Source organism: Grampus griseus (assembly GCF_964374135.1).
Source record: "Grampus griseus genome assembly, chromosome: 17".
Classification (NCBI taxonomy): Eukaryota; Metazoa; Chordata; class Mammalia; order Artiodactyla; family Delphinidae; genus Grampus; species Grampus griseus.
Window position 1 is genome coordinate 16,971,612 of NC_139011.1, and position 72,089 is coordinate 17,043,700.

General features: G+C 36.7%; 1 pseudogene across 1 annotated transcript; it reads left to right on the forward strand.

The window, feature by feature from the left end:
- The first annotated feature begins 4,090 nt into the window (after positions 1-4,090).
- LOC309835708 (metalloendopeptidase OMA1, mitochondrial-like) lies at positions 4,091-46,772 on the forward strand (annotated as a pseudogene). The gene is made up of 3 exons: positions 4,091-4,177; positions 44,911-45,759; positions 46,101-46,772. The product of its transcript is annotated as a metalloendopeptidase OMA1, mitochondrial-like (transcript).
- The last annotated feature ends 25,317 nt before the right edge of the window (positions 46,773-72,089 follow it).

Below are 72,089 nucleotides of genomic sequence, written 5' to 3' on the forward strand. Positions count from 1 at the left end.
CACGCAAATCTCCTGCTAAATAGTAGCCTGGCTGCTAGACTCCTATATGAGTAGGTAAAAAGTAAGCTTGCGTGTTCTCGTACACGGACTTTTACCTGCTATCTCTCTTTCTACGCATGTTTAACTTCCATTTCCCATTTCATCTGTTGCTTTCAAAGTGCAGCCCTTCCTGCAATCTCTAGCATGCATCACCTCTCCTTTCATACACCTTCTTCACTACATAAGTTCCAGTTGTATAGTTCTCTCTGTTCTGCTGCATCTATGAGAGACCCAGCAAGAAACAGATGGATTTTACAAAATTAGATCATTTGAAGAGGATCTAATAAAATTAACAAAGCTGTGGGTACAGTGTAAGGAACCACAAAAGATAGGCGAGACCCAATCGAATGGAGAAAAAGAGTAATGAGGAGAAACCAATAGGAGAGAGGTTTTAGGGAGGGTTGTCTTAGATGTAGGAATGAGTCAGTCCATAGCAACCCCACAGGGACAGTGTCAGGGAAAATAAATCCCCTAACCCTAAAAATTTCTTTCTGAGACTCCCTATTGGATGAGCCCTACCAGAAGTCAGGGGACAAGGGCACTCTTTGATTTAGTCCATGAAAGTCAGGTCCTAGAACAGAGATCAGAGTGGGAAGAGGTAGAAAGTAGATTTGCAAGGGCAAAAAGAAGACATCCAACACATCTGCTAAATCAATTATCACTCTTTTATCTGGATTCTTTCTTTAAAAAAGGAGTAAATATTTCTCATTTGATACTATCCTATTCCTCTAAATAGTTTTGTTTATGGGAGAAAAAAATAAAGGTCTTTAATCAATCATCAGTCACCTAACCCATTTTCATTCTTCAATATATGCTTTATATTTTAGTAAATCATTATGTAAAATAAGATACGGTTCATTGTTATCTATTCCAGTCCATTTTTTTTTTTACCCCTGAATAATGTTCCAGTAGTCCATTTATTTAGCATTTAACATGATACCAACACAATGTAATATATTTGATTTTATAAATAGTCTTCTTTCTAAAATCTTTATAATTATGTAGGCCTTGTTGTAGGCATTTCAATAGTCCCCCAGAGATGCCTGTGGGCTAATCCCGGACCTGTGACTATTACCTTACATGGTAAAAGAGATTTTGAGATGGAGAGGTTATTCTGGATTATCCAAGTGAACCAAATGCAATCACATGGCCTCTCATAAAAGGGAGGCAAGAGGCTCCGAGTCAGAGGAAGAGATGACAAGACAGTGGAATCATATGTCAGAGTGATGTCATTGTTGGCAGGGGGCCATGGGTCAAGGCATGCAGGCAGCCTCTAGAGACAGGCAAAGGCAAGGAATGGATTGTTAGCTAGAGCCTCCAAAAGGAATTCAGTCTTGTTGACATCTTGACTTTGATCGCATAAAGACATAACTTTGGACTTCTGACCTCAAAAACTGGAAGATACATTTGTTCTCTTTTAAGCCACTAAATTTGTGCAAATTCGTCACAACAGCAATAAGAAACTAATACAGGTTTTCTTCTTTTTCTCCTTCCTGGGTGTGTTAGCTTTATGGTGAAGTTAGAATCATATACTAAGGTAACCATAAAGCCATCTGAAGTTCCAAACCCTCATCCCTGTTCTCAAGGGTAGGCAGTATGTCTGCTGCCTTATTCTTTTGGCTCACTTTGTGGCCCACTCACCTGCATGCTTGATGGTGTAATTCTAGTCTTCTTAGTGACTAGAATTCAAACATTTCACTTCTTTATCATATAAGGGTTTTCACACACAATATCCTCTCAATCTGAAGCTTTTCTCTCAACTGTTCATTCAACTGCTTCTTCAATTCCTCAGGACTCAGGTATATATCTATTCTCAGGGACTCTCTTCCTCTCCTCCAAGGTCAGGTTCCCCACTCTACCCTATCCCACCTATTTTTCTTTTCAATCTTATGAATTTTTATAATTAAAATGGCTATATTTGTATACTAGCTGAGAGCTTTTGGCATGCCTTAACAAAGTGAGCTTTAATTTTTATCAATAAAATCATAAGTGCTCATCTCATGGGAATATTAGAAGAAAGAATTGAAAATGTATATTTAGATTAATTCTCCAAACACAACCAGACCGTGCTGAACCTACTCACACGTTTTTCTCTCAATTTGTGAATGACTCAACCCTTTTCTTCCTTTAGTTTCAAATGTGATCTCTTTAGAGAACAGGTGTCTTGGCTGGAAACAGGAAAGGAGAAGAATTCACCCAAGAGTAGAAAGAAATTCCAGCCACCTGACCTATCTCTCAGGTCCTGTGTAGGGAAAGTGAGTAGCAAGATGAGGAGGTATCAGCGGACCACTTCCTGGCAGCTCTGCTGGGGAAACAATAAAGACTCAGTGAGTGAAATGGTTGTACAGAATGACCAGGCAAATGGGAACTCTACCAAAACATCACTTCGCGCCAAACACAGTACAGAAGCAACAGAAAAAAAACTACAAACCCCCAAAGTGCCATAAATTTCAGACAATGGTAATCCTCAGGCTCTACCCAGACCAGGGCTGAGGACCATAGTGCTGTCCCCACCGTGACCCAAGATCAGTGGCATAACTCTAGAGACATAAAACCCTGGGAAGACCTGAGGCCATTTTCTTCCAGCAGAATGGGACTTGGAAACAAATATTAAGCTCTAGAAAATGAAGTTCTATTTCTTAGACAGCTCTAGACTTAGCAATAATGCCCACTAAAACTAGCTTATTGTCTTTGTCTCTCATGAGAAGTTTTATGATAGCTGGGACAAAAGTTAGCCTGCCACAATTTTCATAAGTTAATCTTCAATAAAAATTTTTAGATGAATGACTAGAGAAGCTATTTATTAAGCTCTTATCCCATATAAACATTTGTATGTTAATTCACACTATACTTTCCACATAGAAAAAAGAACTTTAGAATTATCTTTGTCTTGGACTTGAATATTTGTTTTATATATTTGTGTGGAGGAGAAAAAAGGGAAAGAAAAAGATTTAGTAAAAAGGTCGAAATTCAAACATGTTTTAATCAAAACGCTTTCTTCCTTGGAAGTGAATCTGAAATTTGGTGTACCAATATATAGTCAAGGCCAACTTATATTGAAAATAATATTGTAAGTTGTGTCTGAGCTCACTGACAATGAAAATATGGCTAGAATAAAAACAGCTGGACAGAATTAAGTTTGTTTTCTTCCACGGCAGTAAAGGAGGTCAGGCTCTGGAGTAAGATACTATGCCTGGTTATATTTAGTCAACCTGATGAAATGCCTCCAACCCTCTTCCCAAATACTAGTGGTCTGAAGGACTTTACTGCCCCTCGTCCATTAATAAAACTGCTTACCTAATAAGAAGGACATATAGTGACTGACTATTTGAAAATATGGGGTCTTCCAGAAACAGAGTTAAAACAATAAATGCATATTTAAACAACAACATCAACAAAAGACTTTAAAACTGTTACTTCGACACTCCCATTTGATAGATGAGGAAAGTGAGGCACAGAGAGTGATCCTAACATGAGAACTAAGGGTAGAATACAGTCGACCTTTAGTATCTGTGGGTTCCATGTCTGGATTTAACCACTCCGCATGGAAACCAGAGCCAGTTTACATATAAGAAACTTGAACATCTGCAGATTTGGGTATCCAGTGGAGTCCTGGAACTAATCCTCCATGGATACTGAAGGACGAATGTATATATCTTCTAAATTGCAACCCAAAGACTTCTGCAGAGTACTGCTTCTTCACTTCATAACAAGGAAAAAACTATGTGGAAGATTATTTGTATCTTTTATCAGTATTGCAAACATCTCTGCACATCTATTGTTTGGTGGAAGATTTTGTGGTTAGGAGCAAGCCTGGGCTGAGAGCCACATTGCATGGCTGAATAGAAACCTGAAAATATCTTTAATTGTACCATTTTTAAGGTAAACAATTCAGTCAAGTGTGATTAAAAACCAGAACAAATGATTGCATCTTGATGTGGATCTGGCTACGAAAAGGAATGTTTCTCTGTGTGGGATTAGAAAGAAAACCTTCTTTCATTCTTTCTCTCTCTCTCTTTTTTTTAAAATAAAATATTCCTCCACAGACGAGATGAAGGAACTCACGGAGCCTGATTGCTATGATTTCAGAAGAAAGGAGAACCCTGAAGTTCCTGACCTTTCAGGAAGTGTACCGGATGTGAGGGATAGTTGGCGGAAAGAAGCTGATATTTAAGCCAATATGAAGTAATTCTTAATTTAGACTCTAGAGGTATTTAGAATAATTTTCAATTAGTTATGGTAATATTTCACAAAGAAGGTTCAGACAGGAAAGTGGGAAAGAGAAGGTCAGAACAATTTTTGAGAAGGATTAAACTGAAAGGAAAACTTGAATACTGAGTTTAAGTAGGCTTCGGTAGCTATAAATATTACCTACGCAATAGAGGAACATAGTTTTACAAACCAGAAACAACCCTCCGAAAGGGATATTGAAAGAAATTATAATGGACATAAAAATATAAAACATAAGGGGAAACCTTGATAAATTTAACCACATTAAATTTAAAAACACAAACTCTTAATCATCAAAAGTTACCACAAAGAGAGTGATAAAGCCACATGCAGGAAGAAGATACTTTTAATACATAGAGTTGACAGAAAGCTCCTCTCCAGAATATACAAAGAATTTATGGGAAAGAAAGAAATGAAAATAAAATGAGAAAAGACACAAGTCTAAGGCATTCCTTAGAAGTAGAAACACAAATGACCATAAACATACAGAATATTGCTTAATTGTATTCTCAGAGAAATAGAAAATTTAAACCGCTAAGCCAGTATTTCACATGGACCAATTTGGTAAAACTATGCAGGTGGATTATAGAAAACATTCATGAGGCTGTGGAACAATGGGGACCTATTACCCATTGCTAGTGGGGCATACATTGCTACAAGTCTTCTGGGGAAAAAGTGGAATTACCTAGTGAATTTGAACATGTACATGCCATGATACACAGCAGCTCCTCTCTTTGGTACATATCCTGGGTAAACTTGCAGGGAGATTTTTTTTTCATGGATCAGGAGTCAGGTATTCGAATAGTCACAGCAACAGTGTCATTATTAGTAAATACTGGGAAAACCCTAACTGCCCAGCACTGCTAAATGAGTAAATAAATTGAAGCGTTCGTGAAATGAGATAGTAATTGCAGGAAACAGGAATTTATCTATTAGTAGCAGGAATGAATCTCAAACATACGATGGCTAAAATAAGTGTGTAAGATCATCCTACTTACATAAAAGGTTAAAACCAACCAAAACTAAATAATTTATTAAATACAAATACATATTAAGTGGTAAAACTACAGAGAAAAGCCAGGAAAAGATTGAGACAAAATTCAGGATTAGGGTTACCTCTCGTAGGGAGGAAAAGAGATGGATAAATGTATCTTAATGGCTACAAAACTGTTGGCTTGGTATTGGCTACACAAGTATTTGTTTTATTATTATTATTTAACCATTCAAATGAGTCCCATATGCTTTTTAATTGTTGATATCTTTCAATATAAAAATGCCCCCAAAGTCAGTAAGGTGGAGAAGAGAAAGGACAGCACAAGTAGTAGATTGGGAAGATAAGACTTTTATATATCCTACTGGATGATGCAAGCATCACTCCGCTAACTCAACTGTGCTATCTCTCAAGGATGCGATATCTCTCGAGGAAGTTGCTATCTCTCAAGAAAGTTCTTTTTTGGCCCAGCCATCCTGTCATCCCACTCAGCCCCAGTCCACACATTTCAGGTTAACAACATTAGTGTTTCACGAGAAACCATGGCAAATAATCAGACTCTCCACTCTACTGTTTCTAACCAGCTCATCGTGATCAGTTTCACTGGTGAGAATCACATGTATTCATTCAGTGTACCACACAGGCACAATTATGGCTAACGCAGATTATATGGGAGATAACGGGATCAGAATTCATTTCGCCTACTCTGACCATCAGAATTTTGGTCGTACCTGTTAGGAAGATGGGTTTGAATCTGGATCCAATGCTAATTTGCTATCTTATATTTGGTAGTTTAATCTACTTATGTGAACTAGAATCCTCATTTGTAAATGGGGTTTCCTAATTCCCAACTCTTAGTGCTGTGGTGAGAATGCAAATAACACCACAGAGCACGTTATCTGGCAAAACTTAAATCACAGCTTTAAAAGGAACTGTCAGATGAGTCCCAACTAGCCTGTATATACACAGTATGTTTCATGGGGAGATTTTGTTACTTTAGATTAATTGAACTTCACACTGTGAGTTGAGATTTTTATAAACTCTAGTGTGTGTGTGTGTGTGTGTGTGTGTGTGTGTGTGTGTTCACAAAACAAAATATAAATGATATATAGTATTAACAGTTTCAAATTGCTCAGCACTAAGAATTGTAGCCCCTTTATCTTCTACTTTGCATATTCTGCTGCATTTCCTTGTGCCTCAGTTGTTTTTGCATTTCCAGTGCTGTTTTTATGTGTTAGAGCACATATCAGGGATTGCAGAGAATACTTAATCCCCTAGTTTGCAATCATTTGAAGTTCAGTCCTCATTCTCTGTCTTTAACTACTCTGGAGTCTTTGTTTAAAATTCACTGAATTTAAGAAGGTTCTCTCTGTCCTCAGTACATTCGGCAGCATGTCTGCTGCCAATTACTTATCACCAGGGAATTGCATTTACTTGTGTCTGCTGCACTGATCTGCTCTCTCTCTTTCTGCATTACATCTTCGTCTCTTAACAATGACCCCTCTGTTCTGCTTTTGAGCCAGGATGACTGGTTGAAGTTTATATCCATTCCTTTTGGCAGGAAAAAAATCTAAGAACTCTTCCTGTTACAGAGAATACCCTTTAAAAACTGGTAGACCCAGTTGTATACCATTTAAAAACTGAGGATTTTACTTTCTAAATATTTTATAGTAATGATAGTGGAAGAAAAACAAGTACAATTCAGAATGACCCAAGGATTATTATTCTTTTCAAGTAAAAAATTAAAATTTGATTAAGCTCTGTAATCCATACCTCCTGTGCCTGGCGCAGTGTTTGCTATGTGGTCTGTTGTAAGGCAGCTATTTAATAGTATCCATTAGTTTGAATGAATTAATACATTTGCATGAATTAATAAAGCTAACACATGTGTGAAGGGCAAGGGAAATATTTTATTCTCAACCTTGGCATGACCCCGAAAGCCCTGATTATTGAGAAAAGGTATGAGTCCCTAGGAATTCCGGTCAAGATAATCTTTTCAAAAAACTTTTGATTTGAGGATAGGTTTGTATCTGCAGAAAAGTTGCAGAGATAGGACAGAGTTCACATATAGCCGACACCTTATTTTCCCTGTTGTTAACATCGCTCATGAGTGTGATGCACTTGGCACAGCTAATGAACTTATATTCGTACATTATTACTAACTAAAGTTAGCACCTAATTTGGATTTTCTTCTTTTTTAGTTAATATGTTCCAAGATCCTACCAAATGACTCCTCCTTCAAAGGGACACAGTGATACTTTGATTCCTATTTCATTGGCAAAAGCCACCTTTGCAACCATACCCTACTCTGGAAAGACAGAGCACTGCAGTTTTACAAAGCTTATGAAAGAAAAATATTTTGGTCAACAGTATTAAATGGTTACTATAATTAATAGTAATTCACATATATACGGCATTTTTACAGCTCAGAAAGTTGTTCCAGGATGTTTATCAACATCCATTTTAAGGTCAGAGATAAAGTAGCAGAGACTTTGGAAACAGAAGAATCCCAGGTTAAATAGCTTATCCAGAGTTACACAACCAACAGATAGCCAACCAAAATTCAAACCCAAACCTTTTGACAATGATCGATAAAAATATTCTTCCCAGTAAACCACAAACGCCTCCTGCTTTTGTTTGCAACTTCTTTCTTTTTTTTTTTTTTGCGGTACGCGGGTCTCTCGCTGTTGTGGCCTCTCCCGCTGCGGAGCACAGGCTCTGGACGCGCAGGCTCAGCGGCCATGGCTCACGGGCCCAGCCGCTCCGCGGCATGTGGGATCTTCCCGGACCAGGGCACGAACCCGCGTCCCCTGCATCGGCAGGCGGACTCTCAACCACTGTGCCACCAGGGAAGCCCTGTTTGCAACTTCTGATTCTCATTCACCTCGCCAGAAGAAATCCAAGGCCCTACAGCAGGGATCAGTGAACTTTTGCGTGCAGAGGCAGACAGTAAATTGTTGAGGTGGTGCTGGCTACGTGATCTCTTCCAAGGCTATTCAATTTTGGCATTGTATATCAAAAATAGCAATAGAGAAAACATTAGCAAATGAATGTGTCCCAATAAAACTTTATTTACAAAAGCAGAGGGTGAGCTGTATTTGGAACACAGACCATAATTTGCCAACTGCTGCCCTAGAAGCTGGAGGAATCTACACAACAATCTGTGATATATTGACATATACAGTCTGTGATAGATACAATTCAAAAGTGGTCGATTTGCTCATCTCGTTGTTCTTTAAAACTCTTTCTTCATGAATGCTTTTTAAATTAAGGGTTGCATCATAAAAAATAGTTTCTGTTCTTTGTTAATCTCCTGTTAACGTCATTCTGTATCTCACTGTTACGTATGATTTTCTCTGGCCTAACAGGATTGCTTAGTTGCTCCTTAAGAAAGAAAGTATGTGCAGATCAAAGTATTGGGCTGGCCAAAAAGTCCGTTCGGATTTCTCCATAACATCTTATTAAACACCCGAACGAAACTTTTGACCAGCCCAATATTTTTGCAGCCACACTTAGGGATACAGGAAGTTGAAATAAGATAGATATAGGGCGAGGGTCAATTAAAACTACAAAGGATTAACAATGCACATGGCTGAAGTTTCCAAAAAATGAATCATAACTCTTAAAGTCTTTCCATACTGATCTGTGTTCTTTTTACCCAAAGACGCACTCCGTGTTTTTGCTAATATACCCTACACTGAAATATTTCATAATGTGGCACTTTGGCAAAAAGCATCCAACCTTTCCTTTTATATTTTTATGTGATTTTAAAAAATATATAGATATAAATCCTGTGTGGTCTTTATCATACACATCATATCAACAAATGATGGGAGAAGCCAAAATCCATACTATAGGGGATTTTTGAAAGGCTTTCAGGCTGTATTTATATAAATTACTTTCCCCTCTATGTAATCACAATAAAGGAGTTGGATTGAAACTTTAAAATATTTTTAACTATGGGAATACATTTATATACAGTTTGTGAATAACAGTATGCTTATATGTAAATAATACATGTTTATATATTTCTATGTATATGAGTACCTACATATCTATACATAAAGTTAGGAGTTTAAAAGGAAACCGGTTGGTGGGGTTTAAAACCTAAGATTTCCAAGTGTTTCCCATATGTGTAGGGTGCACCTAACACGACAAAACATTTTATAATGATTAATGAACAGGAGAATATTCACTTTTTAAGGAGTTTCCTTGACTCACTAAGGGTTGTATTTAAGCTCCTCTTATATTCTGATACTTGTTCAAGTGACTGAATAGAGCCCCTTTAGGACTTGGTCTAAAAATCCAACTATACAATTTGGTGGATCAAAATTGGCCTCAAGTTCTTTGCAGCTCCTCACAAGAAGTCTCTTTTCCCAGCCCTTGACTTTGGCTTGACCTTGTGATATGCTGTGACCAGTAGAATACAGTGGAAGTGATTTTGTACAGCTTCTGAGAAGGGCATCAAGAGTCCTTGTAGCTTCTGCACTTGCGTTCTTGGAAGAGTGAGACCATGTGGAGAGAGAGGCCAGACATCACTTAGCCCCAGTCAACAGACATATGAGTGAAGCCTTCTTGGACCATCCAGTTCCTGGTAATTAACTAGATGGCTGAAGTCACATATGTGACCCCAGGTGACCCCAGCAGAGGAACCACACAGCAGACCCATCCCACTGAATGGTGAGACATTTGTTTTTGTTGTTTTAAGCCATATATGTTGAAAAGCAAAATATGATATTTTGAGAAAACCCCTAAACATGATCGGTTTCTGAATTAAGAATATATGAATAGGTGAGTTTGTGTTTCTATGTTTGTATGTATTTGCCTACAAATACATGGGTATTATGTGTGACTAAAAATAATGGAGGAACACAATTAATATTTATTGAACACCTGATGTGTGCAAGGCATTGTAAGATATGTTTATTTAAACCACTACATTGTATGTGTCTATTCTGATTATGGTATCAGTGTTAACCAAAGAATGAGTAAATTTCCCTCTTCCACTTTGGCACATGAACTGTTTAATTTTCTGTGTCAACCAGAGAAGATAACAACATGGAAATAATCAAAAGAAAATATTTACCTTCATAAAAAGTTTGTAAAACTATTGCCAAACATAATAGGCAAAATTAAATGATAGATAAATTAAGGGGGAATATTTGCAACTTGTATCTCAAAAATCCAATGTTCATGGCTTTTAAAATTTTTTCTGAAACGATAGGTGAAATTCAAACACCCAATAACGTGGAAAAATGCTACTACTAAAATTACAACATACTGATATCTCATGAAGGATGTGCATTCAAGAAAAAAAATCTTGAAGCCAAAATTGACATTATATATTTACTGACAAGGACTATTTTGTTAATGCATCGATTCATTCAAATGACACTGTACAATGCTAATATCAGGAAGTTTGAAGTGAGCAAAACATAATTCTTCCCTGAATTTGTCCAGAGACAAGTTGGAGGAGACAGAAAAACAAAATAATCAATATAACATAGTGGGTTGGTACTAAACTGTTCAGCTATGCAAAGAGTATTAAAGAATTTGAGAAACTGCAAGGAAATAACAGAGAAGGCTTCTTACAGGAGACGAAGCCAGCATTTTCTTAAAGAACAAGTTAGAATTTTCCAGATGAAGGAAATGCCAGGGAAGGTAAGGAAGTTATTTGAGGGGAAGTAGTGATCATATGCAAAGGCTAAGAAGAGAAATAGCATACTACATGCAGGGTAACAGAAGTGTGATAAGAAGCAGAGCTGAAGAGACTAGAAGTAAAACTGAAGAGATGTGCTGTATACATTCAGTGTAGTTCCATTCTAAAGATTCTGGATTTAACCTGAAGGCAGGTGGGGGACTAGGGAAGGAAGAGCAACCAGCAGGTCTGTGACATGTTAAAACTGGATTTTAAATAAACTTTGTTCTCTGGAGGATGATTTTTAGGAGTAAAATTAGGAGCTAAGAGACCAATTCGGAAACTGTGGCAGTAGTCCAGAGAAGAAAGGTATAGATTTAAAAATGATGCTTGAGTTTAGAACTTAGTGTATCCATACACAACCATGAACCTTTTATTCCTTATAGTGGCAGACAGATCTGGATGATATCCATGATCTCTGCCTCCTGGTGGTTACAGCTTTGTTCAATCTCCTCCTATTGCATTTTGGGAGGGACCTGTGATTTGCTACTAATCAATAAAATATGGCAAAAGGGATGAATCTGACATCACTCCCATGATTATGTTAAAATATATGACTCTACTAGTCAACTGGCTCTAGATATTCTCCTTGTCAACTTGATAAATTAAAAGGTCAGTTGGAAAAACCCACATATCAAGGAACTATGAACAGCCTTTAGGAGCTGAGGACAGCCTCCAGCTGACAGCCAGCAAGAAGCTAGGGCCATCAATCCTACAAAAGGAAATACATTCTACCAAAAACCTGTGTGAACTTCTTCACAAAGTGGAAGAAGTGGATTCTTCCCCAGTCTTTCCTCCAGATGAGAATGGAGCCCAGCTGACACCTTGATTACAGCCTTGCAGAAAATCCAGATAAGCTGCACCCAGACTCCTGATCCACAGAAACTTTGGAATAGTAAAAGTGTGTTGTTTTAATCCCCTAAATTTGTGGTAATGTTTTTTTGTAACAGTAGATTACTAATGCAAGTATTTATTATAAAATTAAATGCATTTCTCTGTGTGGACAGGTCAGGTTCTTCAGAAAACAAAGTATTCCTGTAATCAATTTTTTAAATTTATATTTGCCCACTTAACTTCTAATGGTCTGCATAACTTGCCTATCTTTTGGCCCTCCGTCATGGTTTGGCAACTCAAATCCAATTTATGGAGATTGCCCTCAGCAATATATTTATGTACTTTTGTTTTCAGTGCCAAAATCCTGAGTTCTTGAGTGATATTTCTGGGACTTTGGCTTAGTTGTCAACCAAAATGCCTTTTCTCTATTGCATTGATCTCATGCCAAGAAGGTAAAGGTTCCAAATTCCCCTGAATGCTTTGATAGATGTTAATTACAGTGAAGTCTATTAACATAAATCTAAATACCATTTCCAAAACAGTGTTGCCAAGCATTATCAGAAATCTCTGAGATATGTAGAGAACAAACGTATCGACACCAAGGGGGGAAAGTGGGGGGTGGGGGGGTGGGATGAACTGGGAGATTGAGATTGACATATACACACTAATATGTATAAAATAGATAACTAATAAGAAAATGCCATATAAAAAATAATAATAAAATAAAATTAAAAAATAAAAAGAGATCTCTGAGAATCCAGGGGAAGTGTCTTCCAAAGGCAAAGTTCATTGAATGGATGTCTTTGTCAGTCAGCACCTTCTCAGGCAGCCTCTTTTTATATCAGCTTTGTTCAATCTCCTCTGAGTGGCATCTCTTCAGCCTTCTGATATTTTGTCCTAGTTGTGAAGCTCTTCTAAGCTTCTGAGAAGATTATGAAAACTCAGATGCAAGACCACTATCATTTAATACTCACCTGTATCAAAAAACTAGAAAGACAGAAATCTGTAGAAGGGAAGAAAAGGGGACACATATAGAACTCATTTCTCAGAAGGTTACCATCTCACTATCCTTGGACTATTACAATGACCTTCTCTTAGAAGTGACCATACCCTAAATATCTCTGTAGCCCTGGTCCAAGGCACAATAACTGATAATAGTAAGCAAGCTAGTGTTTCTTTAATTGTGGTCAGAGAATGGAAAATTTTACAGAATGATGGTTATAGTCTTCTCCAACTATATGAGAATTCTGTATTTCTCAGGCACAGCCATAGGTGCTGATTCTGGTTTCATGAAAGACATAAATCTTGAACTGGGTTTTATGTGATGAGTAGGATTTAGAGAGGGGGGTGGTTTGGGAAGATTGTATTAAGTGGAATAAGTATTCATAAGACAACAGACTGTATACATAATGAAGGAGGGCTGGTATAGTCAAGGAGTTTAGGATGAGGGCAGTGTCGATGGCCAAAGACAGGGAGGGACTCTTCCTTATTTGAATGTAATATCGTAATTCCAAGGAAGTGGAGATTTTAAAGTGAGGTTATAATTGATTAGAGGGAATTTGAAACACCTCAGTGAGAATTATGAGCTTGATATGGAGTATCTCTCCTTAAATTTTACTTTTCCTAGGAAGCTTTTCCTGTTTGATTTAAGAGCTACTCCTTCATTCTCCCATAGTTGCATTTTTCACAAGATAATGTAAATGTCAATTTACTTGCCTTTCTCCCCCAGTGAATTATAAGCAACTCAAGGGCAGAGATAATGTTTTCTTTAGTCAAAAAAATAATAAAAACGGAGGAAAGCAGACAGGTAGGAAGATAAAAGGAAAAGAAAGATAGAAGATACTATACTTTAGAGTCAAAAAAACCTTTAATGACATGCCACATGCTAGCTTAGTTCTTAAGAAAGCCAATCAAACAGTAATCCTTAGTTTTTACACCTAAAAAATAGAGTTAATAATAGCTACCCAATCACCTTCAACAGATCACTGTGAGGGTCAAAAGAGACAATGAATATAAAAGCACTTTAGAAAGTGTAAAACTTTCCAAAGTAACTTGCTCTTTCCAGGCTTTTCAGTAAAATAATGCCATTATAAATGCAGTTTTGAGAAAACTAATATGCTATGGGAAAGAAAGACAACTCTAGTTTTGTGGATAGTCATGAAGATGTTGTTTATAATATAAAATGTTGGAAATAAGCTTAATGATCAATGGTAGGGAGCTGCTTAAATAAACATCCAGTTAGTCAAAATTTAGAGTATTGTATAGCCAAAATAATGGTGTAGAAGAATTTTAAATTGTATGCGAAATTGGTAATACCACATGAAAAAGGTTTCAAAATACTACTTACAAGTGACCATGTATATATATGTATGTACATGTTTGAGCTCACATAGATGTGCGTATATGCAAAGACATGCAAACAAATGTAACAAAATCAAAATATTAACATTATAGATTAGTTTCACTATTTTTGCATATATATTTTTAATAAACAGCTTGTAAGTTGTAAGTAACAACACATCCCCCCCATGCAGCATCAGCCATCCCCTCATGTACCATCAGCTGACGTTAATTTCGTACCCATATCTTAGCTTTTGAAGAGACTGGGAAAGGAAGAAGCTATCCTTTTTAGCTTCTATGTGGAATGAAGGCTATTTCAGAAAAGAAGAGGATGGGGATGACTGCTCTATGAGCAATCAATGTTCTCTACCACAAAAATGTCATAATTACGTTACAAACATATTTTTAAAAGAAAACGGAATCGAGTAGCAGGTGTAAGAGAGAGATTACAACAGACTCTCCATTTCCACGTTGGGCCAGTCACCTATATTCTCAAATTGACTCTCTAGAGCAGCGAGTTGAAGGAGTACTGGGAGAGAAGCCATAAGACTTGAGTTTCAGCCAACTCTCAACCCTCAATTAATTGTATGACTTGAGGCATATTCGTTAAAGTTGTTTATTTTCTCATCTATATAGAGTAAAAGTCCCTTCTGACTCTGAAATTGTTTGTTTCTATGAATATGGGAATATATTCTTCTGGCCAGAGACAGTCGTATATTCTTAAAATGTTAAAAGATTAACATTCCCCTCCTCATTTATTCAGAAAACAGGGAGTGTCTAACTCTTTTCAAAGAACAAAGGGACTTGTTCTGAGACAAGCAGAAAAGCTGTAATATGTTGCTTCATGTGTTATGGTTTGTTAACTAGTTTATACTTCACAACAACCTTGTGAGTTTAAAAAAATAACATTTGCCATTTTATACATGAGGAAAGGAGACCCAGGGAAGTGAAATAATTAGGAAATAGTTGAGAAGCATTTATACCCAGGTACATCTGATTACAAAGTCAATGCTTTTCCCACTAATCATGATACTATGTTTCTGAACTTGTTTTAAATAACTTTAAACTTATAAGGGCAGATGTCTATCTTGCATGGGTACTGGAATGTACTTAATAAATATTTGTTTAAGAAAATGATGAGAGAAAGAGAGAGAGAAGAGAGGAGAGAGAAAGGGAAGGAGGAAGGAAGGAAAAAAGAAAGGAAGAAAAGCAGAAAGGCTTTCAGGACAATAATGATTCAAATGCTTCTTTAGCAGAAATGGATGGGTAAATTGAGGTTGAATTAGTTTCATTGTTCAGCATTTTCCACATACGTTTGATGTCAGTTTCTTCCCCTTTTCTAATGGGGTCTATGGTGGGAGGCCAAGGGGAAGGTTGGTGATTGTATTTAATTATGTTCAAAGAAAGTTACAGAATACTCAGCAGATGTTAGGTTTGCAGCTGGAATCCCATAACAAATGCTGCTCTACTATCTCGCCTTCCACATTATTGCACCAAAGCAGGGCTCAGAAAATGCCCAGCAGACCCATTGGCTGGGGCTGAGTGAGAAAAGATAACAAATCTTAAGGAAACATGTTGCCTATTATTCCTCATTATGAGAGCTGCCAGGGTGTACACTGAGCAGGCCTCCGGCTGATACCAGGACACAAAGGATTTTAATGCATCCCACACAAGGATGTCATTTGCAATCTGGAGCAAGAAAAGAGATTGAAGGCTTGGAAGGTGGGCCTTGTTTCTTGATACTGTATATCCCAAGGAGGACAAATAACAAACACAGTTTGCTTTCCCAGGCCCCATAGGCATTCAAAGGAAGCCTGCTGACTGCAATTAGGATATCCCAGATTTTAAAAACTAACCTTCTCAGCAGGCAGTGGGATTCTATCATGGATGATATGGTTTGGGCATGTTTCAGATTTACCATGGAGGCAGACTCATTGAAGGAGATGACAAGGAAGAAAACCCTAATGACTTAAAATTCACAGCCTCTTCAAGGGGGTCTCCACTGTTGCCTCCCAGATAGAATAGGCTAGTTTCACACTTTGTAAAGAAATAAATATGATCCTCTTTGTAGTCCTATAAAACTACAGGCCCACCTAAGAGATCACCTACACACGGCTCTCCTATGAGCTAACATGTCCTCTATCTCTCCACCTAAAGGCTTATCTAATGAGAATGCTCTTAGTTTAGATCAAGCCAGAAGTTCTGGGAAGAATGCCCTAGGAATTACCCACAGTGGATGAAGAGTAGAGAGTGTAGATGAATGCTCCAGATTCCTCATGCTTGGTAGGGCAACACTATGGTCTATTCTGCATCTCCCAGTGAATCCCAAGCCAGATTGAGCCCTAGATGTCACAGTGGTAACCAACTCATTTTGACATCCACTAATGGCTTTCTTCCTTTCCGTTCCTCCCCTCTCCATTCCCTCACCTTGATTCCTGAGATCGCATCCCAAATAAATTACTTGTAACAAAATCCTTGTCTCAGGCTCTGCTTTTGAGGGAAATCAAATTTAGGGACTTGGCCAGAAGATTTCAGGATCTCCTTCGATGCTTCCACGTATGAACTGTTGGAATGGGTAGAAAAATCTCAGAATGATATTTGTGATTCTTCTTGGCCTAAACTAACTTACAGACTGATGTATAACCCTTCTTTGTCCACAACACACCAGTTCCAGAATATTCTTGATAATTGCATTATTTTAAGCCTTAATATGTGGACTTCCTTCAATCTGAATTCCTTACTCAACAGATTTATTTTTTTTCTTCTTTTCCTTTCTTAAGTGACTTTTTACTCAATTCAGTTTTTTATACTTCCAAAAATAGAGTGGCATTCTCCCCCTTGAAGTTTTCAGAACATTTTGTGGACCCCTCTATTAAAAGCATTACAGCATTCATCACTAAACTATGAACAACCGCAGAAGAGATGCTGTCTTTTTCTTATCTTTGTATTCTCAGTTTCTATCACTGTGCCTAATACTTAATAAATGCCCAAACAAAATGTATTGTCTGAAAAACTAAGTTAAAAAAGAAATGAAATATCAGTACTTCATTTTCAAGAACAGATGTTTGATGATTCTGCTACTTTCCTCTCCCATTCTAGGTAAGGGGAAAAAATAAAATTTTCCATCCTAGGTTATCTAGGCAGTTAATAATTTTTTTCTCAAGGATAGTTGAAATATAAAATATTACAACTTACCAGACTGGATGTTTTATTGAAGGTTTGGTCTGAGTCTTCCTTTTATAGCATGTATTTCAAAGTGTAACATACTATGTACTGGTGACCCTAATAGGGAGAGGTGATGCTAAGGCAGTAAGCTTGATAAGTGGAATATGAGGAAACAATGGGAGATTTGGAACTACAGTACCTGAAATCAGCTCCTGGTTTTGTTAGAGATTTTAATCAACTCACTTAAGATTTCCGCTTCTACATCTATAAAATGGAGATAATATTTAATTTGCAGTGAATTTTGAGACTTTTAATGAAATATTATATGCAAATGCACTTGGTAAAATGTTCTGTGACTACACACACATATATGTGTATATATGTATAAATATGTCTATATATATTACATATATTAACTTATTTATAATTTTTGTAATTTTAATGATAAATTCTATATGTAAAATAGACCTTCAGGAGCCAAAATGAACACCACAAAATGCAACCTACAGATACAGGGCTTGATATGGAGCCAGAAATTTGGGTAGAATTTTTGCCTTTGTTCTAAATCGCAAATAAGTGAGTACCTATCCTAATTTTAAAGACCTCTGGAGAAGCAAGCACCTCCATTGCTCAAATATCCTCATAATTTGAATTGGGAAATTTAGGCACTATACACCTAAATAGCTAAAATAATATAAGCATATGTGTTTTTTCAAAATATGCAGGGAAAAATTGCTGTGATCAGGATAGCACAAACACAGTTTTTTTGTTCTAAGAAAAGATGATTCCAGGACTGATACTTGATATCTTCCTCACTCTCACAGAATAGTTCAAGTGGTTTCCCAGGGTGTTGCAAAATTTAATGTTTCTGGTTGTGATTATTTCCAGGAAGAGGGATTGTTCCTGCAAGAACTGTGCCAGCAGTGCTATATGGCATGTGGGATTATGCAATCCCACACACTGACCAGAATGGGATATTTGTCTGCATATTCAGCAGTTAGGATTTATGGGACCCTATGTGTCATATGTCTACCCAAAGTTGAGTGATGCAATGGAATAGGGCAAACACAAGTGCTCTGCGAGAGATGGGCACGGGAAAGAGAGAAGCCACAGGTACCATGAGTAAGTCCAGTCCATCAACATAACCACGGATGCAAAAAGTTAATTACAAAAACGGTATTCAGGAAGCAGTTATTATGAGATAGGGATTGGAGGAAGTAAATAGAGGGGCTTACTGAGGGGATGGGAATCCAGAGCAAATAATTGTGAGGAATCTGGGTAGCTTGGTAGGTATCAAAGAAAATCTGCAGTTGAGTAAAAATGCCTCAGGCATACGGGCAAGGAACCGGGCCAGAGCTTTAGTTCCTGGAAGCTGGCTTGAAAAGAATAAATTCAGATCCCAGTTTTAGAGGTATAGGTCCCCCAATATAAAAACAAGTACAAGATACAAAAGAGGACTCTTGTTACCATATATGAGGAACAAATATGGACCATGTCTCAGAAGTAGAGTAGAACTGAGTACCCAATCAGAGCTGGAGGCTGAGCCCCAAGTTATATCTCTTCTATCTTGAGTTAGGAAAATCCCTAAAGACAGGTCAGGCCTACAAGTGAGGCTGAAATTGTTCTGGATTTGGAAAACAGTGGTAAGTGAGGACTGGCAGCCAGGCAGAGATTTATATTGTGAGTAATGCAGGATGAAAATAACAATTGTCCATCAATGGTTAGAGAATCATCATGGCATAAGGCATTATCTGTGTCTTACTGATCAATCCTTTAGAATCACATTCTTTAAGAAATCAGATCTCCAGTGAATCCATTCTCCTTTTAGGAGAGTTTCTTTTTCTCTGGAGTTTTGGGATTAGATTTCTATCAGGGGTCTTGAAGGCTAAAGTAATGACTTATTCAAGTTTCATGGTGAAAATTATCCTTTCCCAAATCCAATTACATTCCAGCTGGCAAATAGCACTGGCTGTCTCAAAACCCAAACATTTGAAAGAAGGCTTGAATTGGCCATCTCCCTGCCTCTTAGGTCTGAAACCTTTCTTAGATAGCAGGTTAGAAAACACATTTTTGGCTGGACAAGATAAATATATTTTTTTAACCATCAAATCTCTGAAGTCATGTAAAGAAGACCAAATAAGATACGGAAGGCACAAAAGTCATGGTAGTTCTAATTTATGTAATAATTATGTATCACCTGCAATGCTAAGACCAATGAAACCAAGGGTATGTTGTTTGTAAACTGTATGATTTGACTCTAAATATCAAACTGACAATTCATTTATTTTTAAGTTGGTTGATCACTTGATTGGATGGTTCAGTTGTACAAAGGCTGGTTTGAATGGAGCTGTTGCTTCAACATTACATAGACACAGGGACTGGAAAGAAAAAACTGAAATTAACATGCTCACACTTAATCTTGACCTTGATTTTCTAAGGATGTCTCTCTTAGGTTTTGTAGGAAACACTGCTACAAGAAACCCTCAGCTTGAGACTCTACTGAACTAAACAGTTCACAGAGTCACTAACTCTGGCCCCTGATTTCATCATCTGTAAAATATAGATCGTAGTAACTACTACCAGGTTTGCCATGAGGATTACAGTAGGTGATGTACGCAAAGACATGCCAAACACTAGATACCAATTACATGGCAGTTATTTTTCCTATTCTTGTTATTATTAAGCTAAGAAGCAGAGATCAGAGAGACACCATACACCAAGAACATTGAGAGTGGTTGCCTGAAATGACATGGGTTTACAATCTGTAATAATTAGTGAAAGGAGTTAGGAGACAGTTGACATCAGTAGGAGTAAAATGTGTTCCTTTGGATACATCTGGAATTCAGCTGTGGAAAAAGTCCATTTCCTTCCTCCCTTTTAAGGACACCCACATAAATATCAGACAAGAATTAGCCCAATATCCTCTTTCCCAGGTCTCATATGGCAGCAAATCTTGGCTAGAGGTTTCCTGCTGGAGTTTCCAAACGTGTTTACCTGTATCCTGTTGGGAAAATATATCTGATAATATCCACCACTGTCTGAAATTCTTTTTTTTTTTTTATTCCAGCCACTGTGAGAGTCAGAGTTTGAGAGACTAGAAGATTAAAGGCAGTTTATTTATTCTCAGATTCTTTGCCTGCAATTAAATTTAATAAACTAGTATGATAATTTTATGAGAAATCAAACTTACTCATAATGTAAATTTATATTCCTAAACCCTTATGGAAGCATTTTATCTAACGCAAATATTAACCACTAATATAAAAATCTATTACATCATTTTATTTCTCTTTCCACCTCAATTTTTAAATGGATAAAATATTCTTTGTTACACTTTTCTGAAACTCTAAATTTATTGACTCATTCAACAAATGTTTATTGGGTGACTAATATGCCTTAGGCACTGTGGGATCTTTTTTCTCTGGAAACAACAACAGACAAGACAAATATCTTATCCTGTCCTCATGAAAATTAAAATCTAGCAAAAGAAAAATAAATGAAACAATAAATCAACTTAATATGGCAGAAAGAATGCTTTTTATTAAAGCTAAGAAGTGAGGAAAAGGAGGTGTTTTTCTGGTGGAGAGACTGCATTTATTTATAGAAATATTTTTACATGACCTTACTATCCCAGGCAATCTACAGATTCAATGAAATCCTTATCAAAATACCAAAGGCATTTTTTCACAGAACTAGAACAAATAACTTGGAAATTTGTATGGAAACACAAAAGACCCCAAATAGCCAAAACAATCTTGAGAAAGAAGAACAAAGCTGGAGATATCACACTCCCTGATTTCCCACTCTACTACAAAGTGACAGTAATCAAAAGAGTATGGTACTGGCACAGAAACAGACACATAGATCAGTGCAACAGAACAGAGAACCCAGAAATGAACCTACACTTACATGATCAATTAATCTATGGCAAGAAGGCAAGAATATACAACGGGGAAAAGACAGCCTCTCAAATAAAAGGTGTTGGGAAAACTGGACAGCTACATGCAAAAGAATAAAACTGTACCGCTTTCTCACAACATGTACAAAAAGAACCTCAAATGGATGAAGGACTTAAATGTGGAACCTGAAACCATAAAAATCCTGGAAGAAAACATAGGCACTATGCTCTTTGACATCAGTCTTAGCAATTTTATTTTTTGATTTGTCTCCTCAGGCAAGAGAAAACAAAAGAAAAAATAAACAAATGAGACTATATCAAACTAAAAAGGTTTTTCACAGCAAAGGAAATTATCAACAACACAAAAAGCTGCCTACCGAATGGGAGAAGATATTTGCAATTAATAAACCCAATAAGGGGTTAATATCCAAAATATACAAAGAACTTATATAACTCAACATCAAAAATACAAACAACCTGATTAAAAAATGGGCAGAGAACTTGAGAAGACATTTTTCTAAAGAAGACATACAGATGGCCAACAGACACATGAAATGATGTTTAACATCACGTATCAGGAAAATGCAAATCAGAACCAAAAACGAGATATTACCTCACACCTGTCAGAATGGCTATTATCAAAAAGACAATAAATAACAAGTGTTGGTGAGGATGTGGAAAAAAGGAACCTTCAGGCACTGTTGGTTGGTATTTAAATTGGTGCAGCCCCTATGGAAAACAATATGGAGTTTCCTCAAAAAACTGTAAGTAAAATTACCGTTGGATCCACCAATTCCACTTCTGGGTAATTTTCCAAAGAAAACAAAAACACTGATTAGAAAAGATATATGCACACCTGTGTTCATTGCAGCATTTTTTTTTTTTTCTTTAACAATACCCAAGATATAAAAGCAACCTAAGTGCCCATCTATAAGTGAATGGATAAAGGAGATGTGAGATATATATATATATATATATATATATATACACACACACATATACACACACATACACATATAATACATATACATATATAAATATTATTCAGCCATAAAAGATATAAATCTTGTCTTTTGCAACAGTTTGGATAGACCCAAATTATATAGTGCTAAGTGAAATAAGTCAGACAGAGAAAGACAAATACTGTAGGATTTCACTTATATGTGGAATCTAAAAACAAAAAAAATAAACAAATAACAAAACAGGAACAGACACATAGATACACAGAACAAAGAGATGGTTGCCAGAAGAAAGGTGGGTGAGGGAGCTGAGTGAAATAGGTGAGGGAGATTAAGAGATACAAACTTCTAGTTACAAAAAGAATGAGTCATGGGGATGAACTATACAGCATAGGGAAGACAGTCAATAATACTGTAAAATCTTTGTATAGTGACAGATGGTAACTATACTTATCGTGGTGATCCTTTTATAATGTATAGAAATATTGAATCACTATGTTGTGCACCTGGAATTAACATAGCCGTTGTAGGTCAATTCTACTTCAATTAAAAAAAGAGAAAGAAATAGTAGGTTACAGGATTTTGTGTGACTTTCTCCTTCTATGTTTTGGATTCTGTATTTGAAAAGGGGGATAATAATACTACACCTCAAAACATTTGGGGAAAATAATTGAGGTAATACATATTTTAGGTGCTCATTTTAGTCCATTATCATGATGGTAATGTTAACATATGATGATGTAATGTACAATTATATGAATTTTTATTATCCTGTAAGTAATTTGCAGCATTTGTATAAAGTGATATGTATTGACTTAGAAACATTGTTATCCTGTTAGCCAGGCTCCTCTAGTTATGGGATATGGACAGAAAGAACTTAGCACACTTTTCATCTCAATTGTTTTTATTAACTTTTTAACTGAATTAATTATTCAAATGTTAATTGAACCTATTTTTTAAGACATTGTCTTAAGTGTTGAAGCAACTGCAGTGTTAAATCACCAACGGCCATTCCCCTTAAGCCACTTGTAAACTGAAGTGTGAATTATAAAGGTATAAAAATTTCCAAATTATAAAGCAATACACAGTCAAATGCCATAAGAAAGCTAAAAGAAAATAAAGTTAAATCTCAGAATAGGGTTAAGAAGGAGTGATAAAATTCTGGTAATTCATAGTACCTGACCTAAATATTTCTCTTATATATATAGCTGATTCACTTTGTTGTACAGCAGAAACGAACACAACATTGTAAAGCAACTTTACTCCAGTAAAAAAAAAATTAACCTCTGAAAAACTTTCTTTTATTGTGAATACCTGGGCCCTCTATTAATGGGCCCTCCAGATGCAGAAATGATTGAAACAAGATTGCCCTTTGATAACTAAGCAGTAAATCAACTCATTTGACTGTAGCAAAAGTATGACATTAGTTCAAAGTAACATAAGAGCTAAAAATAGAATAAGTAGATCAAAAGAGGAATCAAAGGAAAAGGAGGCAAAAAACATGAAGTGGAAACAGTGTAGAAGTGAAGGGCAATCGTTAGCCTTTGTTTTCACTTTGAGTTTTTTTTATCCTCATGATTAAGGCACTCCAAATCTGGAAGTGGAGATAGCTTACCATAGTGACAATGATTTTAGCTAAAGATGGACCATAGCTTATCTGCTCCTATTGCCAAGAGAATCACATTGTGAGATGTACCACGTGATGCCTGAATCATCAAACTCCTTACATCTGATTCCATGTTCACGAAGCAACTTCTGATTAAGATTTGGCTTCCGGTGTACATCTGCCTACAGGGACTCACGGGGCTGATTATATAGACTTTGAGTATATCCAGTTCTCATAAAACTGTGCAGTAGCGTCTGATTACAATTTGGCATCCTGTTTATCTTTATTCTGCAAAGAAAATAAATTGGTTACATGAACTTGAGTGTCTCTGATTGTGTGACAGTGACTTCTCATTGTAAACTCAAAAATTGACATTGTTTTTATACACCAATCTCGTGATCTTGGACCATTTTAATCTATCTCAACAGATGTGTTTGTTCTTTGTGTGATGATGACAAAAGTAGATATATGAGCCTGCAATACTAAGATTCTGAGACATGGTACATTCAGTAGAGTATATACCTTTTCCTTATAGAAATGATAAGCCAGGATTTTGCTGTTGTGACAAGACCATGATGTTGCTTACGAGGATTTCCTTTTAGCTGAAACTTCAGTTCTATCTGGTTTAAGAACTTCTTAGCCTTCCCCAAAATACTTGGTAGAAGCCATGTTTTTTTTTTTTTTGTTAGAGCACAAGGTAATGTCCTGTAATTACAGTGGATTAAATAAGATAAAAAATTCTTTTCCTTAGATGCAACAGCCCCAAATTAGGTGGTTGGTCCAATGTGAGTAAATGTTTCCACTTCACAAGGTTATCCAAGGATCCAGACTTGTGCCCTGGCTCTGTTCTACAGAGGCTGGTTCCACTGTTGCCATTCTACATTTCCCACAGGAGGTGGGAAGGAGGCAGAAAGGGTATTAAGGTAAGCAACTATGTAGTTTTGTGACATTAAACTAAATTTAGCTAAGATTCAGTTCCTACTTTGGGCTAAGGAAAAGAAGTATACCTATATTGTAAGATTTTTCATGAAGATTAAGTAAGTTTATACATGTATATGCTTTAGCAAGAGTATCTGACTACATAGCAAGCACTGTATAAGTTATTATTACCCTTAGTTTATTGTTTTGAAATTGGGTTAATAAGAATAGAGATTTGAATGAGAAAATGGACATGCATCTTTGAGTAAATTTCAAAAAGTAATATAGTTGTTACTGTTATATTTGGAAAAGCAGTTACAGGTGTTCTCAGTGAATTTAAGGTTCTTGCCTCGTTGAGAAAGAATTCGGAGACGAAGTGATAAGTAAGAAGTGGATTTATTTAGAGAGAAACACACTCCTCAGACAGAGTGTGGGCCATCTCAGAAGGTTAGAGAGCCTCAAAATATGGTGCGGTTAGTTTTTATGGGCTGGGTAAATTCATAGGCAAGTGGGAGGATTATTCCAATTATTTGGGGGAAGAGGGCAGGGATTTGCAGGAATTGGGCCACTGCCCACTTTTTGGCCTTTTGTGGTTAGCTCTGAACTGTCATGGTACTGGTGGGTGTGTCAGTTAGCATGCTAATGTATTACAATGAATGTATAATGAGGCTCAAGGTCTACTGGAAGACAAATCTTCTGCCATCAGGGACCCAGCTGGTTTTAACCAGTCTTTGTCATGGCCTAGGGCTGTATCATTCCTTTAAAGGTTGTGCCCTGCTCTCTTCCCTACTGTTTCACAGGTATCCCCCTCTTTTTGTAGGTTTGCTTTACACCACTTCGCTTTTATGAAATATCTGCATTAGCACCTATTTTCACTAACTGAAAGAAAGGGCATCCAAAGGGCATCTTCACTTTTACAAAAAACAAAAGGCAAAAAGTGAAAATAGTGTTCACCATTTGTTTTGCAGGGAGCTGCTATGGAGGCAGCACACCCCCCATGCAGTGAGAGTGGTCCCGCCAAGCTCCTTCCCTGGGGAACTACCCTCAGCATCTCAGCACTGAGCTGCCATAGCTTTAAGCTGTGTCTGTGGGCATTTGTGCTTTATCTCAATTTATTTTGTGAATTCGTTAGCAAGGGGTGTCCTAAGGTAATTGCTTATTCACTTTATGCCATTTTGGTTCAGGAAAGGTTTCATAGGAACTCTCTACTTTCGGATAGTAGGGGAAACCTGTATTATCACATCCTTTTTCATATATTATATAGGTTCATATATATATAATATATGTGAGGCTAAATTTAATGACTATTATCCACATATTCCCCATACATTAAGTTGTAATGTCTTTAATATTAGTGTTTTTACCATAAGTGATATTTATTTTTTTCTCTTACTGAATTTGTTACCTTTTTTTGCAAAAAGTTAACCCCTGCTTCCTAATGCTTTATTTCTCTTCCTCTTCTCCCTCCCTCTCTCTCCCTTTTTCCTTCTCTCTCCCTTTCTCTCTCTTTCTTTCTCAGTACACACACTTACACACACGCACATGTGCACAGTTGCACTGCAATACAGTCAGAAAAGGTATCTCAGATTTCTTTCAGGAATATTTATGATTAGGAATAAACGGGACTGACATGATTCTAAAGACCACCAGAATGATAAATGTAGTCAGAAAAATTGCTCTGGAAATTCTAGAATTTTTAGGATGTTTTCAAAATGGCATTTGATTGTATTTTGATTGTTATGTATTGTTAAGTCCATGAATATTTATCAAGCATCTACAATGAGCCAATATTTATGTTCAAGACTGGAAATTCAATGGTGAGAAACATCTGGCAGTGCCCTTGCTCTATTGGAATATATAGTCTAGTGGGGATACAGATATTAATGAGAGAATAATACATAAGAAGGTGAAATTATAATCAATAGGCATAAAGTTTCAATCAAGCAAAATAAATAAGCTCTAGAGATCTGCTGTTCAACATTATACCTCTAGTAAACAATAATACATTGTACACTTAAATATTTACTAAGAAGGTCGGTGTGAAGTTGTGTTCTTTCCACAATTATTTTTTAAATGAACGTGTAAAACCTGACATTAAAGAAGTCCTATTTGCATTCCATTCCACAGACCATGCAAAGGCGTGGGTATTAAACGTAGATTGAAGGTTCAGGGACCACTCTGAGGAAGGCCAACTGAGCAGAAATCTTAAGTAAGAAGAGGTTTTTTTCTACTGGTTTTACTTAAAGAATGCAAAGGAGGAATGAGGAAGAATGTTCCTGATGATAGCCTTGGGGTCAAGAAACATGTTGCATATTACCTTTTTTTTTTTTTTTTAACATCTTTATTGGAGTGTAATTGCTTTACAGTGTTTTGTTAGTTTCTGCTGTATAACAAAGTGAATCAGCTATATGTATACATATTTCCCCATATCCCCTCCCTCCCACCCTCCCTATCGCACCCCTCCAGGTGGTCACAAAGCACCAAGCTGATCTCCCTGTGTGTTGCATATTATCTTCCAGATTGTTTTTTCTATGGTTATTTATACATAAGTACATATCATACTATATATTCTATTTTGTAACCTGGATGATAGACACTATCTATAAATACAAGGCCTTAGTTTCTTCAACTATAAGTTGAGGGGTTACACAAACTGTTTCCTTAAGTGTCTCTCAGGTTTAAAACCTAAAATTTCATGATTTTGTAAGTTTCCACAGATCATGCAAAAAAAAAAAAAGTCATATTGGAAGAACAACACATGTTAGATTCTTCTTCCACTAAATATCAAATGTAAGCTATAAGAGTACTGTTCAGTCATTATCAATATCTGACCATCAAATTAAAGCGCATTTTCCCAAAACATCTCCTGTTTTATGTCCTGTTCTCACGTCCTAAACTCACATACAAATGCAACAATTCCTAATAATGGGATCAATAAATGCTTGGTAATTAAATTATAGCAATAAAAATAAAATTAACATAGGAAAATATGATAAATAAAATATATTTATTATAAATATAAAAATTAATAATCTAATTAAGATTGTGTGTTAAAAGAATGTAAGACCCACAAAGATAATTTCTGGGACTTTGGCAGAATTGAGAAGAAAATAAATTATTTTGGGTAAAGCAGAATAAACAATACTTTGTAGAAGGCAATTTTCATATACTATTTCATTTGATCTCCACCAATTCAGAGAAGTATGTACTGTGATTACTTATTTTAAAACTATGGACATTTTTATTCTGATGGATTATCTAGTCCAAAACAATGCTAAAATTCAGGAATTTAAACCCTAGTGAATCCTTGAACTGAATCAATTGCTGTCTGATTCAAGTATCTTCTTTCCACTTAATTCCTGCTTTGTAACCTACACTTACATTCTGAAAGTGTTAACTCCTTCTTCCAATATTCTCTTCTCCACTAAAGATTTTCATTTTCCTCTCTCATTAAAAATTGTTTTTTGGAAAGGAACAATTAAATCTCTATGTTTGTAACCAGAAGAACAATCAAGCAAATCTGTTGATATTGAAGTTCCATTAATATTGTCTCAATACCACCATTTCAAAAGACCAGAAAATTATCTGCATGACATGTGTTCATGTTGGTATACTTAAAGCCACACCCCTTGGGCAGCTGCCCAATCTACACAGATGTGCAAAAACTCACAAGGTCCACCAAGAAAAGTACCCAAGCCATCTCGATCAAGTTTAACTTTTGTAGCCAGCTTTCCAGGCTTTCAGGGGTGATCTCTTGCCTTCTATGGATATAGTTTGACTAAAGCTTAACTAAATACTTGCTGAACAGAATCAGTCCCAATTTTTGACAATTATAGGGGCCTTTCTGGCCCCCGAGATGATGATGATAAGCAGATAAGATAGATAGAGAGAGAGATAGATAGATAGATGATACAATTTGCAGATCAATAAACTTATTGATTTGAATTGCTTGGCCATTATCACTACCATTAGCAGCAACAATATCACCTCCACCATGATCATCAACATCTTCAGCACTCCATAAATTTGCAGATCACTGGGTTATTTATAAAGTATCTTCATATATGCTATCTTGTTTTCTTTTTTACCCTGGTCAGTAATTACATAACTTAGTCAAGATAATATTTTCGTTTTACAGGGAAGGAAACTTATTCATGGTAGGTGAAATGGATTGTCTAAGTTTACAAAGATGAGTAAAATAGATACAGCATAGTATAGCTAGCATAACATAGATAGCAAAATAAATTTTCTAATTCAAGTCTTGTAACTCTAGATCTCATGCCACATGACATGTTTTAAAAATTATCATCTATATACTATTTATCTCCTTAATGTAACTACTCTATTAGAGACTTATTGTAGTTCCTATAAAGTTATTTATACTTTCTAAGTCATTTTAAAACTAACCTTCTCATGGTATGCTTTAAACGTCATTAGATATGTATTTATGGTATGGTCATCGTATGGTATGGTCATATGGTATGTATAGCCATCTTCTGATCCACAGCTATGTCCTTCTCTTATTGTCTTCAATTATTTTTGCAAATTATTTTGGTGTTCTAAGACCCATTTCCATATGATGGTGGTGGTGGTGTTCCTTCACACTTCCAATAAGCAATTCTGGGACACCAGCAGGGTGTCCAAGAATTCAATCCAATTCTGACACTACCAATCCAGAGACAGCATCAGATTCCACAGGTTATGTGTTCAGTAGCCTCTCCACCCACACCCACACACTTCAGACACCAGTCCCAAGCCCAGGTTGTTATTTATACTTCTGACCAACTGGTTATAGGTTTGAGGTTCTCACAACCCTCTCCTTGGGTTTAATTAATTTGCTAGAGCAGCTTACAAGACTCAGAGAGACATTTTGCTAACTAGATTATAGGTTTATTATGAAATGATATAACTCGGGATTAGCCAGATGAAGGAGATGCACAGAACATGGTGCAGGGAAAGGGTGTGGAGCTTTGATGCTCTCTCTAAGTGCATCACTCTCCCCCATCTCCACAGTCACCAGCCAGGAAGCTCTCTAAGCCCCATACTTTGGGGTCTTTATAGGCCTTCATTACATGGGCATGATGAATTACATCATTGGCCATTAGGGATTGATTCAATCTCTAGCCTTTCTCTCTCCCTAAAGGTCAGAGGGATGGGGTTGAAAGTTCCAACCCTATAATCACATGATTGGATCCACTGGCAACCCGCTCTCATCCTTAAGTTCTTTCCAAAAGCCGCCTCATTAACATAACAAAAGATGCTTTTATTGTTCTTATCACTTAAGAAGTTCCAAGATTTTTATGGAGGTCTGTGCCAGAAGAGGGGACAAAGACCAAATAAGCATTTCTTATTATAAATCACAATATCACAAAATACTCCCAACTTTTACCACCATGTGATTGGCATCACATCCCCAAAACTCTCCAAATGTCCATGTGAAATAAATGTACTGGGGTCAAGTAAGACCTCCATGACATTGAATCTAGACTCTGTACTTTAATAAATCTTTAGCAACTTAAGTGAGGTTATACAAAGTCTAATTGAGAGTTACCTTGTACTTCCAAGTTAGCTGTCCTACAAATCCCATTGTTATCCCCTGGAAAAAAATTAATAAAAAGAAACCTCAATTAAATAGGGTTGGGAGACCAGAAGGGGGTGCTCTCACACCTTGTGAACATAGCAAAGCCCAACAGGAAGAAGAGATTTCTCTTCTTTCTTTGCAAGGACTCTGGCCAATGAAAAGCCATAAGCTCTTTGTTTAAGATAGACTTCCCAAATTCCTCTTCCTCTCTATAAAAACATTCTCCTTTGTGTGGAGGACTTGCCTGTGTCTCATGGTTGCAGACCCCAAATTGCAATTCTCTGCTGATCATGAATACACCTGTCTTTGCTGGAGAAATATCTGGCAGTCTATTTGTTTCTGGTCAACACCTTCCTGTATTCAACATACCTGAGATCAGGTCATAGTTGCAAAGCTCTTTGTGAACTTACTCAGTGTGATTCTCCAAAAAATAGTAATAAATGTTGGGTTGTGAAAATTTAATAGGATAATCCATGAAAGCAATTAACACAATAACTTGACTATAGAAAGGAGTCAGTCAATAAGTAATAGCAACAATACTAAAATGATTAATAATAATTTATTTTTTCTTTTCTTTAGAATGAAGTAAATTTTGTTTCTCCCTATGGTTTTCTTCTTTGATTCTTATTTTGTCCTGGAATTCACATAAAACAAACCTATTCCATCTCTATGTATGTATAGACTGTCTATAGAGAACACTCAATAAATGTTAGCAGGTCACCTAAAATAAAAACAATAATAGCTACTAATAATCATGTTTTGTTTTGGTCTTTTTCTTACTTTATGTAACATATTCATGACAGTCTTGTAAGATGCGTTATTGAATTAGGTTTTAACATGTGAGGATACTCTGGTCCAGAAGTTTTCATTTCAATAAGAAATGGATACAAGATTTAAGCCTGGACTGCCTGGTTGTTCCCTTCCCAATATGCTTTTCTATCTACCAGGTTAAGCTAGATTTCTGTTTCAGGGAACAAATTGCAAACACACACCCATCATTTTGTAAGCTGTAAATCTTGAGCACAAAAAAATTTTTTTAATTTAATGGTAAAATTTTAGGTACCAATGAGGATCAATGGGAAATGTATTTATTTTGAATAGAGTAATTTCTAGAATCTTTTAACTCATACAAAAATATATTAGTACTTCTAGACATATGTTTGAAGATGTTTACCATGTTTGAAATCTTGGAATGGATTCTGTTGATGTTATTGAAACTGGTTTAAATGGAGAGTTTGGGGTTTAGGGCTTTTACCAAGCAGCTTGACCAGCTGAAGGCAAAACATGTTTATCCAATATAATCTTGTAACATTTTGAAGACCTGGAATTTGAAGGTGACATTGCATATTTCACAAGTTTGCAGTTGCTAACAGCCACAAATGTTAGACACTCAGGAAGAGTACAGGTTGGATGTTTCAATACACCTGAATTCAAGGTGATAACAAATGCAACATTTCTTTGTTTAGCTATAAGATTTTGAACATGAATATAGTGGGCCACAAAGTTCTAGACTTGAATTTTTACCCAAGAGGATATATTATCTGGAAGTATGATGATTTAAAAACAATTAATCAGTGTATTTTTTGCTTGCTAGTTCAGTAAAAGTAAAGGAGTTAAATTCTTCCCGTAGGAGGATAAAAGACAATCATGTGGTTTTCTCTCCCTCCTCTTTGGCTCAGGCAGTTGTGATTACCTTTTCAGGATAACAATAGCAAGAATTGACAAAACAGACAGATATGCTGGAAACCCTGAGTATAAGGATCACTTTGGGCATGAAACACACAAGGGAGGAATGTTCTGGCACCATCACCACATGTGGTCACAATAACAACAGAGGGAAAAATCCAAAAAAATTTTTATGTATATTCATTATGCAAAATAAAATTCTGTTCTGAAATGTTGCATGGCTTCCATAAACAATTGTATTATTTGAAAAATAACAGAGCTACATGCCTCTGATTTATGTGAAATCTTGGCTTGGTTCTCTCATTTTGAAGAAGTTTTAGACTTTCCTTCATATTTAATTATTTAGTAAATTGAAGAATACCAAAGAAAGATTATTTTGTCCCACTGAGAAAAATCTCAATATTATGCAGTATATATTAGCTTCTCTTTTTTAAACAGAAAAACAGAAACAGATTTATAATTCTCTCCAATCTACCTCTCAAATAGCCAGAATGGCAAGAATCAACCTGGCAGAATGACAACCAAAATTGCTCTTCTAGTAGAATGTATATTCTGGGGTAAATACTGAAATAAACAAGAAAATATATAACTTCAAAGTTTTAAGCTATGAAGAAAATAAAATAATGCAGTGTAATAGAGAGTGGCTTTGGGTGTATTCATTTTCTATTTCTGCATAACAAATTGCTAGAATTCTAGCAATTTAATGCAGAACAATTTATCAACTCACAGTTTTCCTAGATCGGGAGTCTGAGCATGAGTTAACTGGGCCATCTGCTCAAGGTCTCATCAAGCTGAAATCAGGATGCTAACTGGAGTTATAGTCTCATGTGGAGCTCAGGGTCCTCTTCCAAGCACATTCATGTTGATGGCAGAATTCAGTTCCTTGCAATTGTAGGACTAAGGTTTTTGTTTTCTTACTGGCTGTTGGCCAGAGGTAATCTCAGCATCTTAAGGCCATCCTGAGGTCTATGCCATATGACTCTCTGTGGACTCTCTCACAAAATGATTTTTTACCTCTCCCATAGAAACAGAAGAATATTTCTGCTTTCAAAGGATTTGCTTGATTATGTCAAGGCCACCCAAGATAATGGCCCTTTGGATTAATTTATAGTCAACTTACTAGGAGCCTTAATTACATCTGCATACTCACTTGTGCCAAACAACATGGCATAAATCATGACAGTGATATTCTAACGTATTCACAGGTCTTATCCACACTCAAAAAGACTGGATTGTACGTGGGTATGGGTAATTGTGGGTCATCTTAGAATTCTTACTATTTCAGTGCATAGTAAGCCCACAACTCTAACTAGCATAGCCAAGAAAGACTTTCTAGGGATGTCATATTTGAGTTGAAACTTGAATGTTGAGAAGCAGCCAGCCATATAATAATCATAGAAAAAATATTCCAGCAGAAGAAATGACTGTGTGAAGTCTCTGCTGTGGGAGATAACTTTGTAGGTATGGGAAACAGAAGGCCTGAGTGCCAAGGGAAGAAGGGTAAGATCACGGAGGAACTTGCAGGTCATGCAAACTTCAAATTTTAAGATAATTAATGGGCTGCATTACAAGATTCATATGAAATTTGAGTTCAGTAGGGAGCTCAATAGAAAGTATTAGGATGATTTAAGCAGTAAAGTACCATAATCTATTTCTTTATAAAATTTCAAAAGCTTTCAGGTTGCTTTTCATAATTACTTTATACATTTAGTAATTAAAAATGCTTGCAGAGTTCAATTACTTAGATGAAATGGAAAAATTCTTTGAAAGACAATAAATACCAATGCTCATGAAAGCAGATATAAATAACCTGTACAGCACTATATTTATTTTAAAAATTGAAATACAGTGAAAAACCTCACACGAAGAAAACTCTAGGCCATGCTGTTTTAATAGTGAATTATACCAAGTATTTAAGAAAGAAAAAGCACAATTCTTTAAAAATTCTTCCAGAAATTTGAAGAAAGAACACAACACAAATCTTTCTATAAGGATAGTGTTCTTTGAATACCAAAGCCAGACAAAGAAATTATAAGAAAAAGAAATTACAGATTTATATTCCGTATGAATATGCATCCAAAATTTCTTAATATAGTTTTGCTAAGTTAAGTCAAATCATATATAAAAGGATAATACATCATGATCAAAATTGTTATATCCTAGTAATGCAAGATTGGCTTAATATTTTAATATTTGACTTCATCAATTTAATTAACCAGATTAACAGGCTAAAAAATATGATTATCTCAGTAGATGCAGAATAACATGTATCACTATCCAATATCTATTCCTGAAAAAAAAACCGTCTCATCAACCTAGAAATAGAAGTCACATTCCTTAGTCTAATAAAAGGCATCTATGAAAATCATATACTTCACACCACATTTAATGGTAAAAAACCCAAATGCTTTCCCTTGAAAGTTAGGAACAGAGAAGAATACTCAGTCACTTCTATTCAATATTGTAATAGATGTTTTAGCCAGTGCAATAAGTCAAGAAAAATATAATGACTTGGGTGTCTATATATGCAGGAAAAAAATGCTTGAATTCTTTTCCTTCCTGAAGATCACCAGCTTGCTTGGACGTGTTTGTATGACCTCAGTCTCCTTTAGAATAAGGCAGGCCTTGGTATCACCTCAATCATTTTTTTACTTCAATAGTTGAGGTAAAGGTGGAGGAGAAGGAAAGAAACAGGTGCATGGTAGATGACAGTGGCACCATTCTGATAAGCAAAGCACATTTACTTTCTTGTTTCCAGCAGCATGGCTGATGCACATCATTTAGTATTTCAAAGATACTTTATCTTTTCTCTCCTATTTAAAAACAACAAATGCTTTTGGGAGAAAAAGACACTATTTATTAAATGTAGACTGTATTACAAGTATTAGTATATAGAAGCTACTCATATTATTTTCAATAATTATTATTTTCAATCTTATTTCAACCTTATTTGCTCATATCTATCCTACGACGTAGGCATTACTAACCCCAGATTTCATTTTCTAACATTAGTATGACAGAGATCATAAGTGGCAGAGCTAGAATTTGATCCCAGTTCCTTTTGACTCCAAGTCCCCTGCATGTTCTCTTACACAAACATCTTGTTACCCATGTCAATGTTCTCAGTCAGCTCTCTCCAGCCAAAGTTTTAAATATGTATAATTACTGCTTCTAATGTAGCTGTATTAAAGCAGTTTTGAAGTTAAATGAACTAGATAATATATATTAAGTCATATACGTGTGGGTTTTCCAATATCCTTCTTTCATTTTCAGCCTGAAATAGAATATTTGAAGGGTAATATTTTTATATTCCCTTGCTATTTCTATGCTGCGATTTATGTGTGTGTATATATATATATATATATATATATATATCTTTGGTCTGTGTTCTGCCTTTAATAGATTTGGAATACAATACAGAAAATATAAATTATACATTGGACATAATAATATTATAGAGCAACACAGGTGGCCTGGTGGATCAAACACAAGATTAAGTGTCAAGAAACTTGAGTGGAACATCTCTTGATATTTAATGCTTACTTTATTTCTTTTTTGTTCTTTTTTCTTTCTTTCATTTTCTTTCTTTTTTTGGTTTTAAGCTGCATAAGCCTTCTCTTCAGACAACTTCTTTAACTAATATCTTGGCTGTTTCCTTAGCTCCATACCTTAGCAAATCTGCCAGTAAAAACACTGTGACTTCACTCTTTGATTTTACCATGAGAACTCTTCATTTTCTCCTAAACATCTCCATCTTGGGCTTGTCTTTCAAACAATCCTTGTTAATGTGAATAATTGACAAGGCAACAAGCATTATACCAGGCATTTAGGAAGATGCTAAATAAACTAAATAAATATTAGTTTTGCTTCTATTTCTATTACCTTGAAAATTTTATTTCACAGTCTTTTCTGTCACTGCGTTATGAGCTAAAGGAGAAAAGATAAAGAGAAACAATTGCTTTTAGCACTGACTACTTGCCCTCTGCTTCAGATTTTCCTCTTGTAAGAAAAGATATTGATGATTTTGAAATATATAGAAATAGCTTCATAGCCTAGGATCAGTGGTCCAACTAATTGATTTAAAAGATATGAATGGATTTATTAAGGGTATATTGAGTACACAAACACTATATGTAATTTATTTCTTATAGAACTTACAATCCTTTTAGTTTCTATTATATGAATTTAACAGATAAAAGAAAAGAGAACCAGAGATTTAAAGAAAATCACCCAAATGAGTAAATGCCAATGCTAAAATTTGAAATTGGAGATTTCAAGTCTCTCTGACATCAAAAACCCTTATTAGTAACATGACATTTGGCATGTTGCTTTGAACTTCAGATTTCTCAGTTGAAAAGAAAGGTGGGTGGTGGTCATTCATTTCATTCTGAAGTATTTATTGAGCTATTGTATGCTAGACATATGCTAAAGATATAATAGTAAGCTAAGCACAGAAATGATGTGTAACCTTATAGGGTGACAAATATTAAAATAAGCATACTGAAAAATGAATAACCAGAAACTGATTTCAGATACTCTGGAAGATAGAAACATGATTCTATGTTTCATTCCTATGCACATAAGGAATGTTTGGAGTAGGGATAGAGGGGGAGAGGGTGGGCAATTTTCCCTTGGGAAGTCCTGAAAGAGAAAATAGTGGGAGCAGATGTTGGTGGTGAGAGGAGCATGGCTTTTTCAAGGACCCGAGTTTTGTCATTGGTACTGGATGGAGTGTAAGGGAGATTTCCACAACAAACTCTTTCTAACCAATGCAGTTGTTCTGTGGTTTAAAGTCAAACAGGGGCAAGGCTAGCCAGGAGAAAGTGCTTTGTAAATTAGGAATCACTATGTTAACATGAAGGTTTGTGGAAGTTTTGCTGATTTCTTATTTTAAATGACTAGAACGTTTCCCCCTAACTATTCTTAACGTCTTAGCATAGAGTGGAGTCTTTTCGTGGCATAAAAGTGGGGTTTATGGAGGAGCTTCTGTTTCAACAGTGACAGAGCTGGAGACGATTCTCAACAGACGTTAGCTTAACTCCTGGGGTGAAAATGTGCTTCAAAGCATCAAATATGCAGCCTCTGGCTGTTTCTAAAGAAGCCACCCAGAGACTGACAATTCTGCATTTGTAGTTTGATTAAACATAAATGTGGGCTTCTTAGCTGAAGTGGGGAGAGTCAGAGAAACCCAGGTTGTTTCATGAGCCAAAGGACAGAGGAGAATTCTCCCCACTGGAGAGTGAAGGAAGCAGTGGAGAGAAACATATAAGCTGGTGACTGATGGGTTGGTAGGTGAGTGGTCCTGCAGCAAAGACAATAAATTTCCGCCTGGGAGTCTTGCCCACCTTCCTCCCAGGTTTGCTTTCTAGTGAGGACTGCACCATACCCTCTTTCCAATGCAAGATATGGGGATAGTGACTCATCTCCTTCCCAATCAAAACTATTTTCTTTTACTCAGAGCACCTAAGAACAACTGCTTGCTGAATACAGCTTCCAAATATGTATGTAAATGTTCTTAAGACTCCTGGCTTGACTGTGTTGGGGGTTTAGGAGTCTACTGTCAGGTACTGCGTGAAGTGTTTAATGTTGCTTCTGAAGATTGTTATCTCTTGATTTAACTTGGTGCTCTGTAAAGGAAAGGCAGCATGGGGCCTGGTGACATGCATGGGCAAGGGGCTATTGCACTGGTGCTACCACTGTAGTTCATTTGTCACCAGGTAAGCTATTTATCAACCACTCAGAGCCTCAGGATCCAGCTCTGTGAGACGTTTAACCAGAAAATTCCCTTCTAGCTATAAAAATATATTCCTTATTTAGATTATTTAATTTTAGGTTTAAACTAAAAGAAAACAAGCTATCTAAATGATCATGAATGTAACAGGTAAGGTTACCCTTTTGTAATGAGAAAACACCTCCTAACTAAAGTTCATATGTTGTTACATCAGAGACAACCTGGTTTCTGAGGATGAGCATGGGGGAAGCAAAAATAAAAACAGACTGGGGTGAAAGTAACAAGACCAGGTTCTAGAACTCTGCTGCTGGTAAGCTGTGTGCTCCTTCATCTCTGGTCCTTGACCTGGCTGAGACTGTTTCCTCATTTGAGAAATCCTATCCTACCTTTTTATAAAATTAATTTTTATTGGAGTATATTTGCTTTATCTTGTTGTATTAGTTTCTACTGTACAGCAAAGTGAATCAGCTATACATATACATATATCCCCTCTTTCTTAGATTTCCTTCTGATTTAGGTCCATTACACAGAGCATTGAGTAGAGTTCCCTGAGCTATACAATAGATTCTCAATAGTTACCTATTTTATACATAGTATCAATAGTGTATATATGTCAGTCCCAATCTCCCAATCCTATCCTACCTTAAGGACAATATCAAGATAATAATCAAGACGTATTTCTGCAGCATTTGACATTCTATAAACTCTTCCTCATTTGTAATCTCAGTTCCTTCACACACCACCTTTCCAATGAGGATGGGAATACCCAGGTACGGGAAAGTTACAATGTTTCCCAGGTAACAAAATCTCATTGTCCTCATGGGGCAGATGCACACCCTAACACAAGCTCTTCAGTGAAAATGTGTCATACTCATGTAAATATCTCTTACTGCTCTAAGATAGGAAACTGTTCAATTTGCCCATGAGAAATGAAGGTGAGGACCCCAGGGAGGGGAACAGTGACTTGCGGGGGGCGGTGTGGTGAGGCTAATCCATGGTGCCTATGGGTCCCTGTACACCACCACTACACCTTTATTCCTCCTCCTATATCAGACCCTCCACCACGCATGCTACTGTCCATTATACCTCCCTACTTGGGACCAGAACCCACCTCATCTGTTTTATCCTCTCCACATTTTTTTCCTTAGCAGCTTATATCACTGAGACTTCCAAGGCCCTTGTTAGAAGGAGGTAGTTAGGGATAGGGGACTATAGTCATTGTAAGTAACATGGTCAGAACCTATGCTTACTTAGTCCATGGACCATTATCCCTACTCGGTGCACAGACTTCTATTAAGCAATGCTTGAAGGACAGATAAGGTCATGATCAAGGTCATTGATGCTGGAAATAAGTTGCTGAAATTAAGGGTCATGCAATATAATTTAAAAAGTTTCTTATATCACAAAGTCATTGAAAATGCTAATAGTAATGGACAGATGCAGGAATTATAGAGCTGCAACCATGAAGATTGTGACTTTGCATTCCTGCTATGTATCAGGTTAGACAATCTTCATTCATTCATTCAAAAGCCCTTTGTAGATCATATTCAATGTGTCAAGTAATGTGCTGGGGGTTTTAAGAAGAAAGACATAGGCTCTGTTTTGGGGGAGTACAGACATTAAGTATACATGACACATGTGCCCCTACTTATACTTTCATTCTTCTGGCAGACCTCATGAGTCACAGCACAGTTGCACTCATAAACTATCTCAGCATAGTGTAACTGATTTCAGGCTTGGTATGAGTGGTAAAACTATTTCTTCTAGTGACACTGCAGAAACATTCATGAATATATCACTGAGCTCCTACACTGTACTTGAAGTCCACTAGAATGCCCAGTTTCTGCTACATGAATATACACACCAAGAAAGGATAAGTTCCACTATCAATATTTTATTTTATTTTATTTTTCCTTATCAATATTATACTCAGCTTTCTAAGTGGATTTCTCTTCAAATGCTCAGTTTCTGACATTTCTAGTGCCCTTCACATTGGGAAGTTTGCAAATGATTTTAAGGAAGAGTTGCATGGATATTAAAGACAAGCTTTTTGCTTCTTGTATGAGGATAGCAATCTCTTCCCACTCAAGCATGTCTTCAGTGAGAATTTATGAAGTGCTTTGTGCCTATTGGACACAGCAGATTTTGCGACAATGAGAAACCATTTTTGACCTCAGTTTAATGGAGGAGACATGTATGAAAATAAATACCAATCATAATAAAGCAAAGATAGAGGAATGTACAAAGCTCTAGGAGAATCCAGGGGAGAAAAAGATTAATTCTGCCAGTGAGCATCATAAAATGCATTTAAAAGGAGGGATATTTGAGCTGGATCTTGAAGGGTAAGTGGAGTGCTGTAGGCTGAGAGGATGAAAATAAGCTTCCTAAGAAAAGGAAGAACAGGAGATCCAAATACACTGAGGTTTGAAAACACATCATGCAAAACTAAGGGTGATAATATAGTTTGGGCTCAGATTATGAACAGACTAGATGCCAGGTTCATAATATTATAAATGAAAGAGCAAATAATATCCCTGACTTGTTTACTAACATTATTTCCAGTTTGTGTATTTTCTAGGCTGATTAAATGTCCACAAGCCAAGGAACTATTGGTTTCTGCCACTAAATGAGCTGGTTCATCAACATGGGAAATCTTTTGTGACCTCCCAGAAGGAAAAGGAAGAGAAGGAAGGGAGAAAGGAAGGAGGAAAGGTAGTAGGGAGGAAGGAAGGAAAAAAGCAAAGAAGGGAGGAAAGGAGGGAGAGAGGAAAGGAGAGAAAGTGAGAGTGAGGGAGATCGAGATAAATTGTAACTGAGAGAAAAGAAAAAAGGAGAAAGTAGAGAGGGAAAGAAAAAGTAAGAAATCATTTGGGTTCACTGCCAACAAGAGTTAGGAAAGCTGATTTCTTAAGATAAACTGAAGTAAAACAAAATATGCTCCATATGTTGAAACTGTATACTTAGTTTGAGATAAACAAAAACATGTTTGGAGAATAGCTGCCATAATTAAAAAGAAATTAAAAGAAAGAAAGAAAAACCATCTGGGGATAAGTACATATTTAAACTCTCTCACACACACACACACACACACACACACACACACACAAACACACAGTGATTCCAAAACTTGAAGTTTTTCTTGATTTAAGTAAACTCTCTTGTTGCAAAAGGGCATTGCATCAGTCTTTGCCCAAGCACCAAACAATTTATGTTCCACACTGGAGCTATACAGAGCTACTCAGCATTACTCAAACACCAAAAGACCTTTCCAAATCCTGTCCTTTGCTCCTGCTTTCTCTGTGCTATAAACACACATACTCCCTTTTCTCTCTGGCTGACTCCAACTTCCTCCTGAGTGCCCAACTCAAATGTCAGCTTCTCCCAGCAGAGTGCCAGACACATGGCAAGGTTGATAATGGCTTCTTCATCTGTGAACTTTATGCATGTGTATAAGTTTCCTGTGGCTGCCGTAACAAAATACCACAAACTGGGTGGCTTAAAACAATAGTTTATTGTTTAACAGTTCTGGAGGCCAGAAGTCTGAAATTTGAGAGTCAAGATCAGTTTTGGTTTCTTCTGAGGACTCTGAGGGAGAATCTAGTCCATGACGTTCTCCTAGCTTCTAATGATGGCTGGCAGTCTTTTGTATTCTTTGAACTATAGGTGCATCACTCCAATCTCTGCCTCCATCTTCACACAGTGTTCTCCCTGTGTCTCTGTGTCTTCATATGGCCATGTTCTTATAAGGACACAAATCATGTTGGATTAGGGCCCCACCCTATTCCAGTATGACCTCACTTTAATTTATAAGACATATCTGCAATCACCTTATTTCCAAATAAGGCCACTTTATGAGGTACTGGGGGTTAGAACTTCAGCATGTCTTTTGAGGGACACAATTCAACTCATAACAACAAGACACTAATATCGATATAGTTTCACTGAAGATGTATGCATGTCTGCATCCCCAATCCCTAAAGAAGTTGATAAGAAACTCCTTTGCAAGGATTATATATATATATTTTAACCTAGTGTTTACAAACTAGCATAGTCAATTTAGTAAATTCATAGCTCATGTCTTCTAAATTGAATTACATTTTGAAAATTATGGACAGAGTGTTCCTGATTAAAGCTAAAAGGAAGTTAAGAGGTAGTTAAGTCTACACTTGAGGGGAAACACACAGCACATGGTGACACTCTTGTCATTACAATTCCAGACAGAGATTTCTACCTCTACAGTGGGCAATGTGGCAGAGGAGAACTGTTGCCTAGAATAACCTAAAGGGATGAGCATCTGAGAATGAAAGACCCATGTTCAAATATAGTTCTCTCTAGGTAGCTATATAGTATTGATACTATCACTTCTCCTCTGTTTGCCTCAGTTTATCCTCCAAAGATAAAAATTAGACAAGAAAGAGAGGGACTTTAAAATTTAAAGATGTCTAAGAACTCTTTTTTCAAATGAAATTTTCTCAAAGCCCCAATTTAAATAGCAGTTCTTTGTGAAGCTGCCAGAGATCAGGTGAAGAAAGTGAGCCTGGAATGCCACTGGATTAGTCATCCCCAAGGAGTCTCCACAGAAAGTTCTAAAGAATTCTGGAAACATAGATCTAAAACTACTCAGTCAGATGAAGGTCCAGTTCATATATAGTCATAGACATAGAGGGTCATCCACTAAAAAAAGAAAAGAAGGAAGAAGAGAAGGACAAGGAGGAGGAGGAGAAGAAAAAGAAGCAGAAAAAGAAGGAGAGGAGAAGAAGAGGAGGAAGAAGAAGGGGAGAGGGAAGGGGAAGAGAAAGGAGAAGGAGAAGGGGAAAGGTAGAAAACTTATTAGAAAATAAGCTGCTAGGGAGGAAAATTGTAAGGAGAACCAAAGATCTTGGACAAATTTTTCATAGCCATAGAAAGGCATTTCAAAGCATCCTCCCAATTTTATCTTTGTAGTCATATAGTAAATTCTAAATTAGGTTAGCCATATTTTTTACAAATAATGAGTTCTTCTGGAGCAGGCTCATTTGTGTTTTAACCCCCCAGTACTTATTCACTGTGCAGGACACATGATGGGCATTGTAAATGTTTGCTGAATGAATGAATTAATGCATGTTTCAAACTGTTTTAAAATTTTCAGGTAATCTTGGAAATGTATCAAGATGAGAGTAGGCATAATTTGAATGTCAGTATTCTATTGAATTTGTATAAGAGAAATGAAATACTGTGGTCAAATCTCTAGTGGCTTTATATTCCAGATTCAACACAGTTGTGAAGAGGGAACACAGAAAATAGACATTTTTTCGAAATTGTCTTGGAAATTAGCCCAAGAGCCAAATGTTTTACTTATTGGTATGTTTCTTATCTCAGACCGTAACTAGTAAACATTTCAGATCACACATACACACAATGTTTGTTTGTATTTACTGTAATTCCCTATGCAACTCCAGATGCTTGGACCATTTAGGCATCTAATACATGTTTGATGAATTAAGGAATAAATGAAGGGACACTTGAATAAAATGAGCTAAGATTCTGACTTCCATTAGCAAGCTGTTACCAGTTTTCATTGGCCTAGTTTAAATGTAGTCCATCCATTTGGAAAAAAGGAATGGAAAAACATGGTACAAAGAACTGATCTGTCCAATGCTTTTTAATCAATACTTAAAATATAATCACTTGTAAAACATTTCGTACTGCATGAGGTAGAATACTGGGTTTTGGCTCCGGGCTTGTCCCCACATTACTATGTGAGATTAAGTTTTTGGCTAAGAAGATTGAGCTTGGTCTCACCTACATTAATATATTCTGACTTTATAGAACAAAGATGAGATTTTCTTTAGGTCTGATATAGTCCAAGATGATTCTGACATGATTATATATGAGGTTGGACCATTACAATATGTGTACATCCCAGGCAGCCTTTTGATTTGGTATCTTTGGTAGGCAGGCATCATCTCAAAGTTTTACTTTAAAGAAATAAAATTTTGTCTCTTTGATTAATTTCTAGGGAAAGTTGTAGAAAAAAATTCACCCTCTGTGCCTCAAGCAACACACCTCTGGCTCCATACTTATATTGCACCCTATTTTCGAAAGATCTGCAATTAAGTGGAGACCTTCTTCTTCTTTTTTTTTTTAATTAATTTATTTATTTATTATTTATTTTTGGCTGTGTTGGGTCTTCATTGCCGCATGTGGGCTTTCTTTAGTTGTGACGAGCAGGGGCTGTTCTTTGTTGCAGTACGCGGGCTTCTCATTGCGGTGGCTTCTCTTGTTGCAGAGCACGGGCTCTCGGTGCACGGGCTTCAGTAGTTGTGGCATGTGGGCTCAGTAGTTGTGGTTCGTGGGCTCTAGAGCACAGGCTCAGTAGTTGTGGCACATGGGCTTAGTTGCTCTGCGGCATGATCCTGGACCAGGGCTCGAACCCGTGTCCCCTGCATTGGCAGGTGGATTCTTAACCACTGTGCCACCAGGGAAGTCCAGTGGAAAACTTCTTCTTACAAGAAAGTTTTATTGGGTATTATTTGAAAGTGGAACATGAATGGGAGTGGTAAGGGATTGCACTTACAGCTCATGTAGCTTATCAAACATTTTTTTCCCACTATATACCATACTGCCCTGAAAATTCTGGCAAATTAAGCATTCTCTACCTCCTGACACTTCCCACTCACTTTGTAAATTATTTCCCTGATTGATGTCAGTGTGACACGCCATGTTGGATCACGCATTTATACAGCAGCTTAAAACTCACAGCGCTTTCATTGGCCTTATGTAGATAAAGTCTCCAGATCCTAGTAGAATTAGCTGGTGAGATTGATTTCTACTCATTTTTCAAGTAGGGAAATTGAGTCTCAGAGCTTTCACGATTTATGAAAGGATAGATAATAAAAATGGATGGAATAGTGCCTTGAATCTGAGTATTTGATTTCTAGTTCAAGGCTAATTGACTATACCATAGTGCTCTAATGAGCGTTCAAGAATCAGATTTGCAAAAAAAAAGAAAACTCAGCTTTACTTGTTCATACATTCTTTCCTTCAACGTATTGACTGAGCATCTATTATTTGCAGGTATTGTGTCTGGTGTTGGTGTTCTAATGGGAATCAAGCCAAAACCCTTTCTTTCATTGAGTTTACAGTAAGGGAGAAAAAGATATAGACAATTGCAAAGCTTACTAACTCAACCAGAAAAGCAAATAAACAAACACAGTCACTAATTGGAGGGACTCATCACTTTTGCCACTGTTAGGATAAATCAAGCAAAAGAAAGATAAGCTTCATCTGTGGATTGTAGTCGGCTGGTAGAAATTGTGTTTTCTTCTGATTTAATTCACTGGCCAACTGGAGAAAATGTAACACACTAGCTGTAACCTCACCAGACTGTCATTTAGTGCAAATGAACCATATAGTAAGTCAGTATCAGGGCCTGGGAATAAATCAGTGTGGTAAGTTGACTTTTCTGCTTGGAAACTTTTATTTCCATAGGATTTTCAATAACAAAAGAACAGGATGCCTCTAGAGTACCAGATGTAAGGAAATTTGGATGACTACACAAAAATTACTGCATAGAATGACTCTTTTTCAAGGCACCTACTGATAAAAGAAGTTGTGTTCATCCCTGCTCTTTCAATATTGTGTCCTCCAAATTGTTCTCCCATAAGAGACATCAGGAGTTTCCACATTTCACAGTTTCAACTTGACCGATTCCTCTCTTATTGATAATTCTTAAACCAGTGCAGAAACTACTTGTAATCATTGTAAGTATTCAGGGAAATAAGGAAATGGTGGCAAATACTTCCTCCTAATCAGAAGGAACTATCTAAAGAAAGTATAAAGAAGACAAAAATTGGAAGTTATTACTTGGATTGCTACTTGCAGTTGTTTTATTTTACTCAGCTGGAGTAAGTCCAGTCATAGGAAAGAGCAAGCTACTATAATTGGGAAAAGAACATTTCAGAATTTTATCAGTACTGGAACGTGAAACATGAATGGAAGAATTTTAAAATGATATGCTAACTCAGAAAGATGCCCCAAATCCCAATCCTTCCCTCCCTCACACCCTTCCCCCTTGGCATTTGGGATTAGCAGATGCAAACTAGTATATATAGGATTTATAAACAAGGTCCTACTGTATAGCACAGGGAACAATATTCAGTATCCCGTGATAAACCATAAAAGACAAGAATATGAAAAATAATATGTATATATAACTGAATCACTTTGCTGTATAGCAGAAATTAACATAACATTGTAAATCAACTATACTCCAATAAAATAAGGAAAAGAAAAACAACCAATACCACTGTTAAGGACAAGACGTGGTTTATCATCTAACTGAGCACAGTAAAGATATCCTAGGGATCTCTGAGATTATTCATGTGGTTGATTCCCCAGATAAATGCCTTTGTGATTCCAATTTTAGTATATGTGCTGAGCCAGCACTTCCTTTGTGATTCCAAATGGACAAATGTTTATCTTCACTGAGCTTTTACATAGTGGAACTGATATTCATCAACTTTTCTTCCTTCTGGGCTATGAAATAGAACGTGCAGTACTTGGGCAGGCTGCAATAAAAGACTAGCTTGATTGATTTATTGGATTTCTTAGGTCTGATTTTTCACACAGTGATTTGGGCCGTTTGTCCTTGAGATAGTTGGGCACTTTTGAGAAAGTCCGCATTGCAAGAGTATATGTTTGATTGACCAAACAGTAGAATATTAGAGGCTGAAGTTGACAAAATTGGACTATAGCTTGCTGCAAAGTCTTGTGTGGATGTCAGAGCCAGTCCAGTGTTTCAGCAGCAGATGAAATTTGCAGGTAGCCTCCATGGTCATCCCAAGTTTCCAGAATGGTTATGCACACACCCTTGTCATGGAAATTGAGCTGAGCACTTTGATAGATTCTTACCACTGGCTCTCTGTAATTGCCTACTGCTTTCTGGACCAGACCCTCAATTACTATTCAAACTTGGCATGAAGCATTTTCTTGAAGAAGCAGAAAAAGAAGACCTAAATATCACTGTTAAAAAAAATGGACACTCTTCCCATTTAAAAACAGGAGCAAATGCCATTAACATACAGAGTTGAGAAAAAAGACTGGAAGTTGATTTGAAATGTTTGAGACACAGGACGTGTAGAATGCAGCAATCTATCATTTTTATATTACTTTATTAAAAATGTTTGACATGAAAACAAAAGTGGATAGTCAGGGTCAAGCCATCTATGTTACAGGCGTTAACTAAATTCCTCTGATGTATTTATTTTTTATGAACCACTGATTATTTTAATCTATTTTAAAATTTTTCAATGAGAAAAATGTCACAGAATAAATTTATATTACACTTAAAAAAAAGTATTAATTGCATCTCTACTGTGTGCAAGGGATTACTCTAAGCCTGTGGGGAAAGTGACCCAGAAATCAATCCATCCTTGCAAAAAGGCTGTTACTCAGTCTCTGAAAAATCAAGCAGCTCAGTCTTTAGCCTCCATTTGGAGGATGCCATGTACCTGGCTCGAGAATGGAAGAGAAGCTAAAGATACCTTGGGGTATTGTCTTGATATTTAAGAAAACATTCAAAATTAAGTCTTTTGCTCAATTAGCAGACCACCTCAGTGAAAATATACTCCTTCAAGTGAACATATTTACCACTTAATTAGAGATCTTACCAGAACCTGTTTTTCCTTACGTCTTTTGTTTGCCAAATTCCTTTTGCTTTACTTTTCAATGGATGGTAGCTATTCTCTCACAAATGCTGTGCCCACAGTGAGGAAACAACATTCCTACACTTTTTCTTTATCTTTCTATGCTTAATTTTTTTAACAGAACTTATTTTTTTAGAGCAATTTTAAGTTCACAGCAAAATTGAATGGAAAGTACAGAGTTTCTATTATGTCCCCTGCTCCCCTCTCCCACATACACCCTCCCCTGCCATCAACATTTCACACTGGAGTGGTATATTTGTTATAATCAATGAGCCTACACATCATTATAACCCAAATCCACAGGTTATATTAGACACGCTTATGGTGTTTACATTCTAAGCATTTTGACAAATACAAAATTACATGTATCTACCATTATAGTATCGTATAGAATAGTTACACTGCCCTAAAAATCCTCTGTGCTCTGTCTATTCATCCTTCCCGGGCCCCCAACCCCTGGCAACCACTGATTTTTTTACTGTCTCCATACTTGTACTTTTTTCCAGAATGTCATATAGCTAAATCATATAGTATGTAGCTTTTTCACTTAGTAATATGCATTTAAATTTCCTTCATGTCTTTTCACAGCTTGATAGCTCATTTCTTTTTAGTGCTGAATAATATTCTGTTGTATGGACGTACCACAGTTGATTTATCCATTCATTTACCGAAAGACATCTTAATTGCTTCCACATTTTGGCACTTATGAATAAAGCTGCTATAAACATTTGTGTGCAGGTTTTTGTGTGGACACAACTTTTCAACTCATTTGAATAAATACTAAGGAGGGTGATAGCTGGATAGTGTGATGTAAGATTATGTTTAATTTTGTAAGAAATTGCCAACCTATCTTCTAATGTGGCTGTACCATCTGGCTTTCCCACCAGCAATAAATGTGTGTTCCTGTCGCTCCACATTTGTGTATTGTTAATGTGCTAGATTTTGGCCAAGCTAATAGGTATGTAGTGGTGTTGCATTGTTGTTTTAATTTGTAATTCCTTAATGACATATAACGCAGAGCATCTTTACAAGTGCTTGTTTGCCATCTGTATATCTTCTTTAGTGAGATATCACTTCAGAGATTTTGCCCTTTTTTTTTTCTTTTTTTTTTTGCGGTACGCGGGCCTCTCACTGTTGTGGCCTCTCCCGTTGCGGGGCACAGGCTCTGGACGCGCAGGCTCAGCAGCCATGGCTCACGGGCCCAGCCGCTCCTAGGCATGTGGGATCTTCCTGGACCGGGGCACGAACCCATGTCCCCTGCATCGGCAGGCGGACTCTCAACCACTGCGCCACCAGGGAAGCCCGATTTTGCCCATTTTTTACTCAAGTTTGTCCATTTTCTTATTGTTGAGTTTCAAGAGTTCTTTCCATATTTCAGATAACAATCTTTAACAGATATGTCTTTTGTAAACATTTTCTCCCAGTCTGTGACTTGTCTTCTCATTCTCTTGATCTTTATTTTTTATATATGTTTTCTATGTGTAGAAGAAACATGGGTTTATTTACGAAATTTTGGGTAATATAGATAATTTATATGGGAAAAGTGATACATAAAATGTCCTCCGTCGTAACTGGCTTGTTATCTGGTCTATCACTAAAGGACCCTCAACTTTACAGGAAGCCAAGTAATGTTTCCTTCAGGTGAGACAGACACACAGACAAACTAGGAGCTCTCAGAATAAAAAAGAATATTCCTGCAACTATAGGGTAGGTCAGGCTAAACCTGGAGAAGTAAACTGAATAATTATTCATTCTTAATATCTCTAGGCAAGCTGATAGAGACAATTAGATATTTCTGGCACACAAATTATTACCCCAGAGGACATACAAAATCTCCAGAAAAGGAGTCATTTTTGACTCTTAGTATACTTTAGGACTATTTTATTAACCACACCCTAGGAAGTTCTTCATGTATTATCAGCAGTTCTTAACTGTGCTCATGTAAATAAAGAGGCAAGTAAAAGAAAATACCAAATGAATCATACTGATTCAGAAGATTGTCAAATTAATGAATGCTGTGAAATCTTTGCCTTGAGACAAGAACTTGAACACAAGCAGAACGAAGATCTGGCCCTGCTCTCATAGAAGTCAGGACTCCACATACTATGTCAGAGAGAGAGAGAGGAGAGAGAGAGAGAGAGAGAAAGAGAGAGAGAGAGAAACATTTGCACTCTGAGACAAACCAAAGCAAAATAAAACAAATAAAATAAGCACACAGAAAAGTATTATTCTGTCAATCACTAGCTCCAAAATAAATACAAACTTGAACTTTTTCTTACAATGTTAATTAAACAAACATTACCCTTGTAGATATAATAATTATGTGAAAAGAACTGCTGTTTTTTTCCTCCATGAAAAGAAAATCAATAATCTTTGTAATCCTTATAAGATCTTTTTTCCTTTAAATTTTATTTGTATTAAAAAATGTCTGACATCTTCCATGTTACAATTACAAAATTAAAACCAGTATTTAAAAGTAAAACAGAATTGAAATAGTACAGACCAAAAACAAGTGTCTGGCACAGGATCCCAAGCTATTAATTTGACAACATGTTTCTTGAGCACTTTTGCCATACTAGGCACTAGGAATGAGTCTGTGAACAAAAATACAGTGACAAAAACATAAGGGGGTAAACATGAAGCATGATGACATTTCACATCAGATGGTGAGAGAAAATCTCTCAGATAAAGTGAGATCTGAGCAGAGATGTGAATAAAAGAGAAAGTTAAACAAGCAGAAACCTGACAAGAAGATTTCTAGTACAATGAACATTCAAATCCCTGAGGAGTTTGCCATATTGAAGGTACAGCATAGAGGCCAGCATGGCTAGACCAGAGTGAGAGTGGCTGAAAGTGGCTTGAGATGGGCCAGAACCAGATCACATAGAACTTTGTAGGTCATGGCCAAGATTTCAGATTGTCTTCAATTTAATGAGAAGCCATTGGTACTCAACAAATATTTGTAATTGATTGGAGCAATAATATATCAGGGGGAAGAAAGCTCTTAGTGTTGATACACATTTTCAATGGTCATCTAATCCAAGATTTCTCAGTCTTGGCACTATTGACATTTTGACCTAAACAATTGTTGTAGAGGCAGTGCTATGCATTGTAGGATGTTTAGCAACATCTCTGGCCTCTATCGCTCCATGGCGGTAACATACTTCTTCCAACTGTGGCAAACAAAACTGTCTTCAGACGATGACAAATGTCCACTTGCCCCAGTTGAGAACCACTGATCTAATCCAATCCATTTTACAGACTGAGTAGCTGTGAGGTTAAATCACTTACTTTAGGAAAACAAAGTCAGTTCTACCATTAAAGAAGAAACTAATAAAATTAGACACACACACATGCACACATATATGTTTTTAAACACATATAAAACACATCATCTAGTGTTTTCAACTACCTTGTGAGAGTGTTACCTTTATTCCCATGTATAGATAAATCACCTGACCCTCAGAAAGGTGAAGTGATTTGAAGTCCACTTGTGGCTTGAACTCAGATCTCTAAATTTCTGTCTACTTTAGTACTAAACTGTCAACTTAGGATGCATTTGAGAAGACAATAACAGAAGCTTCCTTGAGTGTTTTAGCAGAGCGTCATTCAATGCCAATTCAAGAGATTGGGAGACAGGGACCCCTGGTCGTCCAATCCCACTTTACTAGAAAGGAGAAATAAAAAAGAATTGGAAAGTTAATGCAAATTCTCATTTCCATTTGTTTAATCTAAAAATAGTACGAAAGACCTTACTCTATGACTGTGCCATACACCTGGGCTGCTGTGTGGTTTTTTGTTTGGTTGGTTGGTTGGTTGGTTTTTTTGGCGGTACACGGGCCTCTCACTGTTGTGGCCTCTCCCGTTGCGGAGCACAGGCTCTGGACGCGCAGGCTCAGTGGCCATGGCTCACGGGCCCAGCCGCTCCGCGGCATGTAGGATCTTCCTGGACCGGGGCACGAACCCGTGTCCCCTGCATCGGCAGGCGGACTCTCAACCACTGCGCCACTAGGGAAGCCCGGCTGCTGTGCTTTGACCAGAAGTTGTTTCAAAGGGGCCTGTCTGAAACCGTATTGAAAGGAAATTCTCAGTCTCTGTGGTCTTCAATGAGAGAGGTGCTTATTCTACTTGTTTCTAATTCACCAGAGGTTTTATTACTTCAACTCCCAACAGATTATTGGGTGGATCTGGTAGGAGGATTTCAAATCAAAACAATTTGTGGGTTGGGGGTTTAGAGTTTGTAGGACTATTATTTTCTCTGTCCTCCTCCTGAGAGAGACTGATGTGTCCAGGAAGCTGAGAGAGGCCTCTCTGCATCTCTGTTTACAGTACAGTATTGTGCCCTGATGGATGCATTCCTAAGTTGCTAAGTAACATAGAGGACTGGCATGGGGAGTGGGGCAGCGGTAGGAATGAGTGGCACAATAGCATTAAGATAGAAAGAAGGCTGGGCAGAAACTGTTGGTGTCTCGCTCACGTCACATCAAATTTACTTCCACACACAGATGTCTGCTTACTACGAATCCCTGTGTCTCTGACCAAGGACTTCTTTTCACTGCTACAAAATGCCCTGGCGAGAGCAAGTACTAACAAAATCTTCTAAATACAGCTCTCAGATTTAAGAATAACATTCATGCATAATTCTTATAACCTGGCATTCTAAGTGAGTGAAAAATAAAAGAAATATTAGAGACCATACCAATAGGTAGAATGTGGCTTTATCATGGTAGCTTATTTAAGACCAAGAAGTGGAGGTGGTGAATGTGGGGAGGTGGTATCAGCCCGCCCATCTGCATAATGACTCACATAAATCTGAGTCTTCCAGGCTGACATGCTATTTATGGTGCATCCTCTGTTAAAAGTGGCCAGATATGAATGCTAAGTATGAATTCACAGAGAGATATGAATGGACCAACAAATGGTCCAGTACAAAATTGAAAGCCTTTGCTTTTTTAAACAATTTTTAAATTGAAGTATAGTTGATTTACAATATCTTGTAAGTTTCAGTTGTAAAGCACAGTGATTCAGTTATATAGTTATATATCTATAATATAGTATATAGATTCTTTTTCATATTCCTCTCCATTATGGTTTATTACAGGATACAGAATATACTTCATGTGCTATAGAGTAGGACATTGTTGTTTATTTTATATGCAGTAGTTTATATCTGCTAATTCCAAACTTTTAATTTATCCCTCCCCCCTTTCCCCTTTGGTAACCATAAGTTTATTTTCTGTGTCTGTGAGTCTCTTTCAGCTTTGGAAATAAGTTCATTTGTGTCTTTTTTTTCCTTTTAGATTCCACATGTAAGTGATATCATATGATATTTGTCTTTCTCTGTCTGACTTCACTTAGGATGATAATCTCTAGGTCTATCCATGTTGCTGCAAATGGCATTATTTCATTCTTTTTTATGGCTGAGTAATATTCCATTGTGTGCGTGTATGTGTGTGTGTGTGTGTGTGTGTGTGTGTATACACATACACATAAATATATATACATACCACATTTTCTTTATCCATTTATCTGTTGATGGACGTTTAGGTTGCTTCCTTGTCTTAGCTACTGTAAATAGTGCTGTGATGAACATTGAGGTGCATGTATCTTTTCAAATTAAGGTTTTCTCTGGATATATGCCAAGAGTGGGATTGCAGGATCACATGGTAACTCTATTTTCAGCTTTTTAAGGAACTTCCATACAGTTCTCCATAGTGGCTGCATCAATTTACATCCCCATCAACAGTGTAGGAGGGTTCCTTTTTCTCTACACCCTCTCCAGCATGCTTTTACTTCTGTTATGTTTGCACACACAAGTAGAGCTTCCTTCCAATTTAGCTCACACAGGGAAAGTGAGTTAGGCTAAGCTGGAGGACAGGATCAAGTACTCATGCTTTGGAGGGAAAAGCAGTGATCCTGGGGACAGGTGGAAGGGAAATCCATGGGGAAGCAAAGAGCAAAATCCACACACAGCTGAATTCATGTGTGACAGAGGCTTTCTCTGTGTTCCCAGGGTCATGGTTTGAACATGAGTTATTTAACCTGGGCTGCTGATCCAGCCTCTCCGTTCACCAGGGTGACTGGTAAGAAAGCTGAAACAAAGCAAACAGCAGGCCAGTCCTCACTCACTTCCCCAATGATGGGTGCAATGCATTCTAATGGTTGTTTCAACTATGATCCTCCCTGGGCCACACAGGAACTAGCCTGAGCAAGACAGAGTGACGTAAAGAAATAAAGTGACTAGTTTTACTTTCCTATAGCACTGAGTTGTCCTTCTTGCTGGAGAAACAGATATTCCTCATTCTAGAAAAATCTGACACATAAATATCTAAGCATTCAGAGCACTTGCTTTGTTTTACAAAGTGATTCACAGAAGGTTCCCATTAAACTACCAGTGGAGAAATAGCCAGATAGGTTTATCGGATGCCTATAAGTAAGGCAAGGGGCATTTCATAAGCTTTTCCTACAAATTAAAAATGAAGGTTATCCTATAGGATCTAACCATATTTGATATTTAAGAATCAACGTAATATTCAACTTAATAGTGATATTAAGTTTAATAATATTGAACAATTGACTTAATATTCAACTTAATAGTATTGATATTAAACTAGACTTTCCAGTATGTGGCCTTTTTTAGCATGGATTTTTCTGGAGAATTAAAAAAAAAATTATTTGTGAAGAAAAAGAATCACCAGAGCCTAGTGTTTGTGATTCTGTTTAATTTTAAACACTCATTCAGAACAACATCAAGGTTTTGTTTTTTTTTTCCCCCTTCTTTTTCCTGTTCTCATGATTGATTTATAGATTAGGAAAATTGCCAATCTAATAATTTAAAATTCCATTTCTCCATTTCTGAACTGTTTCTCTGCTATGATACATAGGATAGATATTGGCCATAGGCCATACATTTATCTTCTAATTCCAACATCTCCCTCTTAGAGAGACCTCTAACTCCATCCCTACTGGAAGGGTAACCTTGAATCCAGGTTCACTGAAGACTACATCCAAGTTGATCCTAATGGGACACTGCAAATGAGAGCAAAGTGTTCTTATTTTGGAGAACAGCAACTTAGTGGCCAAAAAAAAAAACAGACCCACATTCTCTCTTCCTGAAATATCTTCACCTGGCTATGATCTATTCACTCCCTCATCTTCAAAACAATTTCTCCAATGTTACTATTATAGTAAGGCTGTTTCTAACCACACTACTTGAAATAACTTTCACTAGTACAGCCTATCTTGCAGATTTACCTCTTTTTCATCTTTCAGCACACTATGCATTTATTTAATTGTTATGTTTATCTTTTTTTCACCCCCAATAAAGGGTGCCTTTCACAAGGTCAGAGATTCTTGTCTGTTTTCTTCATTGCTATTTCCTTGGCTCCAGAGAGCGTGTAGCTTGTAATAGGCACTCAACACATGTAGAATATAAATGAATGAAAATTGCCATTATTCCTATTTTATACCTGAAAAAATAACAGCGGCGCTTGGGAAGGACAAATAATTTGTCAGCTGTATGGCTAGTGAAAGGTAAAGCAATTCTGAAGCCCCACAGTCTGTCTGCCTTCAAGCGCATGCCTCACTGATTACACTACATTGTTTTACAAGCTCTTCTCTGACTGTAATCATTCCACTTGCTAGATGGGCATTTTGTTTGGTTGTAAAGAAAATCCATTCTTTGGGCTTTTCGTTTCCTATCATTTCCTTATTAGTGGCCTAATTGACAAAGCCAGGGGTGTACTAGGTTCATATGTCATGAAGAAAAAACAAAACAAAACTATTTTGTGGGTTTGTTTTAATGTTAGGTTCACAAAGTGCAAAACAAGCTAGCCAAAAAATTTTGCATTATTTTGGAAACCCTTGCATAATCCATAGGGAAACAAAATACAAATGTTCTGGTTATTTTACATGGGGTTTCAATAATATTTGATGACTAGAGTCCGTAGGGCTTTTTCAAAAATAAGCAATGGGAAGTTGGGCTGAGTTAAGAGAGAAAGAGTTGCAACCCCTCCTGCACAATGCTCAATCTCAACAAGCTGCCTAATAAACCTTCTATGAAAGATTTTAAAATATGGCGACTTCTTTTATAAATCTCATAACATCAAAAATATCTTGAGATAAAAATGTTCCAAGTTCTAAATCTATGTAACAAACTACTGTTCCACCTAACTATGGGGGCGGTGGATTATTCTTCTTGGAGGACAATCATCCATCAAAAATAGGCCCCCTTCTCCCTGCTCATATCTTTTTTTGTTTGTTTGTTTGTTTGTTTTTGCGGTACGCGGGCCCCTCACTGTTGTGGCCTCTCCCGTTGCGGAGCACAGGCTCCGGACGCGCAGGCTCAGCGGCCATGACTCACGGGCCCGGCCGCTCCGCGGCATGTGGGATCTTCCCGGACTGGGGCACGAACCCGTGTCCCCTGCATTAGCAGGCGGACTCTCAACCACTGCTCCACCAGGGAAGCCCCCTGCACATATCTTTGAAGCTCCACAGGAGCCAGTCCCAACCTGGACTGACAAAATGCCAAGTGCCTAAGGACGAAGAGGTTCTCTCTACACCATTAGCGCCCTCATTTCTGGAGTCAATGAGCTCACCTCTTACAAAACTTGAAACCACAAGATCCATCTCCTGCCCTATAGCATAAAAAGGCCCTGTGAAGACTCAGGAATTATGACAAAGGCGTCTTTTTTTGTTGGTTCCATTTCAAAGAGTAACATGCACTTTCAGACTGGCGTTCTTGCTCTTGTTAACGTACCTCTAGATGATCAATGTCTCTTGTATCTGCAATGTTATTTATTAGATTGAAAATTAAAATAGAAATTTAAAAATTTAAAAATTCAAATTAGAACAGGAAAAGATACTCCTAGTAATATACGACAACTTATCCAGTTCTAAGTTTTTAGTGGATGGATGTTTAATCAATCTAAACATGACATATAAACTTTGAAAACTACCTCAAGAATCACTTTCTCCAAGAAACTAAAATAAAAATTGCTTGCAGTGTGTAGGTATATGGTTTTAAATGTTGATAAGTCTGGGATGTCAATTTATGAGTAGCTTAGTAACTTAGCTATGCCATGTGATAGCTGGTATAGTGAAAAGAGATATTGAAATATAAAACAGCTGTGTTGGAATCACAGCTCTTTCAAGCCTAGGTTTTAAAATTGAGATTAATAATTGTTACTCTAAAGGATTGTTGCAACTGTTTGTGAATAATTATTGATAAGTGAATTTCTTCCGAAAATGTAGAAAATAAGGCTATGAGGTTTTGCTTAAAAACACAAGAATTGAAATTGTAGAGTTTTATGATGAAGAGTGACATCTTGGTATTTTTTTCTGAAAAGGATAATTATTTAAATATGTAGTTATATTTAATGTGAAATCTATAAGACAACTCAATCTCTTTACAATTTATGGATGAGGAAATATGCTGCCCCTGTACAGTATGTATTGGGAATCTGTGGTATTGCTAAATAATCCTATCATAGATAAATTACCTAGTACATTTTAATTGTTATTTGATGAATTGTCTTCCTAAAATATTTTATATTTTTACCATTTTGTATTTATATTTGCTAGTAGTGACACTTATGGAAAAATACTCTACCTATCAGTGAAGTGGTCACAATCTGTGAGGTTGAAAAAAAAAGGAGGAAGCCACGAATATTATATTCAATCTCTGATAAGAGAATAGCTATGCCAAAGTGTTGCTTTAATCTGGGACATTTTCCTCTAAAATTCAGCTTCAACTAAGACAACATACTTCCCAGCCTTTTATAATAAAAGTTAGCAATTTTAATGTTTTTTTTTCCTTTTTAGACCCAGAAATGTATCAGTAAATTGGGCCTTATAGAAGCCAATCAAGGTATAGGTACATGCTGACAGGCTGATTGACTCAGACGCATAAATTTACTGCTGAGAACTCTGACCATAATTTCATTTCAGTTCAATGCACATTTACTCATCAAGGCCCTGAGCTATGTGTTTGCAGTAGAATTCTAAATATAGCCAATGGACCCTGGATGAGTTTACTGAATTACAGAAGAGATACTCCAACAAAGAAATAATTCAAAATAAGGTAGGAGATATAATCGTTTTCAGAGACAATTAATGGGAACATGGTGCAGCACTGACTAATCCTTAAAAAATCAGGGAGAAGTTAGATATATTTAAAGGCTCATTTTATTTCATATATATATATACATATACGTACATACATATATACATACATACATATAGATCTATATATGTGTGATATATATTATATATTCTTATCTGTGGAAAAATGAAGGGTGGATTAGCAGTCTTCTCCAGGTAATAAAAGTGATGGAAACATCCTTAGGTTCTTCAACTGCTCTGTGTTAAACCCTTATTGATCACCTTTTAAGTAGAATAAAAGGGATCAGTGGGATTACCGTGAAGGGCAGGGAGTCTTGAAGACTAAAAGTAGAGCTCACATGTCATGTATATACTGCCTTAAACATTGTTTTGTTTAATATGATTTAAAATGAAAAATGAAACATTGAAGTCCAATAAGATTTTTTTTTTTCGTAATCGAGGTTGTTTTAAAATCCAAGACCAGTAAGTTACTGTGAGCTTCCTGCTGTGGTTAACTGTGAATAACCTTCACAGTTAAATCTCACAGACTGACAAAGTTTAGGCAGCTAAGATACATGATCCAGCTCTCCTGGCCTTATCTTACGTTTGGATCTGTTCACCTTTACAAAGTCACTCATCATGAGATTGACAAAGAGCCCGGTCCTCTCAAATTCCCAGTGTTTACTATAAACACAGGAAGTTCATAATTTTCAGAATTAAGCCTCACATGGAGCCTGTCTTCCGTGGGATGAATTCTGAAATTTCACAAACAACCCAAGTGAAAAATACTTGGAAGAACATGTACGCTGATGAATATCGTACTGATTCAAGCCCCATTAATTTAGAATCTGGAGTCATTCAAAGATTCTGTGTGACATACATCTTTTTATCTGCCTATGAAGAAAAATCTGATAAGCAAGTCAATAGTGCAAATAAAAGTTCCCAAGAGATATCTGACATACAAGAACTGACCAACTGTCTTTAAGTCGCTTTCCAACATGTGTTGTTAATTGGTGTTTTGTTATTTTAAGATAATTGTCATCACATGCTAGGTGGTTATTATCTGTGAGTAATCTGAAAGCTTCTGAAAGGCAAAAAAATGCAAGTGTTTATTGTTCTATATCATACTCATATTAACTTGTAGAGCACCATTCATCAAATCTTAGTTGAAATACCACAAATGAAAGCCTGAGGGGTGAACAGGTAGACAGTCATGAGCCTGAAAACAAAGGTATTTGTTTGACTCATCTTCTGTCTGAACTTCTGTGGTTTACACTGAGGTAGAGCTTACAAAGACTTTCTCTGAAAGAGGAAAAAACCTATAAATGCTAAGAGCTACTTGCATGCTTTCATATATGTCATATTATTTATAATCCTCTAACAAACACATGAAGCACATTTAGTAATTTCCACTAAATTGTTGTTAAGCAAATATCTCAAGGTTGAATAATAGTAAGTGGGGAAACCCATCTATGAATCCCTTCTGTGGTCTCCAAGGTGTATGGTTTTTGCACTCTGTCACACTGCATCCAGGGCACTGTTATTCACCTATTAAGAGCTGCTAGGGGATGGCTCTTCATCCGGGCCTTCAGTAGAACCCTTATCACATTTTGTCATAGTGGTTTGTGTATCCATTTCCTGCACTAAAATACAACTTCTTTATGGGCCACAGACCTTGTCTTCTTCAAGTTGGTATCTAGAGAAAGCAGTATATATCTTAGCCACTAGTGTGGCTAAATAGATTTTGATTAAATTAATATATTCAGAATTAGATAAACTAACCCAGAAGCTAGTCTCCAGTTTTCTGGGAGTGAGGTGGTACAGGAAAATGGGTTACATTTTGTAATGTTTATTTAAATACAAGAGCAAACTCTGTGGGCAGAGTTTCAATGCTGCTGATACTACCTGCCTTCCTCAGAAGACATCCTGTGAGTTCCACACACAGCGTAACAGGCGGAATTCCAAGTCCCCCAGAAATGCCTTAATCTTTTGAATACATAAATATATCTTTCTGGTGATTACGTATATTACACGGCAGAGCAGACCTTATGATAAGGGTGGGCCTAATCTAATCACATGAGCCACTTTAAAAGCAGAGAGTTTTCTCTGGCCAGTGGTAGAAGGAGGAAATCAGAGAGATTCAAAGTTTGAGGGGCGCTTGACTCACTGTTACTGGTGTGAAGATGGCGGGAACCACTGGAGAAGGAATGTGAGTGGCGTTAAAAAGCTGAGAGAGGCCCTACCGGACAGCCAGTGAGGAAACGGAATTCTGCCAACAGCCGGAATAACTTGGAAGAGGACCCCAAACTCCAGATGAGGTTGCAATCAGCCAACACCTTGGCATCAGCTTTGCGAAACCCCAAGCAGATAACCCTACAGAGCTCTGAACTAATAAATGGATGTTGTTTTAAACCCCCCCAAATTTGTGGTAACAGTAGAAAACCGATGCACAGGATGACACACTTTTTTCACGAGGACTAATTCCATAATAAATGATACTCACCATCCTCTTAAATGAAACTGTAATGAAACCTTTAAAATGAAAAGTAAGTCGAGGACACAATCCCCATCCATTTCAAGGGGCTCAGCAGGAAAGACCTTCCTTACCCAGTTATAAATTCACATCGTGCAGCTATAGTTACTTTCCATCACATGACAATGAATGTATGCTCTAAGAATTTAATGTATTCTATAGGCTTCTGAGTGGCATCCATATTAAAGAGGCAAAAGCCTTTTGTGGGGAAGGGGGCTATTTTAATGATCTTTGAAAGAAGCTAAAGCCTTTTTTGTGGCCTTATTCAACTTCTCCCAAGACTTGCCTCAGACTCTGTCACATTGAGAAAATATACGTGACTTTCTTTTATTCTTTCATGTGTTTTGAGTTTAATAACATATGCTGTTTATATTTGGTTTCTATAGAGAGTTCCTTTTTGTCTTGTAAACAGTTGCAAAGTTTTACCTAGAGCTGTGTGGGTTTTCCCCACACACAGTTTTCTAGGTAAAACTTCTCCTCCCCTTGGAAAGTCTGAGTAGTTCCAAGGATTAAAAGCGGCTTAACTTCAGCCATGATTTGTAATAGATAAATGCAGTTCTTGCTCCATTTTAGCTCTTTGGGATAGTCTGAAATTAACCTGTTGTCTTATTCTTTCCTCACTGTCTACGTCTTAATAGTTGCTTCTATTCAGGTTTCATTGACTTGTCAGAAAGTACTCGTAAGTGAATCTGCAATATGAAATAAGGCCCAAAGGTCAAGTTATTCTCCTTCCAAATGAGCTAGATGCTTCTGGAAAGGGAAATCAACGCCTTTCTCTTAAGGAGAGTTACTGAACTACTCAGATAACACATGCTATTTCTTTGTGGTTACTAAACATCCTCATTTTTCAGGTTAGGGCACTGACACTCAAAGAGATTGAAACATTTGTCAAAAATCTGCAGATGCTAAGGATCTACATAGAGCTTAATCCAAGACAACTGTACATTGCTGGCACTTAGATAAGGGTTAGGCCTCATAAATTGCCACAGGACTGCATACATGTTGTCTCCCAGGTAATGTTCTGTCCTTGACTCTGACACTTTGATATCTATTGTGAGAGAACATGATAGTTCCCTTGATCTCAACATCGAATATATTAGCTATAGAACTATATAGTCATCTGAATGCTTTTACTATTTCACCTAAGATTCTTCTTGAAAATAATATGTTCTATTATCTCCTCATGTTATAGGTCTGTGCTGTTTAGATTTTGGTTAAATTTCTGAAAATTAAATAAAAATTAAAATGTAGCTCTTCAGTCACACTAGTCACTTTTTGAGGGTTCGATAGCCACATGTGGCCATTGGATACCATATTGGATAATGCAGATTTACAGAACGTTTCCGTCTTTGCAACATGTGGACAACACCCTTATAGAGCCATAGTGACACTAATTAAACAGTGGGTGAATTGCTGGGTATGCACTGGAAATTTAAAAAGAAGTAAAGCGTCTTATTGAGCCTAAGGTCTATAGTGTTTCAAAGTTCACAGTTCTTTTATGCTACTAAACATTAAAAAGTGATTTTTTTCAGAGTTTCTTGTAGCAGGCCCTATCCAGTTCTATTTGAGAAAGATATGGGGGAGAACTTGCATTTCCTTTTATCACGGCTTCAGGTTTTAATCATATACCTTAACTGCCACCATGAATAGTACTCATCATTTTAAATTTCCTTCTTAAAATCAGTTTATCAAGTGCTCACTGAACCTAAAATTTGAAATATAAAGCTTAATTAGATAATATCCCCTAACCAACATTTACCTTTACTCCTAGCTAATTCCTAAGTATCCCTTGAGTCTCAGGACAAATGCCAATTTTTCTGGGAAGCCATTCCTGATTCTTTAGAAACTAAGTTAGGTGCCCTTGCTCTGCATACCCACCATAACTCAAACTTGTCTTACCATAATACTCATCTTCCCTTATTCTCAATTTTAATATCATCAGTTGCCTTTCCTCTCCACTTAAACAGTGAGCACCACATGGGCATGAGCTCTGCGTGCCCTGTTCATCATTGGATTTCAAACTCCTAGAGCAGCGTTGGGCACTTGGTAGGGATTTTTGACGTGTTTTACTCTTGAATAGGTTTTGGGTTTGTTTTGAGAATATAGGCAAAAGTTAGCTTTTTCAACATATTAGGTACCCTATCTACCCATCACAATATCATTTCTAACAACAGTTAAAAAAAATATTGACTTTAGTTACACTGAGAAAAATACTATGTCTTAGTTGTGTCTTCTAATGTAAAAACAAAAACAAAAAACATAATACAGAGCATTTTTTCCAGAAAATTTAAAGCAGCAGGAATAGCATGCTAAAAAGGGCATTGGAAGCAAAGGACCCAATTTAGATTTTTTTTTTTTTCCTTTGGCTGCTGCCAGATTTACTTTGTGACCTTCATCCCATCAATAGATCTTTGTTCTCTAGCATCCTCACCTGTAAAATGGGCATCAGTAAGTCTACCCCACAGGGCTTCCAAAAGAATTAAATTAAATAATGCAGGATTAGTGTCAAATGCATAGTAGAATGCCCAACAAGTATCAATGTCTTACCTGTTTTCATATACTTAGAGATTGACCCTGTAGAAAATTATTGGTAATTTGTTTTGTTTCATTTTTCTTCCTCTTCCTCTTTGGTTTCTTTTAGAGATTCTTAAAATTTATTTAATTTTCACTCTTTTTTGTGTGTGTATCTTAATATCAGATCTTCCTCTTTCAATCCATTTCTCCCCCAGTAGCATCCTCCCTTTGTCTGGCTCAGCTGATGACATACAGAATATAACTGAGCACTGACCTCTGGCACAAATAAGCATCTGTCATGCACATTTAGGGTATTACATTGCCTGTAACCCCTTCCAGCTCACAATTCTAAATTACTTTTGAAATTTCTGTGTAATTTCAAGTTGGTAGGTTAAAATTGCAATTTTATTCTGGCAGATAATGTGTTTTAAAATGAGCTCTTCTTTATGTGTATATTAATTTCCTCATATAGCCGAGTAACTTTTTGTTTGTCCTTAACCACACCAGAAATTAGAAACTATGACTTACTTGGCAAAAGTTCATTTACTTTCTGGAAGAAGCTTAAAATCTTACATTTATTTTGTATTGTGTTCATATTGTGCTGGTTGTAAAGGTACTGTGATGTCTTGGTTTTTTTTTTTTTTTTTTTTTTGGAAAAAAAAAGGAACGGAAGAAGTCCTTTGAAAGCCATTGCTTTCAAAATTATTACTTTCTTGAAAGTTATTTATTTTTCTTTTTTGCCCTTACTTAGCTTTTGATGTCTGTGGTAGTCTGAATAATGGATCTCCAAAGAAGGTCACATTCTGAGACTCAAAATCTGTGAATATGTTCTCTTTCGTGGCAAAAATGACTTTGCAAATGTGATGAATTTAAGGATACTGAAATGAGGAGATTATCCCAGATTATCCGGGTGGATTCAGTGTAATCACAAGGGTTTTTAAAAGAGGAAGGCAGGAGGGTCAGAATCAGAGGCAGACACGTGACAATTGAAGCAGAGGTTGGAGTGATATAGGGCCATGAGCCAAGGTACGAAGGTTGGAAGATGGGAAAAGCAAGCAGCTTCTGTCCTGGAGCCTGCAGAATAAACAGAATTCTGACACCTTGATTTTAACCCTGTAAGACTCATTTCAGATTTCTGATGTCCAGAACTATAAGATAAAAATTTGTATTGATTTAAGCCATTAAGTTTTTGGTAATTCATTATGGCACCATTATGAAACCAATACAATGTCTGAAAAAAGAGGATTTTTCCTTAATTGTTTCAAAAGTCAAAAACCAGCTAAAAACCCAAAAATGTACCTTTAATGTCAAAGTGGGCTACGTGTGCATATAAGTACACATCTTCCACAGACTGCTGGACCTGAGCATTTGAGTTGAAGGAATCCTTTATTCCTATAAGAAGGGGGCAGATACCAAGTATGTTCTGGAATGTGAGTACTAAATAGTTTGGCACAACCCTCTGAGAACTAATATATGGAGAATACATATGTACTTATATGTCTATTTTCAATTGTTTCTGAGCTAATATGCAAAGCTTTCCTTTCTTCCTATACTAAAAATCATTTGAGGAAAGTTTTGCTGTGCCCCAAATTTATTTGTTGACTGAGAGGCTTAGGGGAGCTCAGTAGACATTTAAATAAACGAGGTTGAATGAAGTCAGTTTTGACAGCTGCAGTTAGGGACATTCTTGGGGGAAAAAGAAAGACAATTTTACATTTTAAGCATAGTCAAATTGCCCTATTAAACATCGAAAGCACACCATTTGGGGGGGAAATAATTCTCTCCTCACTAGCGTCACTGACTTTTCATAATAGTATTAATGAAATTTAATCAAACAAAGTACATTACTAAGCAGTTAGCTTGGTTACCCTTGGGGGACCTGTGAAAATGTGTTTGGAACTTCACATGCCACATAATAGCTCAATTTATTTTGGCCATTGTCATTGACTCTTGGGCTCATGAATTAAACCTCTCTGAGTCTGGGAACAATACGTGATTTTGAAGATTCTTTCCTATTCTAAACATTCATTGATGCTATGATTTCATTTTAACTTACTTTATAAAGCAAACAACCCAATCAAAAAGTGGGCAGAAGATCTAAATAGACATGTCTCCAAAGAAGACATACAGATGGCCAAAAAGCACATGAAAAGATGCTCAACATCACTAATTATTAGAGAAATGCAAATCAAAACTACAATGAGGTATCATCTCACACCAGTCAGAATGGCCATAATAAAAAAATCTACAAAAAATAAATGCTGGAGAAGGTGTGGAGAAAAGGGAACCTTCCTACACTGTTGGTAAATTGGTACAGCCATGATGGAGAACAGTATGCAGGTTCTTTAAAAAACCAAGAATAGAGCTACCATATGATCCAGCAATCCCACTCCTAAGTATATACCTGGAGAAAACGCTAATTGGAAAAGATACATGCACTCCAATGTTCATTGCAGCACTATTGACAATAGCCAGGACATGGAAGCACCTAAATGTCTATAAATGGATGAATGGGTAAAGATGTGGTACATATATACAATGGAATATTACTCAGCCATAAAAAAGAATGAAATAATGCCATTTGCAGCAACCTGGATGGACCTGGAGATTGTCATACTAAGTGAAGTCAGACAGAGAAAGACAGATATCATATGATATCACTTATATGTGGAATCTAAAAATAATGGTCAGGGCTTCCCTGGTGGCACAGTGGTTGAGAGTCTGCCTGCTGATGCAGGGGACACGTGTTCATGCCCCGGTCCGGGAAGATCCCACATGCCGCGGAGCCGCTGGGCCCGTGAGCCATGGCCGCTGAGCCTGCGCGTCCGGAGCCTGTGCTCTGCAACGGGAGAGGCCACAACAGTGAGAGGCCTGCGTACCGCAAAAAAAAAAAAAAAAAAAAAAAAAAAAAAAGGTACAAATGAACTTATTTACAAAACAGAAATAGAGTCACAGATGTAGAAAACAAACTTGTGGTTACCAAAGGGGAAAAGATAGGGGAGGAATAAATTGGGAGATTGGGACTGACATATATACAATACTATATATAAAATAGGTAACTAATAAGAACCTACTGTATAGCACAGGGAACTCTACTCGATACTCTGTAATGACCTATATGGGAAAAGAATCTAAAAAAGAGCAGACATATGTATATGTATAACTGATCCACTTTGCTGTACACCTGAAACTAACACAACATTGTAAATCAACTATACTCCGATAAAAATTAATTTAAAAAAAAACAATTTGAGGAAAATTTAACAAACTCTAGCTAATATCAATACATAGCCTCCTAAGGAAATCTTCCCTGACTTCTCTGTGTTAAGTTTACGTGACCCTCTGTGTTCCATTAACAACCTCAACAATCCTCTATTATACGCATGTCCATCTTTTATTCGAAATATCTCCTTATGGGTCTGCCTTTCTCTTTGGGCTATAAGCTCTCAAGGGCACAGATCAAGTCTAATTTGTTTTTGTTTATTATGGAGCCTCAAATAAACACACAATATATTGTGTGTTTATATACATTTGCTGAACAGTTTCTTTCCCCACTCCCTTCCTCTTATTGAGGGTTATCAGATGCCTTCTCTGAGTCAAGCGAAATACCTTCTACTTAAATCTCTCACCCTTTTGTGTTCAACAGCGAAGGACTCTTCATAATACCCAATTTCCTGCTTTTTTTTTTTTTTTTTGGTTTCAAACCAAAAAAACATCAAAACCCTTATACAATGATTTCAAGCCCCCTTTGTAATCTGTAAAAACAAACATCAAGAGTCCATGCTTTCTATCATTATCTAAGTCTCTGCCAGCCTTTCAGATTATTAACAATTAAGCCACTTTCTTAGCAGAGATCGCAAATTTTGCTGAAGCACTTATTGCCTTTGGTGAAACGGAGATAGTCTTTGGTTTTACTACCTGTAAATAATCTGGGAAACATTATTCGGATGTTTCCCTCTTTTATAAGTCTGTATTTTCAACTCTGATTGTGCTGGTGGAGGCTACCTTTGATAACTAAGCAGAAGGCAGAGAGGGTTTGAAAGAAGGAAGCAAACAAACCCATATGTGCTTAGAGTCATTGCCTTTGGATTCCAGATTTTCTCTGTGGCTAAAGCCCAAATAAGTATGCTTTTGATGAGCTGCCATTTTGGTTCTCCGAGATGTGCCCACAATGTGCCTTTAAAATGTAGTCCAAATTGTGTATTTCTGAGTATTTGACATTGTTTTCCTTGAACCTATTTTAGGGGTTAGTCAGCCATTGGATATTCTAACAGCCTGTCTAATTTCTTTTTGTCAATCCATCCAGTGGCCACTACAATATAGGCATTCAATACATAATACAAAATTAGCCAACAGTGTCACTTCAGCTTAGGGGAGTTTGACTATTCCAATGCTTTACACTAGAATCAGAAAGCTTAGCCTTGCCCTGGGCTGAGCCCCAGAATCAACATGAAGCCTTAAATGACTCATTTTTTTTTCAAGGATTCAATTTCCTCATTTCTTAAAGTTAATGGAAAATATGCCCAACTTGAGCTACAGTATAAAACTTGCTATGATGTAGGCACCTAGTATTCCAAAGAGATTGAGTAATTATTCCTCTTCCCGATTTAAATGTATTTGATCATCTAGTTCCACTCTGTAGGGAACGTAATGGTATGTATATAAACTTGCTCACGACTAAGCAAGACCAAATTAAGAAGCTTTTGCTGGTTGCTTTCTCAGAAGGGAAGGGCAGAACCATTTTTCGTGGAATGATGCCTGGCACTGGAGGACCAGAGCCCATCTTCTGTTATGGCTCATGCCACACTCTGTCCAACCCATCACTATCTTTTATCAACCTAAGGGACCTCCTTACATACACAGAGGCCTCTCTAAGTGCCCATTAAAGAAGCCAGACTGTCGCACTGCATCACATCATTCTTTTTAAACTTTCTGCTTGGAACTTATCACTGTGTGACATTTTTTCTTGTTTATTCACAAAATATTTCATTCTTCCTTTAAAATATAAGCTTAAGGAAATCAGGAACCTTGTCAGCCTGGTTTATTGTTGACTCAAGAGTGCCTTAGAATAGTGTTTGGCATTTAGCAAAAACTCAATTCAGGTATGGTGACTGTTAATCGTTCTTTAAGAACATAGCTAAATATAGCTAAAATCTAACCACTTCACACAAAACCTTGCCATCATCCTGAATTACTAGGATGTAATTGAGATAACTCATCAATGCAGTAACAGTGGTTGTCACCATCACTCTACTCCAGTGACTACTTCTGTTTCCATATCTGTGACCTAAGCGTCACTCTTAGTCTACATTTAAATATGCGAATGCCTAGATTACTTTTTCTAACTTATTTATCTTTTCTTCCATTTCTCTTACTTCCTTAGTACCACTCATGTCCTTTGCACCCCACTGTTCTTCCATTCTATGGATACACACTTCCTGTCTTCACTCCCTTCTCCACAGTCCATGACTTCAATCACAAAGTTCTTCTCTTGGTCCTCTTATCTTTCCACTCTTCTTTTCTGGACAATGGAATCACTCATAGCTCTAAATATTATCTTAGCATAGTGAATTCCCAATTTTTTTTATTTTGCAACTTTTTGTTCATTTCTTCACCAGACAATTTATATGCCTCCATTAGAACATGATGACTCCCTAAAGAGAAAAAAATGGATGAATAAAATAAGCAATGAATCCCAAATTTATGTAAGTAATGCTAACGTCTTTCCAGAGTATTGCCAATTAATAATTAGACATTCAAGACTGTAGCTAAAATAGGAGTATTTTAAGAAATAGCCTGTATTTCATTTTTAGTTCTTTTATCCTAGGGCTTGATGGAGATAGTAAATAATGATCCTATTCCCCATCGAAGCTCAAAAATATTGAGAAACACAGAGGTCAAGCAGATGGAGTATGGTAACAGTAGCTTGTCTAATATTATAGCCAAATTTAAATATATACCCACCCACACGAATTCCTTCCTAGAAGTCTACTCTCATAAACATATGTCATGGAGGGTCAGAGATGAGCTGGGGCTTCTTATAAGAATTTGAATACCAAAGGGAAAAGGGAATTCAGTCATGCATGCTCAGTACCTTTTATAAACTTCACTAATCAAATAATTCATCTCCTTTTCCATGGAAAAATGTAAATAAGGAGACCAGAACATTGCAATAATAGATGTTCCCTCACTATGAAAACATATTGCAAGGGTGAGGAAATTATCCACCAAAGTCCCTCATTCAAAAATGTTATTTGATCAACTTTTATTGTTATAATAATTCATTTCTAAATCTGTGACACAGCAGCAAGGATAATTTTTCTCTAGCATCACTTTTACTTGCATTATTCTGTTGCTCATATTTCTATCTTCCACTTAAAACCTGCTTGTCCAGCATTCATCAGGTGCTCTTTCCTAGCCCTTTCTCTCCTCCAACCTTATTTCGCATTACTTCCTGTTGTGTTCCCTCAGCCACTGCAGAGAATATCTGCTATCATTTCCCCTTGGAAGATCTCTACTCAAATTTCACATGGCTTTGCTTTGTAATGCTCTTCCCTAAACTTAATCACAGTTGCCAAGAAAAGCCTTCTTGCTTTCTATTACTTTTCCAAACAGTACTCAAAACTTTGCCTGTTTCTGAAACGTATCTATTTTACTTATATATACATATATACACATATATATATTTGTATTTATATGTTTAATTTTCTCCTATTAATTTCATAATATATATTTTATTTTCTCTTGTGAATTTCACTCTTCTTTATAGCCTCTTATGAATTCATATTACACCAACCACATTTACAGCTCTATGGTCTATCACATGTCTTCTTGATCCTATTGTCATTTCCTCACCAAAGAAGATTATATCCCATTTGTGCTTATCCTACTCCCTGTTCTCTAGCATATATATATATATTTTTTTTTTAATTTTTTTTTTTTTTTTTTTTTGCGGTACGCGGGCCTCTCACTGCTGTGGCCTCTCCCGTTGCAGAGCACAGGCTCTGGACGCGCAGGCTCAGCGGCCATGGCTCACGGGCCCAGCCGCTCCTCGGCACGTGGGATCTTCCCAGACTGGGGCACGAAGCTGTGTCCCCTGCATCGGCAGGCGGACCCCCAACCACTGCGCCACAAGCCCTCCTTTAGCATATTTAATCCAGCCTTCTTCCTTCTTCTTATTTGTGATTGCTCAGGGTCTCGTCCAGTCTGGTCATCAGTCTCTCCATTTCTTCTCTGTTTTCCTCCTCTGTTTTGTCTAGGACAACTTGAATTCCTCTTCCTGAAAAAAGATTATTATGTAAATCAGCTTTTGGCCAAAAGAAACACCAAGTTCTATGGTGGCAGGTTATGTCTATTTTATTCCCCACTACATAACCACCCTAACTTTATTGTCCTAAACATAAATGCTCAAAAAATATTTATTAAATGAATGAATGAATGAATGACCCTCAGAGTTCATTATCAAATCATTTTCACAGTGAAAATGATGGTAACACAGAAATCCTGATGGTGACACTTACATTTGTACCCACTTCTCCATACTTACCTCCTACTCATCACATGCTCTTTAATCTCATACTTCTTATAACAAGATACCTGTGTTTCTGTCATTTGTTCTGTCAGTTTTTGCTTCATGTATTTTGAAGCTCTGTTATTAGGTGCTATAGCTTCCTGATATATTGATCTTTTATATCATTATGAATTTTCTCTTTTTATCTCTAAATAAATAAGCCTGTCTTGAAGGCTGTATAATTTAACATCAATATAGCCACTCTAGCCTTCTGATATTTTCGTTTGCATTTTCTCATTCTTTTACCTTCACACTCTTTGTATCTTTGTACTTAAAGTGAATTTTTAAAAGTATATATAGTTTTGTCTCCTTTTACATTTATTTTGGCAGCCTTTGCTTTTGATCTATTTTGATCTATTTAAATTTAAAGTAATTCCTTTAATTGGGGGATTTAGGTCTGCCACTTACTACATTGCTACTATCTGTGTAATAAGTTTCTTTCCTTTGTTCTTCCTTTACTTCCTGTTTGGTATTGGAAAAAAATTTGTGTGGAACAATTTTTTGGATTCTATTTCATTTCCTTTATTGCTTTATAGGTTTGTCTCTTTGAATTATTTTTAAAGCTTGCTCTAGGAATTATAATATATTTAAATTATCAAAACCTAATTAGATTTAATATTGCATTACTACAGGTGTTAATTCGGAGCCCTGCAAAGTAGAGTTCCATTTACCCCACTATCTTTCATGTTATTATATTCATATATGTTACATTATGTATAAAATAAACCAACCAAAATTGTGTTATATGTTTTGCTTTATGCAGTTACAAATTAAAAGAAGGAAACTATTCATGAATATATATTCATAGATATACAGGTACAGATATAGATCTAGAAATAATTATACTGGGTATAGAATTCTAGGTTGACAGTCTTTTTTTAGCACTTTGAATATTCCACTGGGTTTTTTTTTTTGCTATTTATTTTTTCTGATAATCATTTTCTCTTGTTTTTTCAAGATTGTTCAACTAAATTTGGCTTCAGTAAATTGACAGCGATGTAAAAATTGATACATATATGTGTGTGAATATATATTCTTCTATTTTCACAAAGTGAATTATGAGCAACAGTCTTCAATATCAAATATTTTATTTGTTTCACAATGAAGTTTCATTTCACAGGCTAGAGATCCCTTTCTTTATTAAAAGTCAAGAATTTTTTTTTCTTTAAAAACCATTCAAACAACCCCGCATGTCTAGATAACACCAAAGTAACCAGATGTTTGACCAACATTTAAAAAAATTTACTCCTGATTTGAATGTTTTCAGTTGAACTGAACCAAACCAACTGAGCTCCTAAAATGTGCCATGTACTGAGTGAGGGACTTTCTTTCCTATGTGAATTTACCATGTAACTCTTAATAATAATTCTGCCCAATGGGCCATTATTATCCCAGTTTTTACTACAGAAGAAATGGACACTGAATATGATAAAATGTTTTACCCAAAGATGCACAACTAATAAATGGCAGAGTTGGGATTCAAACTCTGCCACACTCTGGCATGCTGACTTTCTGCAAACAGCTTCCACTTTGCACATTCAAAGTGCACTGTGTCATCTTTAGATTTCTCTGTCAAGTCTAACTGGTAAAACTTTCCTGATGCAATATGACAACATGTTTCTGGTGTTGTCAATTTTTTTCACATGTGACCATTTAATGTTTAAGTTACTCATGTGTATGGGGGTCTTTCTCATTCTCCAGGGTTTCCTTCATTCTAATTAAGCATAACCTTAGACCTAGCATGTTTCCAATTCATCGAATCTCTGTTTTTGATGTTTGTGGAAAGAACATTTGATATTATTAGTTTCATTTCCACTCATCTACCCAATCACCACAATAAAGAACAGACGTGAAGTGAAGCAGGCCATGCTCTATAACATGACATTGGTCTGGGTCTAATAGAGTATTTTTCTAGAGCCCTTTGGTAGTTAATATAATGGGATAATTATACTCCACAATTCTCAGATTCAAAACAAATCACATTATTTTGCTTTATCAAAACAAATCTC